Raw genomic sequence first — 72089 nt, forward strand, 5'->3', positions numbered from 1 at the left:
GGATGAGAAGCCACAGACACCAGAGGTAGACAGCTATTCCAAGACATTGACAAGGTCTCCATACCTACAAATTGATGTTGAATGTGAAAAGACATTTGTATAATTATCTTTACCTCGTTGCTAATAACTCTAGTCATACTAATAGTTACCTGTGTTCTTTGGGCTTTTCACAAACCTTGTTCTTATATAGCCCAACTGTTAAAAATTGCTCAAGGTGTATAAGATAACTTTTATATTATCATTAATACTCTTTTTAGGGTTTCTCCTTTGAAATTCGGAAAGAATGTTATTGCAGAAGGAAGGATAGAGCTGTGTGGGTTTTTGAGAGGTTAGAAGGAAGTAGTTTGTCCTAATATGCTAATTATTTCTGAAGGAGTGAAAACAGACAAACTAAAAGGACAAGGGAAGTTGTAGAAGTTTTGTGGAAAAGGAATCTTGAGAAAGGAATTTTGTGTATAAAAAATTCTAGAACCTAATTGTGGGAACCTACTTACCTTCTAACCCAACAAAAACTACTAACTATATTAATTCAGATGAAAGCTGAAGTGGCTATTTAAAAATGTCCCTCCATTGTATAAATATACCACAGTTTCTTTTTTTTTTTTTTTAAATTAAATTTATTGGGGTGACAATTGTTAGTAAAATTACATAGATTTCAGGTGTACAACTCTGTATTACATCATCTATCAATTCCATTGTGTGCTCACCACCCAGAGTCAGTTCTCCTTCCATCACCATATATTTGATCCCCCTTACCCTCATCTCCCACCCCCCACCCCTCTTACCCTCTGGTAACCACTAAACTATTGTCTGTGTCTATGAGTTTATGTTTCTCATTTGTTTGTCTTGTTCTTTTGCTGTTTTTGGTTTATATACCACATATCAGTGAAATCATATGGTTCTCTGCTTTTTCTGTCTGACTTATTTCGCTTAGCATTATACACTCAAGATCTATCCATGTTGTCACAAATGTTCCTATATCATCTTTTCTTACCGCTGAATAACTATTCCATTGTGTATATATACCACAACTTCTTTATCCATTCATATATCGAAGGACATTTTGGTTGTTTCCATGTCTTGGCCACCATAAACAAAGCTGCAAGGAACATTGGAGCACACATGTCTTTATGTATAAATGTTTCCAGATTTTTTGGGTACATACCCAGGAGAGGGATTGCTGGGTCATATGGTAATTCTATTCTTAATTTTTTGAGGAACCTCCACACTGCCTTCCATAACGGCTGCACCAGTCTGCATTCCCACCAACAGTGTATGAGGGTTCCTTTTTCTCCACAGCCTCTCCAACCCTTGTTGCTATTTATCTTGTTGATGATAGCCATTCTGACTGGGGTGAGGTGATATCTCATTGTGGTTTTTATTTGCATTTCTCTGATGATTAGTGATGTTGAGCATTTTTTCATATGTCTATTTGCAATTCGTATGTCCTCTTTGGAGAAATGTCTCTTCAAGTCCTCTGCCCATTTTTTAACTGGGTTGTTTGTTTTTTGTTGTTGTTGAGTTGCATGAGTTCCTTGTATATTTTGGATATTAGCCCCTTATTGGAGGCACTGTTTGCAAAAATCTTCTCCCATTCAGTTGGTTGCCCCTTTATTTTGTCGATGGTTTCTTTTGCTGTGCAAAAGCTTTTAAGTTTCATATAGTCCCATTCGTTTATTTTAGCTTTTACTTCCATTGCCTTTGGAGTCAAATTCATAAAATGCTCTTTGAACCCAAGGTCCATAAGTTTAGTACCTATGTTTTCTTCTATGCAGTTTATTGTGTCAGGTCTTATGCTTAAGTCTTTGATCCATTTGGAATTAATTTTGGTACATGGTGACAGAAGGCAGTCCAGTTTCATTCTTTTGCACGTGGCTATCCAATTCTCCCAGCACCATTCATTGAAGAGGCTGTCTTTCCTCCATTGTATGTTTTTAGCTTCTTTGTCAAAAATCATCTGTCCATATTTCTGTGGGTTTATTTCTGGGTTCTCAATTCTATTCCATTGGTCTATGTGTTTGTTTTTCTGCCAATACCATGCTGTTTTGATTATTGTAGCCCTGTAGTACAAGCCAAAGTCAGGGAGTGTGATACCTCCAGTATTGTTCTTTTTTCTTAAGATTACTTTGGCCATTCGGGGTCTATTGTGGTTCCAAACAAATCTGATGATTTTTTGTTCTATTTTTCTAAAAAAAAAAAAAAGGCCATTGGGATTTTGATGGGGATTGCATTAAATCTATATATTGCTTTGGGTAATGTGGCCATTTTAACTGTGTTGATTCTTCCAATCCATGAGCACGCAATGTCTTTCCATTTGTTTGTGTCTTCTTCAATTTCTTTCAAAAATGTCTTATACTTCTCAGCATATAGGTCCTTCACATCCTTGGTTAAGTTTATTCCTAGGTATTTTATTCTTTTTGCTGCAATTGCAAAAGGAATTGTTTTTATATTTCTTTTTCTGAGGTTTCATTGTTAGTATATAGGAATGCAATGGACTTTTGTACGTTGATTTTGTAGCCAGCAACTTTACTGTATTCGTTGATTGTTTCTAATAGCTTTTTGGTGGAGTCTTTAGGGTTTTCTATATATAGCATCATGTCATCTGCAAAGAGTGATAATTTAACTTCTTCATTCCCAATTTGGATGCCTTTTATTTCTTTCTCTTGCCCGATTGCTCTGGCAAGGACTTTCAACACTATGTTGAAAAGCAGAGGTGATAGGGGACAGCCCTGTCATGTTCTCAATGGAGAGCAAAGGGCTTCAGTTTTACACTATTAATTATGAATTTAGCTGAGGGCTTGTCGTATATGGCCTTTATTATGTTAAGGTATTTTCCTTCTACACCTATTTTATTAAGTGTTTTACTCATAAATGGATGTTGTATCTTGTCAAATGCTTTTTCTGCACCAATTGATATAATCATATGATTTTTGTCCTTTATTTTGTTTATGTGATGTATCACATTGATGGATTTGCGGATGTTGTACCATCCTTGTGCCCAGGGATGAACCCCACTTGGTCATGATGAGTAATCTTTTTAATGCATTGTTGTATTCGATTTGCTAGAATTTTATTTAGGATTTTTGTATCTGTATTCTTCAGAGATATTGGTCTGTAGTTTTCCTTTTTTGTGTTGTCCTTACCAGGTTTTGGTATCAGGGTAATGTTGGCCTCATAAAATGAGTTAGGGAGTACTGTCTCTTCTTCAATTTTTTGGAAGAGTTTGAGCAGGATTGGTATTAGATCCTCTTTGAAGGTTTGGTAGAATTCACTAGTGAAGCCATCTGGTCCCGGACTTTTGCTTTTGGGAAGGTTTTGGATGACTGATTCAATTTCGTTACTGGTGATCGGTCTGTTTAGATTTTCCAGTTCTTCATGGTTCAGCCTTGGAAGGCTATATGTTTCTAAGAACTTGTCCATTTCTTCTAGGTTATTGAATTTGGTGGCATATAGTCCTTCGTAGTATTCTTGGATGATCCTTTGTATTTCTGTGGTGTCCGTGATAACTTCCCCTCTTTCATTTCTGATTTCGTTAGTTTCTTCTCTCTTTTTATCTTAGTGAGTCTAGCCAAGGGTTTGTCAATTTTGTTAATCTTTTCAAAGAAGCACCTCCTTGTCACATTAAGTTTTTGTATTGTCTTTTTGTTCTCTGTTTCACTTAGTTCTGCTCTGATTTTTGTTATTTCCTTTCTTCTGCTGACCTTGGGTTTCACTTGTTCTTCTTTTCCTAGTTCTTTAAGGTGTAACAGGTTTTTTTATTGGGAGGTTTTTTGTTTGAGATTTTTCTTGTTGCTTGAGATAGGCCTGTAATTATATAAATTTCCCCCTTAAAACTACTTTCGCTGCATCCCAAAAATTTTGGTAGGATGTATTTTCATTGTCATTTGTTTCTATGTATCTTTTGATCTCTCCTCTAACTTCTTCTTTGACCCAGTCGTTCTTTAAAAGTATGTTGTTTAATCTCCATGTATTTGTGTTTTTTCCTGCTTTCTTGTTGCAGTTGATATCCAATTTCAAAGCCTTGTGATCAGAGAATATGCTTGGTATGATTTTGATCTTCTTAAATTTGCTGAGGCTGATTTTATGTCCCAATGTATGGTCTATCCTTGAGAATGTTCCATGTACACTAGAAAATAATGTATAGTCTGATGTTTAGAATGAAGTGCTTTATATATGTCAATTATGTCCATTTCATCTAATGTGTCATATAGGGCTGCTCTTTCATTATTCATTTTCTGTTTGGATGATGTATTTAAGTCCCCTAGTATAACTGTGTTTTGGTCAATTTCTCCCTTTAGTTCTGTTAGTAGTTGCTTGGTATATTTCTGTGCTCCCTGATTGGGGGCATGAATATTGATGACTCTTATGTCTTCTTGTTGTATAGTCCCCTTTACCATTATGAAATGTCCATCTTTGTCTCTTGTTATCTTTTTCACCCTGAAGTCTGTTTCATCTGATATCATTACGGCTACACCTGATTTTCTCTGGGTACCATTTGCTTGGAGTGTCAATTTCCACCCTTTCACTTTGAGTCTACGCTTGTCCTTGTAGCTGAGATGTGTCATTGGAGACAGCATATGGTTGGGTTTAGGTTTTTGATCCAATCTGCTACTCTGTGCCTTTTTATTGGTGAGTTCAGTCCATTTACATTTAGGGTGATTATTGATATGTGAGGATTTCCTGTCATTCTATCTTTAGTTTTCTGGTAAGGCTGTGTCTCCATTGTTTCTTTGCCTTTTTGTTGTTGTCTATTATTTCTGTGTGGTGGTACTCTATGATGTTTCCCTCTGTCTCTTCTTTTATTACAGTATATATTTCAGTTCTGGATTTTTTTTGAGTGGTTTCCCTTAAGTTTATGTAAAAGAAAGTTTGATATTTGGAGTATTCCATTTTCTTCAGCACGCTTACTTTCTCCATTCCCATATTCCGGTTCAGGCCTTTACTCTCCCCCTTTTTATGTTTCGGTTGCCACTAATTGCCCCTGTTGATGATGGTCGAATAGCCTCCTTTAATATTTCCTGTAGTGCAGGTCGTGTATTAGAAAATTCCCTCAGCTTCTGTATGTCTGGAAACATCCTTATTCCTCCTTCATATCTAAAGGATATCTTTGCTGGATATATTATTCTTGGCTCATAATTTCTCTCTTTCAATAGTTTGAATATTTGGTTCCACTCCCTCCTGGCTTCTAGAGTTTCTGCTGAAAAATTTGATGATAATCTAATGGGCTTTCCTTTGTAGGTTACCGTTTTCTTTTCCCTGGCTGCCTTGAGGATTCTTTCTTTGTCGTTGATTTTAGACAGCTTCAATACAATGTGCCTTGGAGAAGGCCTGTTGGGATTGAGGTAATTAGGTGTTCTATTCGCTTTTTGGATTCGAGGATCCAGTTCTGTCCACAAATTTGGGAAGTTCTCATCGACAATTTGTTTGAATATATTCTCTGTTCCCTTCTCTCTTTCTTCTCCTTCTGGTATGCCCATTATTCTTATATTGCTCTTTCTGATGGAGTCAGAAAGTTCTTGTAGAGTTCTTTCATTTCTTTGAAGTCTCAAGTCTCTTTCTTCTTCTATCTGTGTAATTTCCAGGTTTCTATCTTTGATGTCACTGATTCTTTCCTCCATCTTGTCAACTCTACTGCCTAAGCTGGTTATTTCATTCTTAATTTCTTGTATTGTGTTCTTAATCTCCAGAACTTCTATTCTGTTAATAGTTCTCCTTGGTCACAGGGCGCAGTGTCTGTGTGGGTATGTGGAGAGCTTTTGACGTTCCAAAGCTCTTCTAGCTCCTGATTCAGAGCCTGTATGTTTCAGCAGTTCTATTTACTCCTGCAGGTATCCGCCCAGATAGGTGGGGTCAGGGCCTGGGTAAGTTGTGAGAGGTGGCCCAGAGCAATGGCGGCGACCACCACCACAGCCGGTCCTGCTTCAACAGCTCCCTCCCCTTTGCCGGAACTAGTTGGACTGTGAATCTGTGTCTGCAGTCCATGTTTCTCAGAACAGCAAATATTCTGTATTTTGATCTGACACTGCTACTGTTCCGCTTCTAGCACTGGGCAGGTGGGGGTGGGGCGAGCTCTGGGAGGGTAGGTTGGGGGCAGCTAATCTCAGTGCCTAAGGCTTCCATTCTCTGCTCGGCAGTGAGGACTTAAACCATCATTTTCTGCCTTCTTCCCTCAGTCTTTTCTCCGAGGTCTCTGCTGTGAACTTTGGGTTCAGCCTGTTATGTGCTTTCCCCTCAGCCCTGGGGGCCATACATGGAGCACTGACAGTCCTAGTTCTTCCCTCTCCCAAAGTTGCGGTTGTTCTGGGATGCAGCGAGCGCGGATCACTGAGCTAGGTCTGTGTCCTGCACCCGCGCGGCTCCATCTCTGCACTTCTCCCTTCCCACCTCCCCTGTTCATGAGATTCACCCACCTTTAGGTGAATTCAGTAGTGCGTCTCTTCGTTTTGCCTGTCTGCTGTGCAGGGAGTGCTTTGTGGAGTTATAGTTGTTCGATTAGTTGTAAATTCCAGGGGAGATTTACATAGGCTCACCTCACGCTGCCATTTTGATGGCATTCCTCTCTCTTTTTTTTGATGAGTCTTCCTAGAGGTTTGTCAATTTTGCTTAACTTCTCAAAAAAACAGCTCTTGGTTTCATTGATGTTTTGGGGGGTTTTTTTTGAGTGTGTGGGTTTTTTTTTTTGTTTTTTGTTTTTTGTCTTTATTTGATTTATTTCCACACTAATCTTCATTATCTCCTTTTTGTACTCCCTTTGGGCTTATTTTGCTGATCTTTTTCTAGATCCCTTAAGTGTAAGGGGAAATTGTTGATTTGTGATTTTTCTTGTTTCTTTAGGTAGGCCTGCATTTCTATGAATTTCCCTCTTAGGACTGCTTTCGCTGCATCCCATAGATTTTGCATTGTCATGTTTTCATTTTTGTTTGTCTCGAGATATCTTTTGATTTTTTTCCTTGATCTCATGGTTGATCCATTCATTATTTAGTAAAGTGTTATTCAGCCTCCATGCTTTTGTGTGTCTTGCAGTTTGTTTGTTTTTTCTGTAGTTGATTTCTAATTTCCTAGCACTGTGTTCCGAGAAGACAATTGGCATGATTTCCATTTTCTTAAATTTATCAAGACTTGTTTTGTGGCCTAACATGTGGTCTAGCTTGGAACATGTTCCATGTGCACTTGAGAAGAACGTGTATTCTGCAGCTTTGGGGTAAAATGCTGTGAAAATATCGATTAAATCCAACTGGTTAAACGTGTCATGTAAGACCTCTGTTTCCATATTTATTTTCCATCTGGAAGACTTGTCCCTTGCTGTCAGAGGTGTTTTGAAATCCCCTACTATGACAGTGCTACCATTGATGTCTGTCTTTATGTCAGTCAATGTCTGTTTTAGGTGCTCCTATGTTGGGTGCAAAGCTGTTTACTAGGGTTATGTCCTCTTTTTAGATCAATCCCTTTATTATTATGTATTGCCCATCTTTGTCTTTAATATAGTCTTCATTTTAAAGTCTCTTTTGGCAGATATAAGTATTGCAACTCCAACTATTTCTCATTTCCATTTGCATGAAATATCTTACTCCAACCCTTCACTTTCGGCCTGTATGTCTTTTGATCTGAGGTGAGTCTCTCTCTCTTTTTTTTATATACATAAAGAGATTTATTTTAAGTAATTGGCTCACACGATTGTAGAGCCTTGGCAAGTCTAAACTCAAGGCAAGGGAAGTCTGCTGGAGAACCAGGCAGTCTGCTGGAGAACCAGGAATAACCACTGTCGCAGATGAAGTCCAAAGGTGGTGTTCTGGTGAATTTCTTCTTGCTTGGGGGAGGGTCAGCCTTTTTTTCTATTTAGGCTTTTAACTGATTAGATGAGGCTCATCCACGTTATTGAGAGCAATCAGCTCTACTCAAACACCACTGATTTAAATGTATATCGTACCCAAAAACACCCTCACAGCAATATCCAGAATAAACCTCAACCAAATATCTAGGCACAATAGCCTAGACCAATTGACACATAAAATTAGCCATTACATAGATCGTTAGTTATATTACAATCACTGTTTTAGATGTAATTTGCTTACAAATAAGAAATATGATCATGCTAACTTAAATAAAAATTTTCTTCTAAGGCTAATTTTTAGGATATTCAGCAAGTGGAATGGAAGTACAGCAAGACATCATAGGGACCCGGGCTTCTCTGTCACAGGGCCTTTGACTTCTCTTAGGCCATCAACACTATGCCTTTGTTTTTCTTTGTAGACCCGCTTCCTCTATTTCTCTGCATTTGCTAACACTTACCACAGCTTCCAGTTCTATATAATCTTGCGGTTGCATTCTTTACCTCTCGCTAGTTTGTCTCCCTCATACTCCTAAGGAATCTCATTGACTCAGGTTTGGTCAGATATTCATCCTTGCCTATATAGCTATGGTCAGGGAAATTACATCATCGGATGTAAATATGGCCACCTATACCCCTTCTTCTAGTAGGTGATATGGATGGGAACACATTCTTTTAACAAGGATGAAAAAAAAACACAAAAAACAAAAAAACAAGGATGTAGGCACAATGCTTTGCTAATCGAATTAGTATGAATCCCCTAGACCTACAAAAGGTTAAATCTTCCAGAAGCAAACCAGGCCTAAAAGGTACTGCACATAATCCACAATTACGACTTCACCCTGCAAGAGAAGATAACCAATTAGTCTGCACCCTTTGCGAATATATAACAGAAGGAAATGGACTCCCCACTATAGAACCTGATTTTAGGGGTACTATAAAGACAATATTTTTGATGAAGAGGCCTAGAGAGACTGGGAAAATAGTAGGCTCTCCTCTATTGGAGGAAAAGACTAAAATCAAGAAGAAATGATTTTAGAGTCCCACTACAAGATGGCATGATGGGCTCCAGTGTCCCCTTAAATGGCTTCTTGAGTTTCCCCACCGTTCATGGTTTCACTACTACTGAGAGGTCCTCTGAAGTTTTTTATTTTTTTTATATTTTTTTTATTAGTTTCAGGTGCACAAGACAAAGCAATACTTACACGTTTATCATTTATATCCCTGAGGTGAGTCTCTTGTATGCAGTGTATGCAAGGGTCTTGTTTTCTTATCCACTCAGCCACCCTATGTTTTTTGATTGGATCGTTTATTCTATTTACATTTAAAGTGATTATTGATAAGTACATTGTTATTGCCATTTTTTAATTTGTAGTTAGTTTGTTTTTATCTTTCTTCTCTTTACAGAAGCCCTTTTAATATTTTCTGCAGTGCTGGCTTGGTGGTAATGAATTCCTTTAGTTTATTCTTTTCTGGGAAGCTCTTTATCTCTCCTTCAATTTTATATGATAGTCTTGCTGGATAAAGCAATCTAGGGTGTAGGACTTTGTTTTTCATCACTTTGAGTACCTCCTGTCACTTCCTCCTGGCCTTCAATGTTTCTGTAGAAAAGTCATTTGATAGTCTTATGGGAGTTCCCTTGTATGTAACCCTCTGTCTTTCTCTTGCTGCTTTTAGGATTCTCTGTCTTTAACCTTTGCCATTTTAACTATAATGTGCCTTGGTATGGGCCTGTTTGGGTTTATCCTGGTTGGAACTCTCTGCACTTCCTGGGCTTGTATGTCAGTTTCCTTCATCAGGTTAGGGAAGTTTTCGGACATTATTACTTCAAATATGTTCTCAATCCCTTGTTTCTTCTCTTCACCTTCTGGTATTCCTATGATGCGTATGTTGTTGCGCTTGATGTTATCCCAGAGGTCTCTTAAACCATTTTCATTGTTTTTTAATTATTTTTTCTTTTTGTTGTTCCGCTTGGGTGATCTCTGCTAACTTGTCTTCTAAGTCACTGATTCAATCCTCTTCCTCATTTCACCTACTGGTAATTCCTTCAAGTGTGTTCTTTATTTCAGTTATTGTATTATTTAGTTCTAACTGGTTGTTCATTATGATTTCTACATCCTTCTTTATGTCATCACTAAGCTCTTTAAACATTCTTATCATCGGTGTTCTGAACTCTGTCTCTGATAGATTTGTTACTTCTATTTCATTTGGTTCCAATTCTGGAAGTTTCTTCTGTTCTTTTATTTGGGACATGTTTCTTTGTTTCCCCGTTCTGGCTGACTCTCTGTGTTTGCTTCGATGGATTAGGTAGATCCCCTAGGGTTCTTGGTTTTGCTTGGTTATCTTATGTAGTGTGTGTCCTTTATATTTGACTTGCACCACTTCCCTATTCTCCTGTGCGTGTGCTCCAAAGGTGACCCTTGTGTTGTGTATATTGTCCTGTTAAAGTTGAGCTTTAATTGCTTTTGGCTTGTCAGTAGGTGGGATTGACTCCTATGCTGATTAGTTGTGAGACTTGGCTCTGCCCACGGTGGATGATCTGCTGCGTGAGGGTTGACCACTCCCTATGGGCTCTTGTCCCTGTAGAAAATTCCCTCTGGATGTGTCACTTGTAGGTCAAACCGGTAATACTCTGGTTTGTTCTGAAGTTGGCCTCTGGGTGTGTTGGTTCTTGTGCCTCTTGGGCTGGGCCCTGGTATAGGGCAATTTCAGAACAAAGCAAATCACCAAGCACAACAACAGCAACAACAACGAGAAAGAAAAAAGCAAATACACTCACATGTAAAAACAACTAATAATCCACACTCAACACAGGCAAAATATATCAAAAATACAAAAACAAAACAAAACAAAAGAAAAACAGCGCTAGTCTTGGCTTAAGCCCACCAAGTAATCTCCAGGTTGTCCTCTGCTGTACCAAAGAGTCCTGTGTCTTATGCAGGCAGAGCCAGCCACCTGATGCGCAGAGTGACAGTGGCACTGCAGTTCTAGATGAGTGGGGCTATGGGGTCTGGATGGTAGTTTTTACAAAGTCAGTGCAGTTTCTGCTCTTGCCTGCACATATGGGCACTGAGAGTACCACATCCAGCCCTGTGACCAGGTCAGCTGAGTCTTAGGGCACCTCTTCCATTCGGGGAGGGGGTATGGAGGGCGCGAGATTTCTGAGCTGCTGAAAGCCCAGAGGTGCATCTGCCACCTGCTGCTGACCCCTGGGTGTGTCACCACAGTTGTAATTGTCCTGCCCTAGGCAGGCCAGAAAAGGTGGGGGCTGGGGATGGAGGAGTCTTCTCTCTCCCAGCCCAGCAGTGTCACACTCTTCCCAGCCTCTTCCCTGGGACACAGCTGCAAACCCTGTCTTCCCAGATCCTGAGTGCTATGGCTCCTCTGTAATCTGGCACTACTCCTCAGTTCAGGGACCAGCTTGAGTCTCTGAAAGGGTGGGGATAGGATTGGGAGAGTGGGGGAGGGGCCCAGGTATTGTGTTTACTTTCTTTGTCAGACCTAGGGCCCAGCTGGGGGTCTCAGCTGAGGTAGTTCCTCAAATGCTGGATATGCTGCTCTCGGCAGAAGAGATCAGCTGCGGGAGCAGGGGAGAGCCCACCTCCTGGCTTTTGTGGTCTCTGTTCTGTCCTGGGACCCCCTGCCTCTCTGCAGCCACAGATACGGCCGTGTCTCCACTCTGCTCCTTTCCCTTCCCCCTGCTCACCCAGTGTGCCCACCTTCAAGTAATCCTCCTACGAGTCTCTTAGCTGTTCTGTGTGATGAGCAGAGTCCTTTGATGTGTTACAGATGTTCAATTTGTGGTAGGTTCAGGAAGAGAACTCAAGAAGACCAAATTGCTGCCACCATTCGTATGATGTCCTCCTTTTCAGGATTCTTTGACAGGGAAAATAGTCCCATTCTTTGGCTTCCATGAACTTTGGCACAGCTGACCCTGTATCCCTGTGATGGACATTACTTTTCATTAACTTTAAAGAGAAACTAAGAGATACGTTTTTAATTGCCAAGGATGTGGTTTCTATAATTGGTTGGCCAACAGTGAAGGGAAAGATGTGGCAGCCTTAACGCCATCACATCCATGTGATTTTTGAGGATGGCAAGAGAACTGTGTTCCCCACACATCAAGTGCCCCTGCCCCTCTGACTCCCAGGAGAAGACATGGCATGTTTGTTCCCCTTGCGAACACCCTCATTCCATTTCCAGCCCCCTCTGCTCAGATCCCCACCACCTAAAGCAGCAGGACTCAAACATCAGTGTGCACAAGAGCCGAGGGTGCTTGTTGAAATGGAGACTCCTCGGTTCACCTCCAGGGAACCAGATAAGTACCTCCAGTGCAGTGCCTGATAAATTGCTTTTTGAGAAAAGCTCCAAGTGTTTTGGATCACATTCTGAGAAAGATGGCTTTAAAGCAGAGCTTCTGAAATTTTAATTTGTGAGCGAATTATCTGAGGATCTTGTTAAAATGCAGATCTTGATTCTGTAAACCTTATGCTGGTCCTGAGATTCAGCTTTTCTAAGAAACTCCCATATGAAGCTTAAACCCACATAGGCAAATCCCTGACTTCCATCAGAAGCTAATTTAAATATACATCCACCTATGAGTCGCACAGTACTTAGGGAAGAGAGGAGACTGAAAACCAATAACAATCTATATATGCACCGTACAACATGGTAGCTACTGGACACATATGGCTATTTAAAATCAAATTAAATAAAAAATTTAATTGTGCACACAAGCCACTGTTAAAAAATAACATAAAGAGAGTCACTTTAAATAGGGGCTGTACCTGCCTTGTCTGTCTTGGGCCTCAAACCTTTGGAACGTTAAAACAGTGCAAAACAACATTTGGCCTGGGCCTAAAGCAATATTATGTCTCAGACCATGTTAGTGGAGATAACAAGAAAGTAGATATTATGACTACCAGACTGATGACTACTGGCCTGAAATTTTAAAACATTGTTTAGAGTTAACATCACAATGTTAGCTTATCTGAACCAATAGAAATGCCTTCCTTCTATTGATATAATTGTTCCCTTTCCCTTTCTCACAAATACCCCTTGCCTTTGTCTCCTAATTGGAACACTATTTAGGCTTCTGCCTGAATCAATGCTTCCTTTCCAATGTCTATTCATTTTTTCTTTTTGTATCTCAAATGAATTCTGTTGTTTCTCACTTTGAAAGGCCTTTTGTTTTTAGGTTATCACCACATTTCAACTGCTCAATAGCTACATATTGGACATGCAGCTCTAGAACAATTCCTTCATTACAAAACATTCTATTGGACCGAGCTGCTCTTCTTTTATTGTGAGCTTCAAGTCAGAACACTAGACCCATGGGAAATGAAAGGGCCAATATTATTTCTCATACAAACTCAGTCAGATTTCTGTCTAAAATATGACCACATATTAAACTGATGAATGACAAAACCAAGTTAGGTTATTAGTGGGTCTGGTGCCTTCAGGTGTGCCAATTCCAAAGGGGAAACACGTGTCCTTCCACCTCCTTTCCCAGAATGAGGACACTCTGGTATCAAATTTCCACGGGGTGAATTCTCTTCAGGGGCCCAGCAGCAAAGCTCTATGACAAGCGTGGGGAGGCAGTGAATCCAGCTGAGGGAAAGGGATTCTGGGAAGTGAGGAGGAGGAAAGGCAGGGGCCAGCTCGGAGACTCTCCTTGGTTTAACCAGAACACCAGTTCTCAAAGAGTGGTCTGTTGACCCCTTAAGTCCCTGAGACCCTTCCTCAGGATCCATGATGTCAAAACTATTTTCATGACAACTTAGACATCGTTTGCCTTTTCAATATATTGACACTTGCATTGAGGTAAAACTTAGCAAGAATGGAGGCCATGGTACCACTGCTGTAGTTATTCTTCACCACAACTTACTTGTAGAGAAGAAAAAAATAAAAAATCAGTTTCATTTTTAAATGTTGATGGATTAAAAACTATTATCTTTACTAAATCATCATCCTTAAATCAGATTTTAAAATATCTTATACAATGATACAGGATATACACATAAGGCACTTCTGCTAGATTCCAAAGTACTGTTTCCTAAGGAAATTAATTTGTATCAGCTGAGCCAGCCCCTTTTTTATGGAGTAGCATTTTTACTTGAAAGAATGAATAACAAACTATGATTAGTTAGACTTGGTTAATTTGCATGCACTTTCTCAAAAATAAACGTGAGCTTCTACCTTCAAGGTAATCAAATAACAGATGACAGTTGACTAACATTAGTCGTTGCCTTTATAAAATGTAAGCTCTCAAGAGAAAACCAGATTTTGAAAAACTTGTGTACTATCATTGAAGGTTAACATCTTCCCAGTACTGACAAAGTTTTCCAGTGGGATCTGTGATAATATTAATGAATGTGGTGGGGTTTTTTTTAATCATTTGTGATTAAGTGCATCAACACTGGAAGATCTACATAACTTTGTGAAACAATGCATTACTTCAAATAAATCATAAAAGAGCCATTCATCGTGCAGGACAGGCCTGTGGATTTTAATATAGCAGAATAGTAAATACTGAGTGGTATTTTTTCAGTTTGCAAATAACATTTGAGAAACTAACTCTTGTGTAGTTTTAATTTAGTATCCAAGATGAATATACACAATTATCTGAGAAAGTTACTTAAAAAGTTCTTCTAAATATATGCGAGGCTTTATTTTTTTCATATACTTCAATGAAAATAGGTTAAATGCAGAAAAAACATGAAAATTCAGCAGTCTTCTAATGAGAGATGAGCATGAGACTTGCAAAAATGTAAAATGTAAACCGATCCAGTCTTCTCACTACCCTGTTCATTTTGGGAAATATTTATATTTCATAAAAAAACATTTATTAACATGCACTGGGTGATTAATATTATTCTAAGTATATTAATAAATATTTTTAAGAACTATTATTTCTAGTATCTTAACTATTAATAGATATCACCCACATAAACAAAATTATCTTTGGGGTCCTCACTAATTTCCAAGACTGCATAGATATCAGAAACTTAATGTTTAAGAATCACTGACTCACCCCTGCAGCAACTAACGGAGAATGTGAGCGCTCAGAGCAGTAGGTGGACTCAGGGCAAAGTCCCAAGTCTCTGGGCGTCATTCTCAGCATCTCCGGCTCGAGGACGGTGTTTGGGGCGGGGAAGCTCAGTGCTGGGGATTTCCCCATCTCTCTGTGGTTTTACTTCTTCTCACAAACAGTGTCGGGTTGTGGGGACAGAGCCCCAGAAAGCAGTTTCCAGGCTCTCGGCCTCACATAGACAGGTGCTGGCTCCGGTAGTAAATGGCCATCAACTGTGATTGCATGGCCATCAGCTGTGGCTAGTTGGCCGTCAGCTGTAACCAGTGAGCCATTGGCCACTAATATAACTGCTGTGGCTGTGCTAGCAGAGGGAGAGAGAGAAAGAATGGGGGCTAGCAAGAAGATGGCGGCTGGGCTGGCAAGCGTGGATGGCGGTTTGCGGACAGTGTGGATCCAGCCTCCAGTGAGAGTATAGTGCCGCCAGAGAGAATATAGTGGTATGACTCCCCTACCTATGGCTCCGTGGGTGTTCCTTTTTGGCCTCACCATATCCTGCGTTCTTGTATGGGGAGCGGGAGCAGAGACCCCGCAGGCCTCCCTGCACGACAAATGGCGCAGCGAGCAGGGTACGGTGCCAGCCAAAGCTCTCCAAAGGACGGTGGAGCAGTTTGTGTGTATGAACACCCAGTCTGAGGAAGACCAGGAGGAGCAGCTGCCGGAGAGCTGGACCCCCGTGGAGGGGTGGGAGGACGTGGACGGTTCTCCCACCAGCACAGGAAAAGCCATGCAGCTGCTGGAGAGATGGAGCCCCGTGGAGGGGTGGAAAGATGTGGACGGTTCCCCAACCAGCACAGGCTGGAGAAAGCGAAGGTCGTTGCGGCCCTGTGGGCCGGGAGGTTCCTGCTCGGGCAGCCCGGATGCAGGACTTGTAGTCCCAGGAAGTAACGCTTGCTGAGTCCTCCGTGGGAGATGAGGGTGAGGTCACAGTCGTCCCTCACTCCCAGGACAGCCCTGGTGAATGACTATGGACTATGGGGAATTGCCTTCCATCCCTAATTTAATGGACCACTTGACTGTTTGTTTGGGAACTGTTGTTAGTGGAACTGGGGGATATTTGCTTTTGTCTCTTGACTGGCCGCCATTGAGAATATGTAAGCACCTTGATTGTGAGTCGCTGTTGTTCCAGCAGGGTACCCTGAGAGGCACAGAGAGAGTGGCAGTGCCCTGAGAGCCCTGGCTGTGTCCAGGAAGTGTGGCTGTGCCCACAGAGAGTGGCAGTGCCCTGAGAACCCTGGCTGAGTCCAGGAAGTCTGGCTGTGCCCTGAAGATGCCCTGGCTGTGCCCAGGAAGTCGGGCTGTTCCCAGAGAGAGTGGCAGTGCCCTGAGAAACCCTGGCTGTGTCCGGGAAGACAGGTGGTACCCTAAGAAGTCCAGGAAGTCTGGCTGTGCCCAGAAGTACTGGTGGTGCCCTGAGAAACCCTGGCTGTGCCCAGAGAGCCTGGCTGTGTCCAGGATGTTGAGTTCACCTCCAGGCTCCTCGCACAGGTCCCCTCGCGGAAGACGCTTGTCACGTAGATTGTGAGGCGAGAGCCTGTAGGGGTGGAGTGTGGGGACAGAGCCCCAGAAAGCAGTTTCCAGGCTCTCGGCCTCACATAGACAGGTGCTGGCTGAGGTAGTAAATGGCCATCAACTGTGATTGCATGGCCATCAGCTGTGGCTAGTTGGCCGTCAGCTGTAACCAGTGAGCCATTGGCCACTAATATAACTGCTGTGGCTACGCTAGAGAAGGAGAAGAGAGAAAGAATGGGGGCTAGCAAGAAGATGGTGGCTGGGCTGGCAAGTGTGGATGGCGGTTTGCGGACATGTGGATCCAGCCTCCAGTGAGAGTATAGTGCCACCAGAGAGAATATAGTGGTATGATTCCCCCATCTATGGCTCCATGGGTGTTCCTTTTTGGCCTCACCATGTCCTGCGTTCTTGTATGGGGAGTGGGAGCAGAGACCCCGCAGGCCTCCCTGCACGACACGGGTCCTCCTGTCAGGAAACTCATGACGTGTGATAGAAGCAAACTGGCACATTAAGAAAAATGACCGAGGATGACCTGGGAGCTGGGAGGTCTATGGATAGAGCTGGGCTTCCTCTTACTCTCTAGGCCTGATTTGCTGTTAAAACTGTGGTTCTAACTTCCGGTGGGAGGGATACATATAGGGGCCATCTTGGGAGAGGGGTGGAAAGCTGCAGTAGGGCCACTGGCCAGAGGTGCACATTCTCACGCTGCTGCGGTGGTTTTGCTTTTTTCTTTTCCTGAATAAACCTTCTTTTGATAGACCACCCGAAAAATTATATTGTCCAGTCGACATTTAGGGGGCTCATCTTGGATCCAGGGAAGAACAAACTCTGGCAGCTTCTGAACAGTGAGCAAACCAGCTTTGGCACCTAACTGAGCCATTTCGGCTTGATGCCTTTTTGCTCCCCGACTTAGAGGTCTCAGGTGTGGTCTCTCCTGGACCTGAGCAGATTCCTTTGCGTCTGACGCTCTCCAGGTTTTATTCAGGAATTGTTTTTTTAAAATGTGTATGTGTGTCTGTGTGTGCATGTATGTGTGCGTGTGTGTGTGCGTGTGTGTGCGTGCGTGTGAGCACGTGTATGCGTGTGTGTGTGTGTGTCTGTGTGTGTGTGCGTGCATGCATTAAAGGCCTATTTGTTTGTCTGCGTGGTCTGTGAGTACTCATTGTGGCAGAGCAACTTGAATTCTTTGGAAAGCAAGCTGTCCTTTAAGACAAAATTTTGTCTTCATCTGAAGTCCCTTTGGGGGTAGAGGTTATTTATAGTGAAATTGCTTGGTTTGGCCAGTATTAGACTGTGCTGTCACACTGAGAAAATGAGAGGAATGTCACTCAGCTCAGGCCATGGCTTAACCCACCGAGAGTTGGTTATTTCCCTGGAACTGGCTTTTATTCTTTGGCCTGATTCTCAGTGATCAGACTGTTCTAGAGTAAGGTGAGCTAAAGACCTGCAGATAGCTCGAGCTGTGAACGGTTTCAGGCCCAGTATTAAAAATGAGGTATTGCCTGTCAAAGCCTTCTAAAACTGTCCATCCAACCGGGACACCAGCCGAGTATATGTTTAAAACCTGCAGGGAATTTTCATGCACAAATTTAATTAAATGGACAAATCTGACTAATTTAGAAAATCAGTGGCCACTTTGGGGAAATTTTGTGATTCCCAAACTTGATTTTCTTAAAACAAAATTGGATACTGACAGCACTGTAATTAAGAGAAATGGAATGCTTATTTTGAGTGGTATATTGAGGCTTCTAAATGAGACTGAATCTAAAGTTGTCCATTGTTGTCACGCAGCAGCCAACACATCTGTCCCCTCGTACCTGCCCCTAAAGAAAGAAGAGTCTTTGAGACTAATCCTTTCAGGGACTTTGCTTCACCTTTATGCTTACACCTTATGTCTCCCTGTTTGGCCCCAAAGGATGGCTGGTTAGCCAATGATGGGTAAGATTCTCCACGGGGGGAACAACCTAAGCCAGGCACAGCCACGTTGGGACCAATAGGAGAACCCACGGGGTTGATAGAGGTGGGCATAGACCCCCACCTTCCCCCAGCTAAGGAGAGCTTCTGCCTCTGTGGCTATATTCCTTCCCACAACCTGCTTGGGAAGAGAGTCAATGATGTGATAACAGTTCTCCATCTATTCATATCAGTAAGTTTCAGCACAAAGGTTTTATCCCTTGGGGAGGTACATCCTGAAACTGACAGTTCAGCTGTTTGCAGGCAAGGGTGATTAGTTTGAATCAGTTTCCTAGTATAATGTATGAAAGTCACAGACCATGGAGAAAACAATGCTACTTCCTTGTGTGTGCATCAATAAAAGCCACAAGGCAGCCCAATTCGGGGCTCTCAGTCCTTTGAGGCTGGGAGACACTTGGCTCCCTGTTTCATAACTTTCTTGATGTCTGTTTCTTTCTTATCCCTTTTCTGCCCCTTCTTGTTCTCTCGCTGCCTGTGTTCCGCTGGACACAATAGTCTGGATGGTAGTTTTTACAAAGTCAGTGCAGTTTCTGCTCTTGCCTGCACATATGTGCGCTGAGAGTAACACTATCAGCCCAGGTCTCCTGAGTCTTAGAGCACTTCTTTTGTGTGTGTGTGTGTGTGTGTGTGTGTGTGTGTGTGTGGAGGGTGGGAGATTTCTGAGCTGCTGAAAGCCCAGAGCAGCATCTGCTGCTTGCTGCTGTCCCCTGGGTATGTCACCACAGTTGTAATTGCTCTGCCCCAGGCAGGCCAGCAAAGGTGGGAGCTGGGGATGGAGGACTCTTCTCTCTCCCAGTCCAGCAGTGTCACACTCTTCCCAGCCTCTTCCCTGGGTCAGAGCTGCAAGCCAGGTCTTCCCAGATCCTGAGTGCTATGACTCCTCTGTAATCTGACAGTACTCCTCAGTTTAGGGACCAGCTTGAGTCTCTGGAAGGGTGGGGGTAGGATTGGGAGAATCGGGTGAGGGGCCCAGGTATGGTATTTACGTCCTTTGTCCAACCTAGGGCCCAACTGGAGGTCTCAGCTGAGGTTATTGCCTCAAATGCTGAATATGGTGCTCTCTCGGCAGGAGAGATCAACTGTGGGACGCAGGGAAAGAGCCCACCTCCTGGCTCTTGTGGTCTCTGTTCTGTCCGGGGATCCCCTGCATCTCAGCAGATGCGGGCAGGCCGCGGTCTCCACTCTGCTCTCTTCCCTCTTCCCCTGCTCGCCCAATTTGCCCACCTTCAAGTAATCCTGCTACAAGTCTCTTAGCTGTTCTGTGTGATGAGCAGAGAGTCCTTTGATAGGTTACAGATGTTCAATTTGTGGTAAGTTCCGGAGGAGAACTCAAGAAGACCACCTCACTGCTGCCGTTCCTATGGTGTTACTCCTATGCAGTGCATTCCTTAGCATCCCACTCCATGAAGCTAGCCGATACGTTTTGCTTTCACCTGGGAAGGAAAGTAATTTACCTCTGGGTGTTACTGACAGCCCTTATTTCTCACAGATTCTGAAGACTGATTTGAATGACGTAGTTTTCCCTAAAGGTTCCACCTTGTTACAATATGTGGATGATTTACTTCTTTGCTCTCCTCAGGTTTCCTACAGGATGATAGTATCCATGTTGATACTTTTGGCCTTAAAGGAATATAAGGTCTCTGAAGAAAAATTACAATTTGCTCAAACTCAGGTTGGATATTTGTAACATCTGATATCGGAACAAGGTCTGTACCTGGACCCAGACAGGCTCCATGGCGTCCTAAGTTTCCCAAGGCCCGAGACTAAGCACCGATTGTGAGGTTTCCTTGGGCTAGTTGGCTATTGCCGGAATGGGATCCCAAATCTCTCTTATGGCAAAACCTCTATATGTGCTATTAAAGAATGACAGTCCTGACCCAACTTCATGGGAAGAACAGATGACATGGCCTTTAAGGCCTTGAATATGGTAATTTTAAGAAACTCACCTTCCCTTGGGCATCATAACTACCACATTCCCTTTTTCTTTTCTGTGCATAAAAAGGAAGGAGATGCCCCTGGGGTGCTCACTCAGAAATGTGGAGATCAACATAGACCCTTAGGGTACTATATAGTCAGCAACTGCACCCTGTGGCTTGGGGATCCCCCGCCCCTTGCCTTAGAGCCATTGCGGCTGCTGCTCTTCTGGTTAAGGCCACGAGGAAATTGTTGTGAAATCCCCTCACCATCTTTGTGCCTCATGCGGTAGAAGCTCTCCTGAATTCTCATCACACCCAGCATCTTTCAGTCAGTTGTCTTACTTCCTATGAAACCCTATTGTTAACCACTTCCATTTAACCCTTTCACATCTTAATAACCTTAATCCAGCTACTTTGCTTCCTTCTGAGACTGAGAAAGCTCCTCATGACTGTCAGACATTGACGGATCACCTCCTGACTCCTCGTGACGATTTGCAAAAGATTCCTCTACGTAAAGCTGATCTATCATGGTTTACAGATGGTCCATACTTAAAAAACGACTGTGGTGAGTACTGTGCTGGTTATGCTGTTCAGTCCCTTCTGAAGTCATTGAGGCAGCACCTTTGACTCTGGCCACTTAAGCACAGCAGGCTGAATTATATGCCTCACTCGAGCTTGCATTTTAGCAAAGGGTAAAGCTGTCAACATTTATACTGACAGTAGGTATGCTTTTGGAGTGGCTCACGACTTTGGAATGCTATGGAAATAATGTGATTTCCTTACCTCCAATGGAGGTAAAATTAAAAATGGTCCATAGATACAGAAATTATTGGATGCTATACTTCTACCTGATGCCTTAGTCATTATTAAGATTCCAGGACATCCTAAATTTGATTCTCTGGAAGCTAAAGGAAATCACCTTGCTGACATTTCTGCTAAGAATGCTTTCCTAAAAGGCATCAGCAGCAGTCAAACCTGCGTCATGTCCAGAGAGAAACTTCTCCACAGTTGATAACTTAAAAAAGCTGACAAGAGAAGCCCAACAATCAGTGTCTGAAAAAGAGAAACAACACTGGAGATCTAACAGTTGCTTTTTTAATAAGGAGAAGACTCTGGTTTGGCCCAAATAACAACCCAGTCCTACATAATGATAAAAATCCCCACTCCTAATCACTGAACCATTCATTGGTCTACTGACAAAAGGGTAGCATTCACGTACCAATATTGGTGCGGAGATATTAACAAGGCTACAAAAAGTGCCTACCTAAGGTGTCCCACCTGTCTAAAGTACAACTCACACTGTTCACACTGCCCCTGGACATTTTAAGTTGCCATACGGACCATTTGAGGTCTGGCAAATGGACTTCATACAGCTTCCCCCATCTCGTGGATACAAGTATGTTTTAGTCATGATGTGTTTTCTCACTGGACTGAAGCTTTCCCTTGCAGACAAGCTAATGCACCTGCAGTGGCTAAAGTACTGTTAGAAAAGATTATTCCCACTTGGGGAACTCCCCTTGAACTCCACAGTGATCGAGGAACCCATTTCACTGGGCAGGTGCTAAAGCAAGTCCGTGCTGTTTGGCCAGTTCTGCAACATTTTCACTGTGCTTACCATCCCCAATCTTTAGTATTGGTTGAATGCACTAATGGTATTATTAAGACTCAACTGGCAAAATGTGTAGAAACTCTTAAAATACCTTGGCCAAGAGCAGCCATTAGTCCTTTTAAATCTCAGATCTACCCCTTTGGGACTCATAAGCTCTCACCTTTCGAGATAATTGCAGGACGCTGTATGCATTTGGCTCCTGCCTCCTGATCCACAGCTGGTGAATGGAGATATGCTTCAATACTGTAAGGGATTAATTGCTTCTATCTACAACAATCATGCTTTAGTAGAACCATTGTTTCACAGAGCACTCCAGGGAATTGAAATCTTAAAAATTCATACTCTACAACCTGGAGATTTTGTTTACTGGAAAAGACACCTCAAAAAGGATTCCCTCCAGTCACACTGGAAGGGCCCTTACCAGATACTGTTGACCAACCTCTGTGCTGCTGAACTGCAGGGAGTAGACTCTTGGATACACGTGTCACACCTAAAGAAGGCACCAAACCCTGATTGGAACTGCACACAGTCTGGTGACCTGAACCTAAAGCTGTCAAAATTTAAAGCAGGTGACCTCTAAGGAAATGGGTTACCAGTCTCTCTGGTTGTTGAATCTATCATCAAGAACTTTGATGATAATAGTCTTTATCTCATCTACAAGCTTGAGCTCCTGGTTTATACCTACCAGAAAGCTAGGTTGCTATGTTCTAATTCTACCCTTAATTCTTATTGTTTTTAAGCTCTGCTCCTGATGCCCATCAACCCTGGACACCAGCTGCTCCCCATCCCTGCACTCTCCTCTTGATGTAAGAGATGGAACCCAGAGGAGGTCCTTCCTGACACTAGAGGACAAAAGGCTGAAGATTGGAAAACCTGAGACTGGAAGACCTGACTGTTGATCAACATGCTTTTAGAGAAAAGATCTTGATCAAGTGCCAGGGGGGATAATAAAAGCGAACTGGCACTTTTAGAAAAATGACCCTGGAACTGGAAGATCTATGATAGAGCTGGGGTTCCTGTTACTCTTTCGTCTTGACTTCCTGTTTAAACTTTACAGGGATGGGGAAATAATATATCTAGGGGCCATCTAGGGAGAGGGGAGGAACACTGCAGGAGGCCAGCTGGCTGGAGGTGCGCGTCTCACACTCTAGGTGGTTTTGCTTTTCCCTTTTCCAGAATAAACACTCTTTTGGCTGAGTGCCTGGAAAATTATTTAGTCCAGTCGACAGGCAACACCAGTTCTCACTCCCATTGGTTGTCTGGGTTCTGGAGAAGCCAATCAACATCACCGGCATTCCGGGTTATCAAGTCTCCACCGACGTGTAAGGGGATTCAGATTGTCCCCAGAACCGGAGGATGCGAGTCAAGGGGCTGGGAACCCTCCTCCTGCTGTTCTCGGGGGCCCTGGCCCTGATGAGGACCCGGGCGGGTGAGTGCAGGGTCGGGAGGGAACAGTCTTTGAGGAGGGGGACGGGGGAAAGCGAGGGGACCGCCCGGTGGGGACGCAGGACCCCGGGGAAGATGTGTCTCCACCGCCCGGCCCAGACCCCAGACCCCTCATCCCCCTCGGCCCCGCCCCTTCCTGTCGCTCCCGGCTCTGCCCCCCCACTCCTCTCACCCACTTGGGTCTCCTGCTGTGCCTTTCCCATCTCCCGGGCCCCCTGCCCCCTCCCGGCCGATAAACCTCTGACCAGAGACCCGCGCCAGGAGTTGGATCACCTGGGTCTCAGCCCCTCCCCCTCCCCATCCCCAGGCTCCCACTCCATGATGTATTTCATGACCTCCTGGTCCCGGCCCGGCCACGGGGAGCCCCGCTTTGTCGCCGTCGGCTACGTGGACGACACGCAGTTCCTGCATTTCGACAGTGATGCCACGAGTCCGAGGGCGGAGCCGCGGGCAGCGTGGATGGAGGGGCCGTGGCTGGAGCAGGTGGACCCGGGGTACTGGGACCAGATGACAGGACGCGGCAAGTTCTACCAACAGACTTTGCGAGCGGACCTGCAGAGCGCGCTGGAGAACTACAACCAGAGCGAGGCCGGTGAGCGACGCGGGCCTGGGTCCCGGTCACGACCCCCACCCCCACGGACCGGCCGGGGTCTCCCCGAGTCTCCGGGTCTGAGTTTCACCCCGAGGCTGCGGGACCGTCCCGACCCCTCCACCCGGGAAGAGCCTTTGATCTGGAGGTGACTTTGATCCGGTTTCATTTCCAGTTCAGGCTCCATCACTGCGAGGTGGGTGGGGGCGGGGCTACCCGCGGGGTGGGATTAAGGGGGCGGGGTTAAAGGGCGGGGCTGACCGCGGGGCGGGGTCAGGGTCTCACACCTACCAGAGGACGTGTGGCTGCGACGTGGGGCAGGATGGGCGCCTCCTCCGCGCGTACAATCAGCACGCTTACGACGGCGCCGACTACATCTCCTTGAACGAGGACCTGCGCTCCTGGACCGCGGCGGACACGGCGGCTCAGATCACCCGGCGCAAGTGGGAGGCGGCCGGTGAGGCGGAGCGCCTGAGGGGCTACTATGAGGGCACGTGCGTGCAGTGGCTCCTCAGACACCTGGAGAACGGGAAGGAGACATTGCTGCGCGCAGGTACCTGGCCTCCCCATCTCAGCTGGGGCTGCAGCTGGTTGCCCACGGGAAGGGGAGGAAAGTGGGATGAGTGTAAGACTAAGTCCCCTCCTAGTCAGGAGAGGGAGGCGTCTCCTAGGTTTTCATACTCTGTGCTACAGAGTGACTCACACAGAGGGCCCTACTGGGTTCCTGCCCGGTCTCAGGAATTTATTTTGCTTTCCCGTTCCCGATCCTGACATACAAACTTTTCTGTTCTCCACGATGAATCGTTTCCACAAAGTGACGGCTGATACTAGCAACCTCCTGGGTTCAAGGAGCCGATTTTCCCAATTTCCCGATCAACTTTTCTCAGAATTCAGGAATGGGAAAGTGAAAAAAATTCCTAAGAACTGGCGGGAGTTCCCACCCAGAAGCCCTAGGCCCACCTTTCTTAAGAGGACAATTAAGGAATCCAGTCTCTACAAATATGAAGGGGAGACATCCCTGAAATGACCCATCTACGGTTCCCTTTGACCTTGACAGCCATCTTGTGAATCATGATGCTCTCTCAAGGCCTTTTTCTCAGTCTGAGAACATCTTAGGAAGCCTGACTCCAGCTTTTCTGAATCATTCACCCTCCACCCAGGTCAGGACCAGAAGACTCTATTCTCTTCCTTAGAGACCTGGAGCCTCCAACTCTGGGTTCTCACCATGATTCTAGAACTTTCCAAGGAATCAGATTATCCCAGAACCTGGATCCTACACTGAAGTCTGTGTTTTGTGCTTCTTCCTGCCCAATTCTCCTGTCCCCCCTCAGGATGGTCATGAGCGCAGCTTCAATGTCCCATGGAGATAACCCAAAGTGTGGATTTTCTGATTCTGCCTCCTCAGACCCTCCAAAGACACATGTAACCCATCACCCCATTTCTGACCATGATGTCACCTTGAGGTGCTGGGCCCTGGGCTTCTACCCTGCGGAGATCACCCTGATCTGGCAGCGTGATGGGGAGGACCTGACCCAGGACACGGAGCTCGTGGAGACCAGGCCTGCGGGGGACGGGACCTTCCAGAAGTGGGCTGCTGTGGGGGTGCCTTCTGGAGAGGAGCAGAGATACACGTGTCATGTGCAGCACAAGGGCCTGCCCGAGCCCCTCACCCTGAGATGGGGTAAGAGAGGGATGGGGGTGAAACTTCTTCTCAGATAAAGCAGAAACCCAGTGGACAACTTCAGCAAGCTTGGGACTCAAGTCTGAGGTCTGGGCCCTTTCCTTTCCCTTTGCAGAACCACCTCCTCAGCTCTCCATTCCTATTATGGGCATCATTGTTGGTCTGGTTCTCTTTGTGGTCACTGGAGCTGTGGTGGCTGGAGCCGTGCTGTGGAGGAAGAAGCACTCAGGTAGGGACAGGTTGGGGGCTGAGTTGTCTTCACAGGGGTTTAAGCCCCAGGTAGAAGTATGTGGATAGGAGGTGCCATCCACACAGTGTACTTGTCTATTCTGGAGTTGATTGGTAACACTTAGTCTTTTGTAAAGCACTTGTTAAAATGAAAATCAAATGTTTCACCTCCATCGTTCTGGTGATGGTGACCTGATTCCTCGCAGTTAAAGATCAGAGGGGAAGGTTCCTGCTGAGGACAGACCTCCAGGAGGGTGGTTGGTCCAGTCCCCACACATCTCCCTCTTCATGTTTCCTGATCCTGCCCTGGGTCTTTAGACACAGTTCTGGACACTTCACTAGGGTCCAGATTAATGGTTTCCTGTAGAACCTCATGTCTCTGCCTCCTTGTTTTTTCACAAGATGTTTTCTTTCCATAGGTGAAAAAGGAGGGAGCTACGTTGAGGCTGCAAGTGAGTATAGAGGGGAGGATGCTCTCTGAGAACCTTGGAATAGTGTAGATGGAATATGTGCGGGGAGCACACCCACCCCCATAATTCCTTCTTTATGAGGCTCTTGGGATAATACAGACAGGAGCCCATGGGTGTAGCTCACCAACCCCCATAGTTCCTCCTTTAGCCACATCTGCTGTGAGCTCTGACCACATCCTGTTTTGTCCTCCCCCAGGCAGTGACAGTGCCCAGGGCTCTGATGTGTCCCTCACGGCTTCTAAAGGTGAGACGCTGGAGGGCCAGAAGTGGGAGGGGTTGGGTCAGAGGGGACAGGACTGGGTACTGGGGATTCTTTGGGACATTTTGAGCATGTGGTAGACTATTGAGAATGTCACCACTTACAGCCACTAACCTGAATTTTTTCATAATTATTTTCTTCCGCAGCATGAGACTGCTGCCTTGTGCGGGACTGAGTGATGCAAGATTTGTTCATGCCCCTACTTTGTGACACAGGAACCTCTGAGCTCTCTTTCTGCAAAGGGCCTCTGAATGTGTGTTCCTCTCAGTATCATATGAGGAGGAGGGAGACTGACCGCCACCTGCCCTCCACGCCCCTGTCCCCATACTCACCTGAGTGTCTTCTCTGATCCACTGTCCTGTTCCAGCAGAGGCTGTTTCCATCCCTTTACTTCATATTACACTGAGCAGCAACTTCTTACTTCCTATTGAAATAAAAATCTGGATATGAAATTTTTTGTTTCAGTTCTTGCTGTGAAGGGTTGATGGGTTAATTGAAGGAGAAAATCCTAAAGTTTGACAGGAAATAAATAGAAGACCTGAGAACCTACCAGAATCCATGTGTTTGCTATGCTGAACCTATTGCAGGTGGGACAAGAGAAGGCTGTGAAGACCGAGCGTTGATGTGGTATGTACCCAGTTTGTGCTCAGTGCATAGTGGTCTTTGAGATGGACACTCTTCAGCAGGGTCATCTCTGCTCCTTTGTCTTGTCCCTTCAGGAGAATCTTGTCCCACTAGGAACTGTGATCAGAAAGTAAAATGGCATCATAAATCCACATGTATCCCTGTTAATGTTAAATGTAAATGGAATAAACACATTCAAAGTGCAGATTGTTATAGTGAAAACAAGTAAGATGCAGCTATGCTGTCTACAGTAGACATACTTGATATTTAAATACAAATAGATTAGTTAAAGGGATGGAAAAATATATCACATGCAAACAGCAACCATAAGAAACCTGAAGTTATTACACTAATATTAGAAAAAAGAGACTTAAAAATGTAACTTCAAATGGACAGGATCATTTTGTAATGATAAATGGGTCAACTATCAGAAAGATAAGACAATTACAAATGGTACAAGGTATGACAATTAAGTTCACGAACTTGTTGCAACAATGTTGCTAACCTTTTTTGATATCAGAGGGATTATTCATATGAATTTGTACCAACTGGATAAATAGTTAACCAAGTTTACTATTTGCAAGTGCTCAAAAGGCTGTGTGAAAAAGTTAGACCTGAACTTTTTGCCAACAATTCATGGCTCTTGCATCACAACAATGCACCAACTCACACAGCACTGTCCCTGAGGGAGTTTTAGCCCCTAAACAAATAACTGTATTGGAACACTCTCCCCACTCACCTGATCTGGCCCCCAATGACTTCTTTCCTTACCCAAAGATAAAGGAAATATTGAAAGGAAGACATTTTTATGACATTCAGGACAACACGACAACAGCTCTGTAATACGAAAACAGCTCTGATGACCATTCCAGATAAACTTCCAAAATTGCTTTGAAGGGTGGACTAGGTGCTAGCAACAATGCATACCTCCCCAAGAGGAGTACTTCAAAGGTGATCGTAGTGATATTCAGCCATGAGGTACATAACACTTTGGTGGGACAACACAAGCATAACAACAGTCACATCACAGGAGTACTAGAAGGAGAAGAGAAGGAGCACGGGATCAAAAAGGTGTTTGAAGATATAATGACTGAAAATTTCCCTAATCTGGTGAAGGAAATAGACATACAAGCCGAAAAATGCAGAGTCCTAAATAAGATGTACCTAAACAGGGCCACGTCAAGATACACCATAATTTAAATGTCAAACATTAAAGACAGAGAATGCTAAAAGCAACAAGAAAAACACGACTAGTTACTCACAAGGGAGCTCTCATAAGCCTATTAGCTGATTTCTCAACGGAAACTTTGCAGGCCAGAAGGGAGTGGCAGAAAATATTCAAAAAATGAGAAACAAGGGCCTACAAACAAGACTACTCTACCCAGCAAGGCTATCATTTAAAATTGAAAGAGACAGAAAAACCTTTGCAGGAAAAAAAAAAAAAAAAGCTAAAGAAATGTATTACCAGTTTAATGAACTCAGAAACACAATCAAAGAAAAACATGAGCATTTTACGGAAGAGACTGAAATTTTTAAAAACAACCAACTAGAATTTCTGGAGATTAAGAACTCAATGGAAGAAATGAAGAATGAAACAGTCAGCTTACGTAGTAGAGTTGACCAGATGGAGGAAAGAATCAGTGACATCGAAGATAGAAACCTGGAAATTACACAGATGGAAGAAGAAAGAGACTTGAGACATAAAAGAAATGAAAGAACTCTACAAGAACTTTCTGACTCCATCAGAAAGAGCAATATATGAATAATGGGCATACCAGAAGGAGAAGAAAGACAAAAGGGAACAGAGAATATATTCAAACAAATTATTGATGAGAACTTCCCAAACTTGTGGACAAAAACTTGTGGATCCTCAATCTAAGAAGCAAATAGAACACCTAATGACCTCAATCCCAACAGGCCTTCTCCAAGGCACATTGTATTGAAGCTGTCTAAAATCAACGACAAAGAAAGAATCCTCAAGGCAGCCAGGGAAAAGAAGACGGTAACTTACAAAGGAAAGCCCATTAGATTATCATCAGATTTTTCAGCAGAAACGCTACAAGCCAGGAGGGAGTGGGACCAAATATTCAAACTATTGAAAGAGAGAAATTATGAGCCAAGAATAATATATCCAGCAAAGATATCCTTTAGATATGAAGGAGGAATAAAGACCTTTCCAGACATACAGAAGCTGAGGGAATTTTCTAATACATGACCTGCACTACAAGAAATACTAACGGAGGCTATTGGACCACCATCAACAGGGACAATTTGTGGCATCCAAAACATAAAAAGGGGGAGAGTAAAGGCCTGAACCAGAATATGGGATGGAGAAAGTAAGCGTGCTGAAGAAAATGGAATACTCTAAATATCAAACAGTCTTTTACATAAACTTAAGGGTAACAACTCAAAAAAAATCCAGAACTGAAATATATACTGTAATAAAAGAAGAAACAAATGAAACATCATAGAATACCACCACACAGAAATAATAGACAACAACAAAAAGGCAAAGAAACAATGGAGACACAGCCTTACCAGAAAACTAAAGATAGAATGACAGGAAATCCTCACAAATCAATAATCACCCTAAATGTGAATGGACTGAACTCACCAATAAAAAGGCACAGAGTAGCAGATTGGATCAAAAGACTAAACCCAACTATATGCTATCTCCAAAAGACACATAGACTCAAAGGACAAGCACAGACTCGAAGTGAAAGGGTGGAAATTGACACTCCAAGCCAATGGTACCCAGAGAAAATCAGATGTAGCCATAATGATATCAGATGAAACAGACTTCAAGGTGAAAAAGATAACAAGAGACAAAGATGGACATTTCATAATGGTGAAGGGGACTGTACAACAAGAAGACATAACAGTCATCAATATTTATGCCCCCAATCAGGGAGCACCGAAATATACCAAGCAACTACTAACAGAACTAAAGGGAGAAATTGACCAAAACACAATTATACAAGGGGACTTAAATACATCATTGACAGCTATGGATAGATCATCCAAACAAAATAAATAATGAAACAGCAGCCATGAATGACACATTAGATGAAATGGACATAATTGACATTTATAGAGCACTTCATCCTAAAACATCAGACTATACATTCTTTTCTAGTGTACACGGAACATTCTCAAGGATAGACCATATATTGGGACATAAGATCACTCTCAGCAAATTTAAGATCAAAATCATACCAAGCATATTCTCTGATCACAAGGCTTTGAAATTGGATATCAACTGCAAAAAGAAAGCAGGAGAAAACACAAATACATGGAGATTAAACAACATACTTTTAAAGAACAACTGGGTCAAAGAAGAAATTAGAGGAGAGATCAAAAGATACATAGAAACAAATGACAATGAAAATACATCCTACCAAAATTTTTGGGATGCAGCGAAAGCAGTTTTAAGAGGGAAATTTATCTCATTACAGGCCTATCTCAAGAAACAAGAAAACTCCCAAATAAATAACCTCATGTTACACCTTAAAGAACTAGAAAAAGAAGAACAAGTAAAACCCAAGGTCAGCAGAAGAAAGGAAATAACAAAAATTAGAGCAGAACTAAATGAAATAGAGAACAAAAAGACAATAGAAAAAATTAATGTGACAAAGAGCTGGTTCTTTGAAAAGATTAACAAAATTGACAAACCCTTGGCTAGACTCACTAAGATAAAAAGAGAGAAGACACTAATTAACAAAATCAGAAACGAAAAAGGGGAAGTTATCACGGACACCACAGAAATACAAAGGATCATCCAAGAATACTATGAAGGACTATATGCCACCAAATTCAATAACCTAGAAGAAATGGACAAGTTCTTAGAAACATATAGCCTTCCAAGGCTGAACCATGAAGAACTGGAAAATCTAAAAAGAACGATCACCAGTAACGAAATTGAATCAGTCATCCAAAACCTTCCCAAAAGCAAAAGTCCAGGACCAGATGGCTTCACTAGTGAATTCTACCAACCTTCAAAGAGGATCTACTACCAATTCTGCTCAAACTCTTCCAAATAATTGAAGAAGAGACAGTACTCTTTAACTGATTTTATGCGGCCAACATTACCCTGATACCAAAACCTGGTAAGGACAGCACAAAAAAAGAAAACTACAGACCAATATCTCTGATGAGTACCGATGCAAAAATCCTAATAAAATTCTATCAAATGGAATACAACAATGCATTAAAAAGATTATTCATCACAACCAAGTGGGGTTCACCCCAGGGCACAAGGATGGTTCAACATCTGCAAATCCATCAATGTGATACATCACATAAACAAAATAAAGGACAAAAATCATATGATTATATCAATTGATGCAGAAAAAGCATTTGACAATATACAACATCCATTTATGATTAAAGCACTTAATAAAATAGATATAGAAGGAAAATACCTTAACATAATAAAGGCCATATATGACAAGCCCTCTGCTAATCTCATAATTAATGGAGAAAAACTGAAGCCCTTTGCTCTACGTTCAGGAACACGACAGGGCTGTCCCCTATCACCTCTGCTTTTCAACATAGTGTTGGAAGTCCTTGCCAGAGCAATCAGGCAAGAGAAAGAAATAAAAGGCATCCAAATTGGGAATGAAGAAGTTAAATTATCACTCTTTGCAGATGACATGATGCTATATATAGAAAACCCTAAAGACTCCACCAAAAAGCTATTAGAAACAATCAACGAATACAGTAAAGTTGCTGGCTACAAAATCAACATACAAAAGTCCATTGCCTTCCTATATACTAACAATGAAATCTCAGAAAAAGAAATACAAAAAACAATTCCTTTTGCAATTGCAGCAAAATAATAAAATACCTAGGAATAAACTTAACGAAGGATGTGAAAGACCTATATGCTGAAAACTATAAGACATTTTTGAAAGAAATTGAAGAAGACACAAAGAAATGGAAAGACATTCCGTGCTCATGGATTGGAAGAATCAACATAGTTAAAATGGCCATATTACCCAAAGCAATATACAGATTCAATGCAATCCCCATCAAAATCCCAATGGCATATTTTAAAGAAATAGAACAAAAAGCATCAGATTTGTTTGGAACCACAAAAGACCCCGAATAGCCAAAGCAATCTTAAGAAAAAAGAGCAATACTGGAGGTATCACACTCCCTGACTTTAGCTTGTACTACTTGGCTAAAATAACAAAACAGCATGGTATTGGCAGAAAAACAGACACATACACCAATGGAATAGAATTGAGTACCCAGAAATAAAACCACATAAATATGGACAGATAACTTTTGACAAAGAAGCTAAAAACATACAATGAAAGAAAGACAGCCTGTTTAATAAATGGTGCTGGGAGAATTGGATAGCCACGTGCAAAAGAATGAAACTAGACTGCTATCTGTCACCATGTACCAAAATTAATTCCAAATGGATCAAAGACTTAAGCATAAGACCTGACACAATAAACTGCATAGAAGAAAACATAGGTACTAAATTTATGGACCTTGGGTTCAAAGAGCATTTTATGAATTTGACTCCAAACGCAATGGAAGTAAAAGCTAAAATAAACAAATGGGACTATATGAAACTTAAAAGTTTCTGCACAGCAAAGAAAACCATCAACAAATTAAAGAGGGAACCAACTGAATGTGAGAAGATTTTTGCAAACAGTGCCTCTGATAAGGGACTAATATCCAAAATATACAAGGAACTCATGAAACTCAAAAAAAAAAAAAAAAAAAAAAAAAAAAAAACAATTGAAAAATGGGCAGAGGACCTGAAGAGACATTTCTCCAAAGAGGACATACAAATGACAAATAAACATATAAAAAAATACTCAACATCACTAATCATCAGAGAAATGCAAATAAAAACCACAATGAAGCTTTCATTTTCCAGTGAGAGAAATTCAGTTATTGGCTTGAAGTTGTCTACTGGGGTAGTTTCAAAAAATGGCGGCGTGAGGTGAGCCTCTGCGAAACTCCCCTGGAATTTACAATGAATCGAACAACAAAAACTCCACAAAGGACTCCTGCACAGCAGACAGGCAAGACGAAGAGGCCCACCACCGAAGTCACCTACAGGTGGGAGAATCACGAGATAAGGGGATGAGGGAAGGGAGAAGTGCCTAGACAGAACCGCATGGGTGCAGGACGCAGACCTAGCTCAGTGCGCCGAGCTCGCTGCTTCCCGGAACCACCGCAGCTGCGGCAGACGGAAGAACTCAAACTGCTAGGGCTCCGCTTATGGCCCCCAGGGCTGGGGGGACAGCATATAACACGGCTGAACCCAACGCTCATGGTAGAGACCTCGGAGAAAAGACTGAGGTAAGAAGGCTGAAAACAGTGGTTTAAGCCCACACTGCCGAGCAGAGAACAGAGCCTTGGGCACTGAGACTAGCTGCCCCCTCATTACCCTCCCAAGAGCTCGCCCCACCCCCACCTGCCCGGTGCTAGAAGCAGAACAGTAGCAGCGTCACATCAAAAGAACAGAATATTTGCTGTTCCGAGAACTGTGGACCAGAGACACAAATTCGCAGCCCAACTAGTTCCGGCAAAGGGGAGGAGCTGTGGAAGCCCGACCCGCTGTGGTGGTGGTTGCCACCATTGCTCTGGGCCACCACTCAAAACTCGCCCCGCCCCTGGCCCCACCTATCTGGGCGGATCCCTGCAGGAGTAAACAGAACTGCTGAAACATACGGGCTCTGAATCTGGTGCAGGAAGAGCTTTGGAACTTCAAAAGCTCTCCGCATACCCACACGGACACTGCGCCCTGTGACCTAGACAAACTATTAACAGAGGAGAAGCCCATCTCCCAGGGAATCACCCCATTGTGTGAGAAGCTGGAATAGTGTAGAGAAAACATAGCACTACTGTGTGGGAGAAGAAAAATAAGCTGCAGTTGGAGAAAAAATAAAACATTCTACCAACAAGCACTGGAAAACAAAAGAAAGACCGCTTCTTATCAACCTGTTGCAGAAGCCACTCCTGCAGATGTCTAGGAAGAGAAATAGTAAACCAGTAATTGCCATGAATAACCAAGGCAACAAGATAGCTCAAAAAGAAAGTGAAAAATCTCCAGAAAAGGCAGAAATACAGAAATATATGACTTAAATGACAGAGAATTTAAGATTGCAGTTCTGAAAAAACTCAATGAGATGCAAGAAAACACAGATAGGCAGTTAAATGAACTCGGAAACACAATCAAGGAACAGCATGAGCATTTTACGAAAGAGATTGAAATTTTAAAAAAGAACCAAATAGAATTTCTGGAGATTAAGAACTCAATAGGAGAAATTAAGAATGAAATAACCAGCTTAGGTAGTAGAGTTGACCAGATGGAGGAAAGAATCAGTGACATCGAAGATAGAAACCTGGAAATGACACAAATAGAAGAAGAAAGAGACTTGAGACTTAAAAGAAATGAAAGAACTCTACAAGAACTTTCTGACTCCATCAGAAAGAGCAATATAAGAATAATGGGCATACCAGAAGGAGAAGAAAGAGAGAAGGGAACAGAGAATATATTCAAACAAATTGTCCATGAGAACTTCCCAAATTTGTGGACAGAACTGGACCCTTGAATCCAAGAAGCAAATAGAACACCTAATTACCTCAATCCCAACAGGCCTTCTCCAAGGCACATTGTATTGAAGCTGTCTAAAATCAACGACAAAGAAAGAATCCTCAAGGCAGCCAGGGAAAAGAAGACGGTAACGTACAAAGGAAAGCCCATTAGATTATCATCTAAATGCAAAGAAACAATGCAAAGAGACACTGAGCCACCAGAAAACAAAAGATAGAATGATAGGAAATTTCATATGTCAATAGTCACCCTAAATGTAAATGGACTGAATTCACCAATAAAAAGGCACAGAATAGCAGATTGGATCAAAAAACAAAACCCAACCATATGCTGCCTCCAAAAGACACATCTCACCTACAAGGACAATACAGGCTCAAAATGAGAGGGTGGAAGTTGATACTCCAAGCAAATGGTATTTAGACAAAAGCAGGTTTATCCGTACTTATGTCAGATGAAACAGACCTCAGGATAGAAAAGGTAACAAGAGACAATGATTGACATTTCATAATGGTGAAGGGGACTATACAACAAGAAGACATAACAGTCATCAATATTTATGCCCCCAATCAGGCAGCACTGAAATATACCAAGCAACTACTAACAGAACTAAAGGGAGAAATTGACCAAAACACAATTATACTAGGGACCTAAATACGTCATTGACAGCTATGGATAGATCATCCAAACAGAAAATAAATAACGAAATAGCAGCCCTAAATGACACATTAGATGAAATGGACATAATTGACATTTATAGAGCACTTCATCCTAAAACATCAGACTACACATTTTTTTCTAGTGTACATGGAACATTCTCAAGGATAGACCATATATTGGGACAGAAAACTAACCTCAGCAAATCTAAGAAGATTGAAATCATATCAAGCATATTCTCTGATCACAAGGCTTTGAAATTGGGTATCAACTGCAAAAAGAAAGCAGAAAAAAACACAAATGTGTGGAGATTAAGCAACATGCTTTTAAAGAATGACTGGGTCAAAAAAAATAAGAAACAAATGAGAATGAAAATACATCCTATCAAAATTATTGGGATGCAGCGAAAGCAATAATAACAGGGAAATTTATATCATTACAGGCCTAGCTCAACAAACAAGAAAAATCCCAAATAAACTACCTAACATTATACCTTAAAGAACTAGAAAAATAAGAAAATGAAGCCCAAAATCAGCAGAAGGAAGGAAATAATAAAAATCAGAGCAGAACTAAATAAAACAGAGAACAAAAAGACAATAGAAAAAATTAATGCATCAAAGAGCTGGTTCTTTGAGAAGATTTATAAAACTGAGAAACCCTTCACTAGACTCACTACGATAAAAGGAGAAAAGACATAAATAAACTAAATCAGAAACGAAAGAAAAGTTTTCATGGGTAACAAACAAATACAAAGGATCATACAGGAATAATACGAATGTCTCTATGCTGCCAAATTCAATAACCTAGAAGAAATTGATAAGTTTTAGAAACATATGGTCTTCCTAGTTGGAATCATGAAGAACTGGAAAATCTAAATAGACAGATCAACAGCAAGGAAATTGAATCAGTCATCCAAAGTGTTCGCAAAAGTAAAGTCCGGGATCAGATGGCTTCACTAGTGAATTCTACCAAATATTCTAAGAGGATCTAACACCTGTCCTCCTCAAACGCTTCCAAAAACTTGAAGAAGAGGCAATACTCTCTAACTCAGTTTATGAGGTCAACATTACCCTGATATGAAAACCTGGTAAGGATAACACACAAAAAAAGAAAATTACACATCAAATCTCTGGTGAATATAGATGCAAAAATCTTAAACAAAATTCTAGCAAATCGAATACAACAATGCATTCAAAAGATTATTCATCACGATCAAGTGAGGTTCAACCCAGGGGCATAAGGATGGTTCAACACATGCAAATTGATCAATGTGATACACTATAAAAACAAAATAAAAGATAAAAATCTTATGATTGTGTCAATAGATGCAGAAAAGGCATTTGGAGATAAAACATCCATTTATGATTAAAGCACTTAAAAAATGGTTACAAAAGGAAAATACCTTAACATAATACAGGCATATATGACAAACCACCACCAATATCATAATTAATGGTGAAAAAACATTCCAGAACAAGACATGGTTGTTCCATATCACTGCTGCTGTACAGCATAGTATTGGAAGTCCAGGCCACAGCCATCAGGCAACAGAAAGAAATAAAAGCCATCCAAATTGGAAATGAAGAAGTTAAAATTGTCACTTTTTGCAGCTGACATGATGCTATATATAGAAAACCCCAAAGGCTGCACCGAAAAACCATTAGAAACAATACATGAATACAGTAAAGTTGCTGGCTACAAAATCAACATACAAAAATCCACTGCATTCCTATATGCTAATAATGAAATCTCAGAAAAAGAAATTTTAAAAAATTCCTTTTGAAATTGCAACGAAAAGAATAAGACACCTAGAAATAAACTTAACCAAGGATGTGAAAGGCCTATACACTGTAAACTATAAGACATTTGGAAAAGAAATTGAAGAAGACACAAAGAAATGGAAAAACATTCTGTGTTCATGGATTGGAAGAATCAACATAGTTAAAATGGCCATATTACCCAAAGCAATATACAGATTTAATGCAGTCCCCATCAAAATCCCAACTGCATTTTTTTAAAGTACTAGAGCAAAAAATCATCAGATTTGTATAGAACCACAAAAGACCCTGAATAGCAAAACAATCCTAAGATAAAAGAATAATGCTGAAGGTATCACACTCCCTGACTTCAGCTGGTACTACAGAGAAAAAATAATGAAAACAGTATGGTATTCACAGAAAAATAGACACACAGACCATTGGATCAGAACTGAAACTCCAGAAATATACCCACATAAATATAGGCAGATAATTTTCGACAAAGGAGCAAAAAACATACAATGGAGAGAAGACAGCCTCTTCAACAAATGGTGCTGGGGAAATTGGCAAGCCATGTGCAAAAGAATGAAACTGGACTACTATATGTCACCATGTACCAAAATTGACTCAAAATGGAGCAAAAACCTATACATAAGACCTGAAACTATTAAACTGCATAGGAGAAAACATAGGTACTAAACTTATGTACCTTGGGTTCAAAGAGCGTTTTATGAATTTGACTCCAAAGGCAAGGGAAGTAAAAGCTAAAATAAATGAAAGGGACTACATCAAACTTAAAGGCTTCTGCACAGCAAAAGAAACCATCAACAAAATAAAGAGGCAAGCAGCTGAATGGGAGAAGATATTTGCAAACACTTCTGATGAGGGGCTATCCAAAATATAATAGGAACTCATACAACTCAACAACAACAACAACAAAACTCAAATTTAAAAATGGGCAAAACTTTAACTTTAAAAAAAATAGGCTGAGGACCTGAATAGACGTTTCTCCAAAGAGTACATAGAGATGGCCAATAGACAAATGAAAAAAATGCTCAATGTCACTAACCATCAGAGAAATGCAAATAAAAACCACAATGAGATACACCTCACTCTGGTCAGAATGGCTATCATCAATAAATCAACTAACAAGTGCTTGCAAGGATGTGGAGAAAAGGGAACCCTCGTGCACTGTTGATGGGATTGCAGATTGGTGCAGCCACTATGAAAATCAGTATGGTGGTGTCTCAGAAAACTGGAAATGGAACCTCCTTGTGACCCAGCAATTCCACTCCTAGGAATCTATCCAGAGAAATCCAAAATGCTAATTCGAAAAAACATATGCACCCCTATATTTATTGCAGCGCTATTCATAATAGCCAAGACATGGAAACAACCAAAATACCCATTGGCAGACGACTGGATCAAGAACCTGTGGTATATTTATACGATGAGGTATTACTCGGCCATAAAGAAGAATGAAATCTTACCATTTGCAACAACATGGATGGACCTAGAGAACATTACGTTAAGTGAAATAAGTCAGACAGAGAAAGACAAATGCCATAAGATCTTACTACATGTGGAATCTACAGAACAGAATAAATAAACGAACTAATCAGAGACATAGAGGAAAAACTGAGTGTTGCTAGATGGGAAGCGGTGGGGATTAGAGGGCACAGATTGGTAGCCAGGGTATTGCCACAAGATACGAAAGACAGTTTGGGGAATATAATCAATAATGTTGTAAAGCGTATGTAGGGGGTCAGATTGCCACTTATCTTATTAGGGAGACCACTTCATGGATGCCTGACCACTGTACTATACACCTGAAGCTGAAGCTGAACAATACTGAATGGCAACTACAATTTTATATATACATATATATACTCACAGGAGGTGGAGTACAACATAAAGAATAGAGTAATGGAATTGTAGAGCTACATACAATGTCAGAAGGGTAGTAGATTTGGTGAGGAGGTTTATCGCTTTGTGAGTGGTGTAAATGTCTAACTATTACATTGTTTTGTACTCCTGAAACCTATAAAAAATATTTTTTAAAAGGTATCAGGTAGCCGATTGGATAAGAAAACAAGACACATACATATGCTGTCTACAAGAGACCCACTCCTGTCAAAAGACAACATAGAACGAAATGAAAAAGATGGAAAACATATTTCATGCAAACAGAAAACAAAAAAAGCTGGAGCAGCACTATTTGTATCAGACAAAATAGACTTTAAAACAAAGACTATACTAAGACACAAAGAAGGATGTTACCTAATGATAAAGGGATCAATCCACTAAGAGAACATAACTGTTTTAAGCATCTATGTACCCAACATAAGAGCACTGAAATATATAAAGCAAATTGTGACCAGCATAATAAATGATACTGCCAGTAGTACAGTCGCAGTAGGGGATTTTAACACCTCATTGACCACATGGACAGATCTTCCAGGTAGAAAATCAATGAGGAAACAAATAACAGACTAGACCAGATGCATTTAATTCATATTTTTAGAGAATTCCATCTCAAGGAAGCAGAATATATATTCTTTTCAAGTGCACATGGAACATTTTCCAAGCTAGACCACACGTTAAGTCATAAAACAAGTCTCAATAAATTTAAGACTAAAATCATATCAAGCATCTTCTCTCACCACAATGGTATGATGGGAAATCAATTACAAGAAAAGAAAAACACAAACACAAACACAGGAGGCTGATAACAAGCTACTAAATAATGAATGGGTCAAAACGAGATCAGGAAGAAATCAAGATACATTAAAATAAATGAAAATGAAAACACAGTGACCTAAAAATCTATGACACAGGGAAACATTCCTAAGAATAAAATCCATAGCAACACAGGCCTACCTCAAGAAACAGGAAAAATCTCAAATAAACAATCTAACCATACACTTAAAGAAACTAGGAAAAGAATAGTGAACAAAGCCCAAAGTGAGTAGAAGAAAGGAAATAGTAATGATCAGAGCAAAAATAAATGACATAGCGTCTAAAAAAAAATACAAAAGCTTAATGAAACCAAGAGCCAGTTCTTTGTAAAGATAAACAAAATGGATAAACCATTAACAAGACTCATCAAGAAAAAGGAGAGAGGACCCAAATAAATAAAATCAGAAATTAAAGAGAAGTGACAACTGACACCATAGAAATACAAAGGATTTTTAGAAAATATTATAAACAAGTATATGTTGACAAATTGGACAATCTGGAAGAAACTGATAAATATCTAGAAACATACACTCTTCCAAGACTGAATCAAGAAGAAACAGAAAATCTGAACCAATTGATTACTAACCAAATCAGTAATCAAAAAGTCCCAGAACAAAATAGTCATGGACCACATGCTTTCACAGGTGAATTTTACCAAACATTCAAAAAAGAATTAACACCTATCCTTCTCAAACTATCCCAAAAAATACCAGAGGAGGGAAAGCTCCCAAGCTCCTTTAACAAAGCCACCATTACCCTGATTCCAAAACCAGACAAAGACATTCCAAGAAGAGGAAATTATACATCGATATCCCTGACCAAAATACATACAAACATCCTCCACGAAACATTAGTAAACTGAATATAACAATACGTTAAAAAGATCATACACCATGATCAAGTGGGATTCATTCCTGGGATGCAAGTTTGGTTCAATATCTGCAAATCAGTTAACATGATAGCACCACGTTAACAAATAGAAAAATAAAAATCATATGATCATATCAATAGATGCATTTCACAAAATCAAGCATCCATTTATAAATGAGATAAAAACTCATGGCAAACTGGGAAGAGAGGGAACATACCTCAACATTATAAAGGTCATATGTGACAAACCCACAGTTAACATCATCCTCAAAGGGAAAAAGCTAAAAATATTCTCCTTAATCATGAACAAGATTATTTTTATCACTTTTATTCAACATAGTATTGAAAGTCCTAGGCACAGTAATAAGACAAGAAAACAAAGGCATCCAAATTGGAAAGAAAGAAGTAAAACTGTCATTATTTGCTGAGGACATGATACTGTATATACAGAACCCCAATGATTCCATGAAAAAACTATTAGAAATGAATTTAGCAATGTGTCTGGATACAAAATTAATATTCAGAAATTTGTTGCATTTTTGAATCTTTGCCTGGATAGATGGTTCCACAACTGCCAGCAGGGAGGAGAAGAGGGGAATCAGGCTTTTTGCAGGTTAACTTGCATCCATGCTTTTCTTCAGTTTCTTCAATTAAAAAAATGAGTCCCCATTTTGGCAAGCTTGAGTTAGATTTTTGCCATTTTCAACTAAAAAATACCTGATGGATATATTAAGATTACGCTTCTTAAAGAAATAACATAGTGTATTTATTTGTCTATATAGTATACCCCACTTCAAGTAAAAGCCCTATCTACTCAGTGTTTCTTTTCTTTCTTTTTTCAATTTGTGTCCAAGTATGTTTCCTTCACACCCAGACATCTCAAGGGGACTTTGGAGGGTATGTGAAATCTTACAGAATCTTATAAAGCAAGCCACCCAAAGGTTTGTCCCAAATTTAGACTGGACGGCAAGAAGGTTTACCTACCTCATAAGGCATAGCATCTTCTTCCTTCTGCAGCACCAAGTGACAATTGTGCTGTCTGAGATATTGCAAACCACACACAGGAACTGCTGGTCCTCCTGGATAAAGAAAAATGGCCTTTTCCTGTGTCATTCACAGATCCAAGCTTCCTGTGCTGGATTCTCATTCCTGGTTTTCAGTGTAGGGAAGCTGGAGACCAAGTTAGCTAAAAGCCAGGTGGGCCTGATGCTCACCTCTGGAAATGGCTTTTTGCAGAATAGACCACCATGGCTTCCTTGGTGGCTCTGAAAGTGACACAGCACTCAGTGATGCAGGCCTGGCAGAAGGTGTGGCCACAGAAGATGCTCACATGGTCCTTCACGGGCTCCAGGCGGACACTGCAGGTCACCTCTTCCTGGAGGGCCCAATAGTGGTCACCATGACTGCTGTCCAGGTTGTGCTCAGCAGCTCCTTCTTCACTAACTTGGGCTCTGACAGGAGGAGGACATAGTGAGGAATGTGGAAAGGAAAGCGATGGGGAGAGTTGTTTAGGATTGAGAGGGATAGTACATGCCACTAGGCCTGGGCCCCTCCAATACCCTACTAACCAGTCCCGCAGGTACACCCTGCTCCTCTCCAATCCCTTCACACTGTGGCAGAATGGCCCATCTCAAAGTGGACTCATCTTTGCTTCTCTGTTTGCAGCACTTCCATCATCAGCCTCCCCTCTCCCACGCTGTTTCCCTCCAGCCATGAGAGCCAACATTAGTTGAATATCAACAATGCATTACGCACTGTTCTGAGCACTTCACACGTGTCAACTCCACAGTCCTCGCCACATCTCTGAGAAACCACTTACTTTACAGGTGAGGAAGCTGAGGCGTGCAGCGAGTAAGTCACTTGTCTCGGTCACACAGCTCAGTGGGTCACAGAGGAAAGACTCAAATTTAGGAGGCACTCATCAGTGCCACGCTGCAGCTGTTCCCAGCTCCCTCTGTCTCTGAACTCACCACACTGTCCAATATCCAGGACTTCTCTCCAGCTGTTTCTCTCCCTATGAGAAATGCCTCCCCTGTCAAGTTCCATTTGTCGTCAAGGCTCAGTTCAAATATCACCTTCTTAGGGGGTGACGGGGGTTGATGTCCTGAGCTGCTCTGAGACTAGGATGGTGCCCTTGTTCTATGTTCCAAATGCCTGTCTTTCCAGCTCGACTATTTAGTATATAAACACACACACCACATTTGACTGCTCATTGTCGTCACATGCAAGGACATGCACAGTCATTTTGCCCACAGTGGGAAATGAGTCCTCACACAATAAATACTGGAACTTGCTCTGACCCACTGCCTCTAGTTCCTACCTCAGAAACACACTCTCCACCGTATTTCTACTCCGCTGTGCCTGAGTCACTCCAGGGGAACCTGAATCTACTCCCCTTGGCTTCACAGACAACCAGCCCTTCACCTGTTATGACAGTGAAGAGATGAAGGCAAAGGCTTGTGTTCAGTGGTTGATGGAGAAGCCAAGTTACATTCACGATGACCCAAGTTGATCTTCACAAGTTCAATGAAGATTTTCCAACTTAATACTAAACTAATGGACCTTGGGTTCAGAGACGATTTTATGAATTTGATCTCAAAGGCAAGGGAAGTAAAAGCTAAAATAAATGAATGGGACTATATAAAACTAAAAAGCTTCTGCACACACACACAAAAATCAACAAAATAAAGAGGCAACCAGCGAATAGCAGAAGATACTTTCTAACAACGCCTCTGATAAGGGGCTAATATCCAAAATATATAAGGAACTCATAAAATTCAACAATAACAAAAACAAACAAACAACGCAATTGAAAAATGGGCAGAGGACCCATATAGACATTTCCCCGAAGAGGACATACAAATGGCAAATAGACATATGAAAAAATACTCAACATCACTAATCATCAGAGAAATGCAAATAAAAACCACAGTGAGATATCACCTCACCCCAGTCAGAATGGCTGTCATCTACAAGACAAATAGTAACAAGTGTTGGAGAGGCTGTGGAGATAAAGGAACCCTCATACACTGTTGGTGGGAATGCAGAGTGGTGCAGCCGCTATGGAAGGCAGTGTGGAGGTTCCTCAAAAAATTAAGAATAGAATTACCATATGACCCAGCAATCCCTCTCCTGGGTATCTACCCAAAAAATCGGAAAAAAATTATCCGTAAAGATTTATGTACCCCTATGTTCATTGCAGCTTTATTTACAGTAGCCAAGACATGGAAACAACCAAAGTATCCTTCAATAGATGGTTGAATAAAGAACATGTGGTGGGGGATCAAATAAATGGTGATGGAAGAAGAACTGTCTCTGGGTGGTGAACACACAATGGGATTTATAGAGGATGTAATACAGAATTGTACACCTGAAATCTATGTAATTTCACTAACAATTGTCACCCCAATAAATTTTTTTTAAAAAAGAACATGTGGTAAATATACACAGTGGAATACTATTCTGCCATAAGAAAAGATGAAATACTGCCATTTGTCACAACATGGATGGACCTTGAGACTATTATGCTAAGGAAAATAAGTCAGACAGGAAAAGTCAAGGACCATATGTTTCACTGATATGTGGAATATAAAACTGAAAACAACAAAGGAAAAAGACAAACAAATGAGAAACAAAACTCATAAGACACAGACAATAGTTTAGTAGTTACCAGAGGGTGGAGGGAGGTGGGTGATAGATGACGTTAAAGGGGATCAAATATATGGTGATGGAAGGAGAACTGACTCTGGGTGGTGAACACACAACATGATATATAGATGACGTATTATAGAATTGTATACTTGAAACTTATATAACTTTACTAACCACAGTCACCCCAATAAAATTTCATTTAGTAAAAAAAATTTTCCAACTTAAATTTCAGGAATCTGTAATGACAGTACAACCAAATCATGGAGCCTGGCTCAACAAAGAGCCTGGGAGAAAACGGGGGAAGCAGTGCTCACCATCTCACCCCAACCCCCAGGGCAGAGGCCCTGCAGGTAAGTATTCCCATTGGGTCAGGTGGGGCAGGTGAGTGTGCACACATTATCACCTGAGAGTGAAAGCTGGTCTGATCTGCTCACAAGGGAAGTGGAGTCTGCTTGAAATAAATCATTAATCAGCAGTTTCAGTGGGTCATGGATGCACACTTAGTATATGTCTCTTGGCTGCTGGAGGGGGAGAACCACAAAAATAATGTAGTGTTTGTCCTCAAAGAACTTATAATTAATATAGAGGGGCTTTCATACTTCTGGGAACACTTTATTGACCCTCTGATGCATACCCTAGATGTCAAAGAACAGAAATTCTTTCACTGTCAAACGAGAAGCAGAAAAAATAGATCACCAATGTTTGCAGGCTAGACCCTCCAATGGTCAGAGAAAATTCATGAATGAGGAAGAACTTTGGATAGCACCTGATGCATGTGTAGAATTTGGGTCAATGAAGGGAAAAAAGAAAGTCATTCCAAACGGGCAGAAGTTAGATTTCAGCAAGGTTTGTGATGAGATTCAGCACAGTGTCAGGGGATAGGCTGTAGTAGAATAATTCCTAGTGAATATCTCTTGCTGAGTTTGGCACTATTGAAACCGTGTGTGAAGGGCCTTGAATGTCAGATCAAGGCATAAGCCAGCGAGAGCACAATTAAAGCTGAAGAGGGAGGCTGCTCAGCTCTGATCAGCTGATCCTTGTAGGAGCGTGAATCCCACAAAGGTTAGCTAGATCACTGTTACAGGTACCAGTATAGTGCCGGCCTCCTAAGGGCTCACAGCATAAGAGAAGAGAGATGACACACAACGAAGTCTGGCAGGATGTGTAAGCGTTGGATTAGAAGCTTGAGCTGTGGGACACCAGAGGAGGGTGTGGATAATCCAGGCTGGGGCAAGTCCAGAGGTGTTTCTGTCTGACTCTGAAATTCAATCGAGAATTTCCCAGCAGACGTTTGGGCTTGTTGATCTTATTTGCATTCTCTAGTACTTCAGTGTGTCAGTCTGCTCTGCTGTCACAACAAAAGTCAATAGACTGCGTGGCTTAAGCAATAGAAACGTATTTTCTGACAGTTCCAGGGGCTGGAAAGTCTAAGATCTAGGTTTGGAAGGATTCCATTTCTGGTGACACCTCTCTTCCTGGCTAGCAGATGGCCGCCATCTCGCTGTGTCCTCCCATGGCATTTCTTCAGTGTGTGCACATAGAGAAAAAGAATCTCTTTGTCTTCCTCTTCATATGTGACCATCGGTCATGTTGGACTTCACTGTTATGACCTCATTTAACCTTAATTACCTACTCAAAGCCCTGTCTTCAAATACAGTCCCAGTGGGTGTTAGGGCTTCACATATGAATTTCAGTGCATAACACTCAAGGAAAACTGTACTGGATCAAATATATGGTGATGGAAGGAGAACTGACTCTGGGTGGTGAACACACAATGGGATTTATAGATGATGTAATACAGAATTGTACACCTGAAATCTATGTAATTTTACTAACAATTGTCACCCCAATAAATTAAAAAAAAAAACTGTACTGAGTACTTTGTGCCCTCTTATGTTAATGCTGTCTGCTGTGGTTCTGTTTACAGGAACTTGCACTTAGAATCTGAGACTGTTAGCACTAAAGGAGACCGGTGGGGTCATAACCCAACCCTCCATTTACACCAGATCACCATAGAATTCTGCAGGTTGAACAATTTGCCCAAATGTCACAGTTCACGTCAAAGCCCAAGTCTGTAAGTCCCCATTCAGACCACGTTCCACTGCAGAACTAACAGCAAGTAAAGATCATCCGAATCAGAGGACCAAACTTGTTTGTCCACAGTGTGAATGTCATGTTAGGAGAAGCCAACAGATAAGGTGGGGTGTGGAGTGGCAACAGGGATCATTAACGGAGAGGCCTGGAGGCGTGCTGTGCTCTTACTGACACTGCCTGGTCCTGGGCGGTGAGCAGGCCTCCACACCCTCCAGTTCACCTACGGCTGTGAGCTCTGGGAGGACGGTGGGACCATGAGGCGCTGGCATAATGGATGTGATGGTGATGACCTGAGCTCGGATAAGGACCCTCTGCAATACCCAGGAACCTCATTCAGTGTCTGCTACCCCGAGCAGAAATGCGAGGGCCGTGGAAACCTTATAGTCAAGATGTATTTGTGATGCTGTGCGTCCTGTGACCGCACAGATACTGGGAGTTTGGATGTGAGGGTTTGAAGTGCACTGGGAATGCCCTCCCACAGCCCACTCAGCCCTTCCCCCACCCCCAGCTTGGGCCAGTTCTCTCTCCGGAGAATGGGTAGGGGTCTTCCCCCAAGTCGGTCCACACAGGGGTTTAGGAAATCCCGTGTGGGTGGGTGGGGCCCACGTGCTGATGATAGCTTCCCCAAACCCGGAAATGTGGATCTGGGGAGCCTCTCATCTTGGGTCTCCTGGGCAGTGCCATCTCACACATTCTTCTTAGGCTCACTCTAGAGTGAACGTACTCTTAGGAGACCACTGGGCTAGTCACTAGGCACTCCGGGTTTTTCACACTTGTTGGTGCTTTCTGACTAGAGATACAGTAGCTATGAGTGTTTATAAATATTTATCTAGGGACATTGAGTAATAGGTTTAATAAGGGGGTGGAGAGTCTTTGGAGAGGTTCCTAGCCTAGAGGAGCATGTCGGACTGGATTCCCATGCCCTTGTCTAGGCTAGCGTGGGCTGGTTCTCTCCACCATCTGATAGAGGACACTCCCTGCCTCACCCTGTTGGCAACAAAACCAGCAGGAGTAATGGCGTCTTGGTCTTTGGAGTAGATGCCACTCAACAAGCACTTGAGTGAGCCCTCCCTGCTTTGTGGACCACAGACCCTCCCAGAACACATGTGCCCACCACCTAGCCCTCATGGGGAGGTCACCTAAAGTGCTGGGCCCTGGGCTCCTACCCTGCGGAGATCACCCTGACCTGGCAGCGTGATGGGGAGGACCTGACCCAGGACACGGAGCTCGTGGAGACCAGGCCTGCGGGGGACGGGACCTTCCAGAAGTGGGCAGCTGTGGGGGTGCCTTCTGGAGAGGAGCAGAGCTACACGTGCCACGTGCAGCACGAGGGGCTGCCCGAGCCCCTGACCCTGAGATGGGATACGGAGGGTTCTGCATGCTAGAACTCTAAATCATACTCTTCCTCTCCTCTTCTCCCCATCTGCCTCGTTCCTCCTTCTCATGTTTCTCATCCCCTTGTTTTACACCATTTTTTTTTCAGATGGAATGTGATATCTGGGGGCAATTCTCCTTTCCCACTGCATTTCCAAATGCTCCTGCTCCCTGTCAGCTACTGGATCTTGATCACGCAGAAGTCTGTGTCCTTTCTACTCTTTCCCTCCATGCTAAGATTCTCTCTCCTTCCTGCTGGGCTTCCCTGCCCCTCCCCTCCTTCTCCATGTTTCCAGTCTAGTGTCTCTCAATTCATTCTTTCACTTCACCCAGAAAGATAATTCTAGGATGCAGATCTGATTAGGTTACTCCCTGGCTTATATGCTGCCATATGCTGCGTGTTGTCCCCACATAAAAGCGCAGAATCCCCTCAAGACTCGGGATCTCTAGAACGCTCACACTCCAGCCTTGGGTTTTGCCAGTGGGATCTTTAATCTCCACCCTGAACTGCTAACAGTCCCACATGTCCCCCACTTGCTCTCTTTCTCTTCTGAGCCTTTGTCATGGTTTTTCCCAAGAGGTTTTTTTGCCCATTCGCCTGGATTCCTTCTACTCCTCTTCTAGGTGTCTCAGTTTAGACATTGCTTCTCCTGGAGACTGTTTTCCAACAACTAATTACAATTTGTTGTATTTACCACGTATTCAAACTCTTTCTGAATTCCTTTACATTTCATTCACTGAGGCCAAGTAGAGAGCTTGACACATGTTAACTGCCTAATAAATACTTACTAAATGAAGTTTTTTGTAATTCAAAATTTATTCACAAGAGTTTTAAATTTTGAATAATTAAAAAGCGTATACAGTGAAAAGTAAATTACCTCTTCTATTCCATCCACCACTGTTACCAGTTTCTACACTATTATATGGAGAGTTTTCCCTTTCTATCAGGTGGTATTTTACCACATACTTGATCTGCACCTTTGTTTTCAATTCACAATATACATTTTTTATTATTTCATGTTTTACATACAAATCAGGTTTGCTTTAAGGTATAGAAATGACAATTCTGTCACTCCTGATATTTTGAAACTTACTAAGCATAACAAACATCACCCTTACTTCACAGTAATCAGTTTTATCTGGCACATGGTCACCCAGATTAAAACTGCATTCTCTAGCCTCCCTTGACACCTGCTGTCTCCATGTGACAAAGTTGTGGCCAATATGATGAAGTATGTGAAGGTGTAGGTTTTGCTTATAGGGCTTTCCGTTTCCTCCATCCATGCTTTCCCTGGCTGCTCATGGACTATGGACATGGTCTGAGATAACTTAAGTTGTCCTAACAAGGGCAACACCCCAGGGACAGCAGAGAGGAAGGTCATGGGAACCTGGGTCCTGGACAACGTCACGGCACAGAGCCACCCTGGCAGTCCCGGGCTGCCTGCCTCTCTCACACAAGCTTCTCTCCTGTTCAGACCAGTTACTTGGGTTTCTGATGTATACAACTGACCTAGTGTGTACAGGGAGAGCAGGACTTCCCAGGAGCACGTGGCCATTGCGGTCTGTTCTGGACATGAGCAGAGATGTATTTACAGTGCTCACCACTGTGGGCTCCCAGGCACATTATTCTAAGTTGGAGCAAGGGAGCTGGGTCACAGGGGCAGGACAGGGAAACTGGAGACTGTTACCTTCTCATCTTTCTAGTCATGGGGCTTCTGTCAGGGAGTGTTTGGGCTCACCAGGTGTTAGATGTAGGAATCTCTGTTTCTTTCATTCCTTCATTACAGACTAGATTCCTTGCTCATCCAAGCCAGGCTCAGAATCACTGATGATGACCTCATCGTCATCACCCTGTCTGCTGGCAGGGACAGTGGAGGTTAAAGTCTCGAGAAGCAACCCCTCAGATAGAAGAGGCTGCAGGGTCCTTTGGCATCAGGTTCAATGGGGAGTCTGTGCTTCCCCAGCCCGGTCTGAAGAGTTGACGTTGCAACAATTGACCTCAGTTCCCTCATGTCCTGTGTCCTGGTGATTATAAAACGCTTCACTTCACCATATTCTCTTTGTTACAAGTGAGTCATTAGGTCCAGCTTGTCCTCCAAGGTGGGAATTGCACAGGGGCATTAATAGCAGGAGCTGGGGATCACTGGGCATGTTAGGGTGTGCCTACCAGAGCGTGACTGGGGGCCACCTGAATGCCTGATATCTCGCAGTACTGCAACCAGAGAAGGAGAGACTACAATAAAGAAAGAGCTCAAGTCGAAGGGATTTGGTGGCTGGTCCACAGGAATACAGATCAAAATTATGATCCCAGAATGGTGGCTCCGTCTTCTTGCTGATTTGGGGCTGGAAAGAGGTATGTTTGTTAGGTAGAAATATAAATGTAAGGAAGTGAAAAGAAAGCCAGCATTCTAAAAGTTAGTGTTGTGTTCCATTTCATTTCTCTCATAGACTTGAGAATTTTCAAAGGTCTTTTATTTGTTACATGGTTTAATAATCAACATGGTCTTAAATACTGAGAAAGTACTGCAGGACCCAGGACCCAGACCTGACCAATCAGAATGTACCACAGGCACCACATCTGCCTAGCAACAGGGAATGGTCCGGGGTAACTGGCTCTGGTACTTTATGTGCGGACACTGTGAGAAAGATGTCTGTCTTTCTGCTGAAGTTGTTAAGGTGGGATAATGTAAGGGGGTTATTACTGATATTGTCTAACCTTCCCCAGGAACAGAATGGGGGGGGGGGAAGAGAGAGAGAGAGAGAGAGAGAGAGAGAGAGAGAGAGAGAGATCTGATGACAGTGTGAGTCCCTGGACCAGATCAAGTTCCAAGTCGGCCTCATTAAATCTCTTCCACGAAAGCTGGGTTGATCTGCAACTGAAAGGGTCTTTTCACAGTAACTCAGACTTTGCTGTGATGCTGGACTTTCACTGGCTCCTTGCGGCTGTGAGCTCCCACTGCTGCCATCACTGCGAGAGCAAAAGTGCAGGGAGGATGGGAGAGACAAGCAGTAAAAAGCTGGGGGCGCTGTGTTATTGATGCTTTCCTGGTTCTCACGGCAGCTTCCTCCAGCTGCAGCCATTCTCATGCTACTATACTTCTCAGAGTCTGAACCTGCCAAGACTAAGAAAAGCTCTTTCCACTAAAGACCAATCACATTTCCCGCTGGCAGCTGAAATACCTGCTCTTTTCCAGTTAAGTTCACGCTCACAAATGCAAAAGACTCTGGTGCTGCCCACTTTCCAGTGCTCAGGCTGCAGTGCTGTCCATTGGTCCTTTGTGCCATCAGGATAGGGATTAATCTATGGTGTAGCCAGACTCGGAACAGTCCTAGAGAAGCCCTTCCTATGTATCCAAATGTAATCGAGGGGCACAGGCGTACAGTCCACAGCGCCACCTGGTGCTCCTGGAAAACACACCAGAGACCTCATCAGCACAGCGGGATCAGAACATACTGGTCCCTACGTTCTCGTCGTCCCACGGAGGGTGTGCTGAGGCTGCCACAGTGGCTGTATCCCCGTGGCAAGCATTCCAGAGTGAGCACACCCCAAAATACTCTGTGTTTACTGGGACAGCAAGACAGAGACCTCGGTGCCACTAGGATACAAGCGCATCACTAGTTACGGACCTCAGCTTGTGAGAGACTGGGAGCTCCTGGAGTTCAGGGGCTGGCGTCAGTCTGTTCTTCCCAAGAGCAGATTCAGTCCTGCTGACTCAACCCTCCACTCTGCTAACAAGAGCGGGAGGAAGGGTCCTTGAGGGTGTCTAGCTCTGAGTCTCCTCAGTACGTTTTCCAGGCCCTGGCTGCAAGTGCTCATGGGCTCTCTAGATGTTTCAAAGACCCTCTCAAGCATTTCCAAGAGTACCAAGCCGTTATTTCCAAATTGACCTCATTATTCACTTTCTTCAATATATTGCTGCAATTTGTTGATGTTCTCCTGACTACTAAACCATTTTTGCTACACTGAACAAGCATAACAACTTATTTACTCTTTTCTCAATAAAAACATGAAAACTCTCTTTTCTGTATAAAAACATGAAAACTTCCAACTCTACTCTGTTTGTCTTTTCATTCCTACTAGATAGTGGGTCCTTGCCATGCAGAGTGTCATACGGGGTCTCTGGTCCTGCTCCCCACATAAGAACACAGGATATGGAGAGGCCAAAAAGGAACACCCATGGAGCCATAGATAGGGGAGTCATACCACTATAGTCTCACTGGTGGCTGGGTTGGAGACACAGGAAGCAGGAGCCACACGATCCGCAACCCACTGTCTGCATCTCTGCCAACCAACCTCACTTGCTAACCGCAATCCGCCTCTCTGCAATTCACAATCCGCCCTTGCTAGCTCAGCCACGGCAGTTACATCAGTGGCTAATGGCTACCCCGTAACAGCTGATGGCCAACTAGTCGCAGCTGATGACCATCTACTACCCGAGCCAGCACCTTTCCACATGAGGCCGAGAGCCTGGAAACTGCTCTCTGGTGTTCTATCCCCACAGTCCTTTAACAATTTCTTGGCCACATCTATGATTTTATGCGTACTTTATATTACTAGAACAGTCACATTGCAGTACTTTTAAAATCAATCCTCGTAAAACTCTAATCTCAAATTTGATATAACAATGCAAAGTTTTGTTTCTCTCCTCTCTCAAGTGAGTTAGTACTCTGACCCTGGCTGTTGGAGTAAGGACATACATTAATTAGGGTAAATAGTTGTTATAACAAGTAAGCCTCCAAATTTCAGTGGCTCAATGTAATAGATTGTTTTTGCTAATAAGATGCCCAGTGTGGTTCTAACTCAGCAGTGTGTTGGGGAGGCTGAGTGGCAGCACTATCTGCTCCATGCAGTCCTTCTGGGATTCAGGCTGACAGAGTCTGTACCATGTGCATTATGTGACTCCTAAGGTTGTTGTGTCATCTTCATCCAGAGGAAGTAAGATCAAGACCATAGAAAAACATCTTATTGATTTAGAAATAGATACTTTATATTTAATTTTTTATTTTTCAATTACAGTTGACATTCTGTGGTCACACAACAGCCTAGCCAACTCTCCCCCCCGTGTCTTTCCTTAAGGAAAGAAGAGTCTGTGAGACTGTGCCTTTCTGGGTCTTTGTTCCATCCTTATGTTTACACCTTATGTCTCTGTGGTCCCCAAAAGATGGTTTGCAGCTAAAGATGGGTAAGATATCTCACGGGAGATACAACCTAAGCCAGGCGGAACCGAGTGGGGACCCCCAATGAGCTGCCTTAGAAAAATATGGGAAAGGGCCTTGCCTCCCCTTCCCCCTGCCTGGGAAAAGCTGTTGCCGGCTCTGCCTTTTCCCTGGCACCTGTCTATGAGAGAAGTTACAAAAACAATAAAGGTCAGTTCTCTCCACTTAGCTCAACGGAACTGTTACAAAATGAGAGACTTGACCCTGAGAAGGTACATACCTTAATTAGGACAATGTGGGACCTTCTGCTTCAGCTGTTGACTGACAAAGGGTGATTGAGATAAATATTTTTCTGTTATGATGTGTGAGTTTCAGAGACTGTGTACGAAACAATGTTGCTTTCTCTTGTTTTTGCATACCTATTCAATAAAAACCCCCAGTCGGCCTTATTCTGGGCTCCAGTCCTCTGAGACTGAGAGACCCCTGGCCTTCGGAGAGATTTAACTGCATTAAGTCTCTGTCTGTTTCTTTCTTAAAAACTTAACCCAAACCGCCCCTTCTCACACCCTCACTGCCCGTGTTGAGCTGGACGCGACAATATTCAGTATTATTTGTATTAGATTCAGGAGTATAGCACATTGGTCAGACACTTATATGATTTATGAGGTGATTTCCCCCCAACTAGTCTATTACCCACCGGGCACCAAACATAGTTATTACAATATTACTGACTATATTCTCTATGCTGTACGTTATATCCTTGTGACTATTTTGTAACAACCAATTTGTACTTCTTAATCCCTTCACCCAGCTCCCCAACCACCCTCCCTTCTGGCAACCATCAGTTTGTTCTCTGTATCTATGAGTATGTTTCTCTTTTAGTTGTTTGTTTTATTCTTTAAAGTCTGCATATAAGTGAGGTCATGTGGTATTTGTCTTTCCTGTTTGACTTATTTCACTTAGCATAATACCCACTAGGTCCATCTATGCTATTGCAAATGGTAAGATTTCATTCTTCTTTATGTTGAAGTAATATTCCATTACATATATGTACCTTCTTTTTTACCCATTTATCTATTGATAGACATTTAGGTTACTTCCATATCTTGGATATTGTAAATAATGCAGCAATGAACCTCTTTTCGAATTTGTGTTTTTCTTTTCTTCAGATAAATACTCAAAAGGGTAATTGCTGGGTCATAAGGTAGTTCTATTCTTATTTTTTAGGAACTTCCATACTGTTTTCCACAGTGGCTATACCCATTTGCAACCCCACCTACAATACATGAGGATTTCCCTTTCTCCACATCCTCACCAACAATTATTTGTTTATTGATGATAGCCATTCTGACAGGTGTGAGGTGATTCCATATATTTTTTTATTAAGGCTTTATTTTTGTAGAGTAGTTTTATGTTCACAGCAGTATTGAGGGGAAGATACAGAGATTTTCCATATACTCACCTCCCTGCTCCCACACATGCATAGCCTCCCCTTTACTAACATCCCCATAGAATGCTACATTTGTTACAACTCATGAACTTACACTGACACATCATAATCACACTAAGTCCATAACGTGTATTATGTTTCATTGGTGGAGCGGTGCAGTCTATGATTTTTGGCAAATGGATATTGACATGTATCCATCATGATAACATTATAATATTTCACAGCTTTAAAAATCCTTTGTGTTCCACCTACGCATCCCTCCCCTCACCCTCCAGGAAAAACTGGTCTTTTTATGGTCTTGAAGCTTTTGCCTTTTCCAGGATGTCATATTTTGGAATCATGTAGTATGTAGCCTTTTCAAATCGGCTTTTTCTCATTAGTAATATGCATTAAAAGTCCCTCCACATCTTTTCAAGGCTTGATAGAACATTTCTTTTCAGTACTGAATAATACTCCGTTGTCCGGATTAACCAAGGTTTATTTATTTATTCAACTACTGCAGGACATCTTGGTTGCTTCCAAGTTTTGCAAATTATGAATAAAGCTGCTATAAACATGTGTGTGTGTGGTTTTTGTGTAGTCACAAGTTTTCAACTCCTTTGGGTAAATACCATAAGTGTGATTGCTGCATCATATGGTAAGAGTATGTTTAGTTTTATAAGAAATCACCAAAGTGGATGTACCATTTTCCATTCCCCTCACCAATAAATGAGAACTCCTGTTGTTCCACATTCTCACCAACATTTGGTTTTGTCAGTGTTCCAAATTTTGGTCATTCTAACAGGTGTGTAGTGGTTTCTCTTTGTGTTTTTATTTGCATTCCCATAATGGGGAGCCTCTTTTCATTATTTGTCATCTGTACATCTTCTTTGAGGAGATGTCTGTTAAAGTTGTGGATACAAAAGGGGCCACATACTAAACCTGACAAGCACCAGGGAGGCCCGCATGGCAGGCCCTACAAACTCAGAGACCGAAATTAACCACATACGATGGCCTGAACATAAAAATTCCTCACTGAAAGTGATTCGTGGTGGGTAGTCACATCCTAGGCCTGTAGCTTCCTTAACCAAGGTCAATCTTTACTTTAAGTGAGTTGCCCATTATTTTGTAGAACCTAAGATAACATACCTTTGAAATGTTAGAATAATCTCCTTTTCCAGACCCCTCAGGGCACAACCCACCACACCAGAACAAGACCCCTCATTGTTATCTTTTTCCCCACCTACCATCTCTATGTGCTGTAAATGTTAGTTAACTATCCTGTACCCACTAGTGTAAAAGAAGTACATATTTCTATGTTTTACTTTTTATCCAATCCTGGAGATTTCCCTGCTTTGCTTTTTCCCATCCCCTTAATCTACCACCAATGAATTTAATGTTACCCTCCTTACATCTCCTCCTCCTTTGATTCTAATGTATAAACTAAGCTGCAAAATGGCCATTCTGTGAAGCATTTTTTCAATCTATTGATATTTGCTTCCCTGCAACTGTCATCAGCTTGGCTTAGATAAACTCATAAATTCTCTACAGGCTTCAACGTTTCTTACATTGACATTACTTTGCGCAGCCGGCAGGATCCCAAAGAAGCCCGCTCAGGACCCCTGCAGACCCAGACCCAGCGCTGGGTCCCTGCAGGGGCCAATTGTGCCCCACTGGCTCCCTGCTCTGCAACAGGTGAACTTGGGAGAGTTTTTCTTGGAATTCAGGACTTCCCTGTTTTCAGTTTCAGATATACCAAACAATGTAATAGTTAGACATTTACACCCCTCACCAAGTGATAACCGCCCCCTGCCCCCAATCGACTTTGCATCTGGTATTGTATATAGCTGTTGTAATTCCATTAGGACCTCCGTGTTTTAAAGTAGGAGGCCCTGATTTTATTTACCTTTCCTAAAAAAAAAAAAAATCCATGAGGTGACACTAAAAAATAATGGTTGAAATAACCCACGGACAAGAGAAAACAAAAATGGGCGACTGGTTTTTAATTTTGGCTTTTCAACTGGAATTACTTACTGAGAGTCTGAACAAAGCCTTTTGCTGGATAAATGAGAGTCTGAACTTATTCAGCTCCAAAAATAAGGGGCATTTACTCACTCCAGCAAGAATTATGGGTATTCTTAAGTGACTAAGAATTTTTGTGGAGGTTTCTGAGGGTACTCCTCAAAACGTGCCGTTGCCCCACAGGGAATTCCAACACAACTGTTATTAAATATTTGACTTGTCCAGGGACGTGCACATAAAGGCTGGTTACCTAGCGCTCCGAGTCCTCACGGTTGTACTAGACAGCCACGGAGAGAAACCGAGGTGCGTAAAAAGGTTGGAGTGACCCCGGAACCAACAGCCCCTTGGAGCTCAACTCATAAACAGCACATTTCAACCCACTGCACAAAACCCTAGAAATGTGTTCAGACTCTGCAGATCGCCTGCAAAAAAAACTAAAATTAACATGGGAAATTGTATCTCCAAGGCCAACAAGCCCCAGACACTCCAAGCCCCATAGATACTGCTGCAGATGTACAGTTAGTTCCTAGGGAGCCTTTACTTGCAAATAGTTACAAAAATGGGAAGATTTAACTAGAAGTGATATCAACTTATGATGGCCCAAATGGAGCTCTTTTGACAACTAAAGTAATTTTTCATTTTTTTAGTTTTTGCACACACAATAGAAAAAAGCCAGTTCTAAAATCAATGAATGACTGGCTTCAATTGACAACTAGAAGTCTCTGAAATGGAGCACAGAGAGACTTTCTTCTCTCCAGGAAGTTAGTAAGGAAATTTTAGAGACTGTCTCTGAACTAAAGAAGGTTTCTGAAACTGCTCAATGCAAACACCTCACACCTCACTTTTCCTTCTTCTCCAACTGTCCCACTATCTCTTTATGTCATTGTCCAGACTTACTCTCCTTTTCCCCTCCTTCTCCTTCTCTCCTACGCCTCCTCCCCCACAGCTCCCTACTGACCTAGGTGAGACTCAGAATAGAAAATCAGTTACCAGAGGGTAAGGGGGGTGGGGGGTGGGAGGTGAGGGTAAGGGGGATCAAATATATGGTGATGGAAGGAGAACTGACTCTGGGTGGTGAGCACACAATGGGATTTATAGATGATGTAATACAGAATTGTACACCTGAAATCTATGTAATTTTACTAACAATTGTCACCCCAATAAATTTATTTAAAAAAAAAAAAAAAGAAGAAAAGAAAAAGGAAAATCAGACCAGGATAGAATAGGAAAAAAAATTTCTGGCAGCTCCCTTTGGAAAAAAGCTGGTCTCAGGCAGAATGTCTCAGCGATTGCATATGTTCCTTGGACTAGAAGAAAATCAAAGAATTACTAAAGATTCCCCAACCCTTGGGTTCACAAACGAATTTGATTTAACAGTTAGAACATATGATCCAGGCTATTCTGACCTATTTTAATTAATACACCTACTGGTTTCTGAGAGCAAAGAAATGGAATGGTTAAATAAGGTTTTAAAGAAATGGAATGGTTAAATAAGGGGAACTCTTATAGAGGACTTTTTAGAACAGATAGAGACAGGTGGGGGGAAACGCAGGGAATTATCCACGAGTTTTGCCAAGCCATCCCTGAGAATTTTCCCCAGAAAATGGACTGGACCAAGATCCAGCAATGGAAAAGAGAGCCTGATGAACCAGTGCTGGATTTCTTAAACGTTTCAAAAAAACTTCCAAACAATACTCAGGTCTCTTTCCAGACAGTTTAAGGATCATCAAAACCCCTTACTCAATTTGCCATTTTGGGAAGGACTAGTGAAGAGCTTATAACTCTGATTAAATAACATATAAAACTGGCCCACCATCTATGCTGATGAACTAGCAATTCTGGCTGATAAACTCTTTAAAACTGTCCACGAGAAAGAGAGAGATAAACCTACCAAAATCATAAACTTGTAGCTCCAGCAATTAAGCAACCAAGCCGGACCTCCCTGAAGGTCTCTTAGACAAGGAGGAATCTGTTTTTATTGTAAAACATCAGGTCACCTTAAGAAAGATAGTAGAAAACTGAAACAGGATTTAGAAAAAGAAAAGAAACAGAAGCAAACATAAGACTCCAAGGACTATGAGAGGGCATTTCCACTTCTCCTTACCAATGCTTCAGTAGAAATTGAAATTACCATGAAAGGGGGAAATACCAAGGCCCTTGAAGATACCGGGGCTACACTGCCTCTTATTAACCCTACCCAACTAAGTTGCCCTCTCCCTGAGAATAAGCTTTGTACAAATACTAAGGCCATCTAATCAAGAAATATCTGTTTTTAAATCAGAATCTGTTCTCTTCCAGCTAAGGACTGTTATGAGGCAACACATATTTTTACTAGTCAAATCTGCTCTAATCTGACACATACCATTTGATCTCACTCAAATGTGGAATCTGCTCTAGTTCACCTGACAGGGTGAGACCTTCTTGAAACCACTGATGCCCACATATCCTTTTCCAAGAAGGGTGAAATGTATTTAGAACTAAATGAGTCACATAATGAATAATTGGGGAAATAATAATTTTAAAGGAGCCCCCACAAGAGGAAACTCACCGTGAGACTGACTGAACGTTTGTTACAGGACATTCCAATGCAACATTGAGCCTTTTCCAGTACAGATATTGGCAAGATTAAGTCAGCAACTTCTGTTAAAATAACTATTGGCAATACTTTGCCACTACTTAATATTCACCAATATCCTTTTACACTTGATACACTAGCTGGAATTAAGCCTACTATACATGATTAATTTAAAAATGCCTTATACATTATTTACTATATCCAAGATAAGAAAGAAACCTAAGTGCCCATCAATAGACGATTAAATAAAGAATAAGTGGTACATATATGCAACATATATGCAATGGACTATTACTCAGCCATAAAAAAGAGTAAAATTTTACCATTTGTTAACAACATGGATGGATCTGAAAGGTATTACATTTAATGAAATAACTCAAACAGAGAAACACAAATACCATATGAACCCACTTAAATGTGGAATCTGAAGAACAAAATAAATGAACATACAAAAGAAACAGACTCATAGATGCAGAGAAAACACTGCTTGAATTGGAAGAGGTTTGGGAGGCTGAGTGGAAAAGTTGAAGTAATTAAGAAGTACAAAATGGTAGTTATGAAATAGTCAAGGGAATGTAAAGTACAGCATATGGGATATACCATATTTTGCCATGTATAATGCACTCCTGTGTATGATGTGCACCTGTTTTTGGCCCAAGCTTTCAGGGAAAAAAATCTTTTTTTTAATTTTTTAATTCAAATTTGTTTACATTCAGGTACTTGTTTTTTGTATTATAAAGGAATTTTAGCATTTATTTTTTAACATATTAGGGTACAAGAAATTTTATGTACTGGTAACAAATTTACGATATTTATGCATCATAGAAGGCCAAGAACTCTTCATCATTGTAAGTTTGTCGTTAAGTTCAACAAAACCAATTATCATATTCCAGGGTATTGTTTTGCATACAGATACCATTATTGATTTCTAGAGTTACACTTTTAACTCATGAGCATAATAAAAGAATTAAGAACATTTATACAGATATGGAATTAGTACTACCCATGTGTAATGTGCACCCTTATTTTTCACTCACAAATTTGGGCAAAATAAGTGTGCAGTATACGTGTCAAAATATTGTCAATAATATTGTAATAACTATGCATAGAGCCAGGTGGGTACTAGACTAATGAGGAATGATCACTTTGTACTTTGTGAAATATATATATATATATATCTTTAGATATTTAGATATTAGATATATATATATATCTTTAGATATTTAGATATTTATATATATATATACACATATATATACATATATATACATATATGTATATACATATATATATATATGTAAAACCACTAAGCGGTACACCTGAAACTAATATAAAACAATATTGAATGTCAACTGTTACTGAAAATAAAAGAATAAATTTAAAAAACAATCATTTAAATATAAAATTAACATCGTAAGCCTTTCAAGAACATAGAGAAATTTAGAAAAATAGTTTGTGAAACCTTATTTATAGTATTGACTGAAATAAAATGTATTTTTATTTTAAAAGAGGGAAGGCTTATAATTCCATGTATAAGCCTCTGAATTGTTTTATTCTTTCAACAAAGAAACCCAATGGACATAGGGAATAGAGTCAATGGAATTGTAACAACTATATACAATGTCAGAGGGGTAGTAGATTGGGGGAGGGAGTTTATCACTTTGTTAGAGGTGTAAATGTCTAACTATTACATTGTTTTGTACACTTGAAACTAATAATAGAAAAATAAAACCAATGGGAAAGGATGGAAATCTGTATAGGATCTCATAGCTATAAATAAAATAGTTATTCCCAGACATCCTGTGGTTTTAAATCCACATGTCTTGTTATCAGCGATTCCTGTGAACTACCAATATTTTCCAGTGATAGATTTATGTAGTGCCTCTTTCAGCATTCCTGTAAAAAATAAATGAGAGAGAGAGAGAGAGAGAGAGAGAGAGAGAGAAACAGAGAGCGAGACAGAGAGAGAGACAGTAAACACTTCTTTGCTTTCACGTGGGAAGATTGCGAGTTTACTTGGACAGTAACGCCCAGGAGATATACAACAGATCCCACCTATTTCTCTCTGATACCAAAGGCTGATCTGAATGATGTTGAGTTTTCCAGAAATCCCATTTTTATCCCATATGTGGATGATTTATTTGTGTGCTCTAGGAAATATTAGACTCCCAAGAGGACACAATTTACCTATTACAACAGCTAGCCATAAAGAGACGTAGGGTCTCAAAGGACAAACTTCAATTCTGTAATACCTCAAGTAAAATACCTTGGTCATCTAATATCTAAAGATGGGCTACTAATTAACCCAGACTTAGAGAAATAATATCCTTCCTCTTCCAGAAACAAACAGTAAAACAGCTTAGAGCATTCCTGGGTCTGACTAGATACTGTCACAATTGGCTTCCAAATTTTTCATTAAGGCCCAGCCTCCATATACCTTATTAAAAGCAGATAAATCTAATCCAATTCAATGGAACTTTAAAGGGAAACAAACTGAAGAAACTCTAGGGTAAGTATTATTTAAAGCTCCTACTCTGCAGCACCTTAATTATAAACTTTCTTCCGTTTTATACATGAGTATAAAGGAAATGCTTTCGGAGTTTTAACTCAACAACATAGAGCTCATCATAGATCTCTAGGATATTATACTCAGCAATTAGACTCAGTAGCCAAAGGGCTCTGTCCCTGCATGACAACCATCTCTGCTACAGTCACGTTATTTAAACAAACAGAAGAAATAGTTATGGGCTCTCTTTTATTTATGTTCCTCATTCTCTTGAAACTCCACTGAACTGTCATCACACGTAACACTTAAGTATTCTTGTTTTCTGCACCTAACATCACTTTAGCTCAGTATAACAGTCTTACCCCAGCACTCTACTACCTTCTTTGCAGGAAGAAGACACCCATCATTGGGTTTTCCTTACTGACCACCTTCTTAGTCCTAGGGGTGATTTACAGGAAACTCCTACTGCTGACTAAATTTGGTCTAAAGATAGATCTTATCTGAAAGATGAACAGGGACATTACCAAGCTGGATATGCAATAACTTCCACGGCAGACATGGTAGACATAATTTAAGGTTCTTATTTACCTGAATGAAATCTGATATGCCCACAAGCTGAATTAATTGCTCTAACTCACACTTGTCAATTGACTGAAGATCACATAGCCATTATTTACACTGATAGATGCTATATCTTTGGTGCAGTTCCTGACTTTGGAATGTAGTGGAAACAACAAGACTTCTCCACTACCTCAGAGCAGTCCAAAAAGAGTGGTAACAGGCTACAGAATTAGATGTCACACAACAACAACAACAAAATTGATAATTATCAAAATTCCAGGACATTCTAAAGCTGCCACCATGGAAGCAAAAGAAAATAATTTAGCTGATAGTGCAGCTAGATCAGCAACAAAAAATAGCCAAATTATCCAAATTTGAGAATGTTTCTTCTCCCGATTAAATCACTAAAAGACTCTCTTTTACAGTTTCAATGGACACCTGCAGAAGAAGAAAAGAAAATATGGCACCAAAAAAGGGGGAATTTTTATTATTATTATTTTTTATCTTTTTATATTTTTATTTTTAAAGTTTATTGGGGTGACAGTTGGGGTGACAATTGTGACAAATTACATAGATTTCAAGTGTACAATTCTGAATTACATCATCTATAAATGCCATTGTGTGCTCACAACCCAGAGTCAGTTCTCCTTCCATCACCATATATTTGATCCCCCTTACCTTCATCTCCCACCCCCCACCCCCCTTACCCTCTGGTAACCACTAAACTATTGTCTGTGTCTATGAGTTTTTGTTTCTCATTTGTTTGCCTTGTTCTTTTGTTGTTTTCGGTTTCTATACCACATATCAGTGAAATCACATGGTTCTCTGCTTTTTCTGTCTGACTTATTTCACTTAGCATTATACTCTCAAGATCCATCCATGTTGTCACAAATGGTCCTATTTCATCTTTTCTTACCACCGAATAGTATTCCATTATGTATATATACCACAACTTCTTTATTCATTCATCTACCAAAGGACATTTTGGTTGTTTCCATATCTTGGCCACCGTAAATAAAGCTGCAATGAACATTGGAGCACACGTGTCTTTATGTATAAATGTTTTCAGATTTTTTGGGTAGATACCCAGGAGAGGGATTGCTGGGTCATATGACAATTCTATTCGTAATTTTTTGAGGAACTTCCACACTGCCTTCCATAGCAGCTGCACCAGTCTGCATTCCCACCAACAGTGTATGAGGGTTCCTTTTTCTCCACAGCCTCTCCAACATTTGTTATTATTTGTCTTGTTGATGATAGCCATTCTGACTGGGGTGAGGTGATATCTCAAGTGGTTTTGATTTGCATTTCTCTGATGATTAGTGATGTTGAGCATTTTTTCGTATGTCTATTTTCCATTTGTATGTCCTCTTTGGAGAAATGTCTCTTCAGATCCTCTGCCCATTTTTCAATTGGGTTGTTTATTTTTGTTGTTGAGTTTCATGAGTTCCTTGTATATTTTCGATATTAGCCCCTTATCGGAGGCACTGTTTGCAAAAATCTTCTCCCATTCAGTTGGTTGCCTCTTTATTTTGTTGATGGTTTCTTTTGCTGTATAGAAGCTTTTAAGTTTCATATATTCCCATTCATTTATTTTAGCTTTTACTTCCCTTGCCTTTGGAGTCAAGTTCATAAAATGCTCTTTGAACCCAAGGTACATAAGTTTAGTACCTATGTTTTCTACTATGCAGTTTATTGTTTCAGGTCTTATGCTTAAGTCTTTGATCCATTTTGAATTAATTTTGGTACATGGTGACAGATAGCAGTCCAGTTTCATTCTTTTGCACATGGCTGTCCAATTCTGCCAGCACCATTTATTAAAGAGGCTGTCTTTTCTCCATTGTATATTTTTTGCTTCTTTGTCAAAAATTATCTGTCCATATTTATGTGGTTTTACTTCTGAGTTATCAATTCTATTCCATTGGTCTATGTGTCTGTTTTTCTGCCAATACCATGCTGTTTTGATTATTGTTGCCCTGTAGTACAAGCCAAAGTCAGGAAGTGTGATACCTCCATTATTGTTCTTTTTTCTTAAGATTGCTTTGGCTTCTCATTTGTTTGTCTTGTTCTTTTGTTGTTTTTGGTTTATATACCACATATCAATGAAATCACATGGTTCTCTGCTTTTTCTGTCTGACTTGTTTCGCTCAGCATTACTCTCTCAAGATCCATCCATGTTGTCACAAATGTTCCTATATCATCTTTTCTTACTGCCGAATAGTATTCCATTGTGTATATATACCACAACTTCTTTATCCATTCATCTATCGAAGGACATTTTGGTTGTTTCCATGTCTTGGCCACAGTAAACAAAGCTGCAATGAACATTGGACAATAGTTTAGTGGTTGCCAGAGGGTAAGGGGGGCGGGGGGTGGGGTGTGGGAGATGAGGGTAAGGGGGACCGAATATATGGTGATGGAAGGAGAACTGACTCTGGGTGATGAACACACAATGGGATTTATAGATGATGTAATACAGAATTGTACACCTGAAATCTATGTAATTTTACTAACAATTGTCACCCCAATAAATTTAATTAAAAAAAAAAAAGATTGCTTTGGCTATTCGGGGTCTTTTGTGGTTCTAAACAAATCTGATGATTTTTTGTTCTATTTCTTTAAAATATGCCATTGGGATTTTGATGGGGATTGCATTGAATCTGTATATTGTTTTGGACAATATGGCCATTTTAACTATGTTAATTCTTCCAATCCATGAGCACAGAATGTCTTTCCATTTCTTTGTGTTGTCTTCAATTTCTTTTTAAAATGTTTTATAGTTTTCAGCATATAGGTCTTTCACATCCTTGGTTAAGGTTATTCCTAGGTATTTTATTCTTTTTGCTGCAATTGCAAAAGGAATTGTTTTTTGTAATTCTTTTTCTGAGATTTCATTGTTAGTATACAGGAAGGCAATGGACTTTTGTGCGTTGATTTTGTAGCCGGCAACTTTACTGTATTCGTTGATTGTTTCTAATAGCTTTTTGGTGGAGTCTTTAGGGTTTTCTATATATAGCATCATGTCATCTGCAAAGAGTGACAATTTAACTTCTTCATTCCCAATTTGGATGTCTTTTATTTTTTTCTTGCCTGATTGCTCTGGCAAGGACTTCCAACAATATGCTGAAAAGCAGATGTGATAGGGGACAGTCCTATCTGTATTGATTCAGTATAGAGCAGTAATTTGTATATTTTTACTAGCAAAGTGCTGGGTAGGAAATGATTAAAAACATTTTAATGATAAATTTGTAACATTGTAGATTTGCATTGGTATTCTCATTGAAAGAAAACCAAGAGTCTATTGAGACATGCTTTATAATGTAAACATGTAAATGAAAGAAGTTCTAGCTACTTGATAATTAGCTATGGTTATCATGGAAGCAATTCATAACACTTTTATAGATAGCATAAGCAATTTTCTTTTCTATTCTTTCCAATAGTAAGCTTTAGCTTGATTTGAGTGTAATGAATTTCTTCTTTAGTAAGTAGTATTTGATCCAACAAAACCAGTTGAACACAATATACCTAGATACATAATGATTACATTAACTAATAAAGGACATAAATCAGTTTGACTGAAGGTTTTGTTTGAATTGGATTTAGAAATGAGTAAATTATTTGAACATAACATTTTATATCAAACTCTCAGCCACTTCTGCAAATAAAATTATTTCTGGAGTGGCCTAGGAAAAATGGCGGAGTGAGGTGAGCCTCTGTAAAACTCCCCTGGAATTTACAAAGAATCGAACAACAAAAACTCCACAAAGGACTCCCTGCACAGCAGACAGGCAACACGAAGAGGCCCACTACCAACTGAAATCACCTACAGGTGGGAGATTCGCGCGAGTGGTGGGAGGAGGAAAGGGAGAAGTGCGGAGACGGAACCGCGCGGGCACGGGACTCAGACCCAGCTCAGTGCGCCGAGCTCGCCGCTTCCCGGAACTACCGCAGCTGCGGGAGAGGGAAGAACTCGGACTGCTAGGGCTCCGCCAGGGCTCTACAGGGCTGAGGGGACAGCATATAACACGGCTGAACCCAACGCTCACGGCAGAGACCTCGGAGAAAAGACTGAGGGAAAACGGCTGAAAACGGTGGTTTAAGCCCTCACTGCCGAGCAGAGAACGGAGCCTTAGGCACTGAGACCAGCCGCCCCCTCCCTCCCCTCCCAGAGCTCGCCCCGCCCCCACCTGCCCGGTGCTAGAAGCGAAACAGTAGCAGTGGCAGATCAAAACAACAGAAAATTTGCTGTTTTGAGAAATGTGTACCGCAGACACAAATTCACAGCCCAACTAGTTCCGGCAAAGGGGAGAGAGCTGTGGAAGCAGGACCTGCTGTGGTGGTGGTCGCCGCCATTGCTCTGGGCCACCTCTAACAACTCACCCGCCCCTGACCCCACCTATCTGGGCGGATCCCTGCAGGAGTAAACAGAACTGCTGAAACATACGGGCTCTGAATCAGGAGCTGGAAAAGCTTTGGAACATCAAAAGCTCTCCGCATACCCACCGGGACACTGCGCCCTGTGACCTAGACAAACTATGAACAGAGGAGAAGCCCATCTCCCAGGGAATCGCCCCATTGTGTGAGAAGTTGGAATAGTGCAGAGAAAACATAGCACTACCGTGTGGGAGAAGAAAAATAAGTTGCAGTTGGAGAAATAATAAAACATTCTACCAACAAGTACTGGCAAACAAAAGAAAGACCGCTTTCTATCAACCTGTTGCAGAAGTCACTCCTGTAGATGTCTAGGAAGAGAAATAGTAAACCAGTAATCGCCATGAATAACCAAGGCAACAAGATAGCTCAGAAAGAAAGTGAAAAATCTCCAGAGAAGGCACTTAAAGATACAGAAATATGTGACTTAAATGACAGAGAATTCAAGATTGCAGTTCTGAAAAACTCAACGACATACAAGAAAACACAGATAGGCAGTTAAAGGAACTCAGAAACTCAATCAAAGAACAGCATGAGCATTTTACGAAAGAGATTGAAATCTTAAAAAAGAACCAAATAGAATTTCTGGAGATTAAGAACTCAATAGAAGAAATTAAGAATGAAATAACCAGCTTAGGTAGTAGAGTTGACCAGATGGAGCAAAGAATCAGTGACATCGAAGATAGAAACCTGGAAATGACACAAATAGAAGAAGAAAGAGACTTGAGACTTAAAAGAAATGAAAGAACTCTACAAGAACTTTCTGACTCCATCAGAAAGAGCAATATAAGAATAATGGGCATACCAGAAGGAGAAGAAAGAGAGAAGGAACAGAGAATATATTCAAACAAATTGTCGATGAGAACTTCCCAAATTTGTGGACAGAACTGGACCCTCGAATCCAAGAAGCAAATAGAACACCTAGTTACCTCAATCCCAACAGGCCTTCTCCAAGGCACATTGTATTGAAGCTGTCTAAAATCAACGACAAAGAAAGAATCCTCAAGGCAGCCAGGGAAAAGAAGACGGTAACTTACAAAGGAAAGCCCATTAGATTATCATCAGATTTTTCAGCAGAAACTCTACAAGCCAGGAGGGAGTGGAACCAAATATTCAAACTATTGAAAGAGAGAAACCATGAGCCAAGAATAATATATCCAGCAAAGATATCCTTTAGATATGAAGGAGGAATAAAGACCTTTCCAGACATACAGAAGCTGAGGAATTTTCTAATACACGACCTGCACTACAAGAAATACTAAAGGAGGCTATTCGACCACCATCAACAGGGACAATTTGTGGCAACCACAACTCAAAAAGGGGAGAGTAAAGGCCTGAACCGAATATGGGAATGGAGAAAGTAAGCGTGCTGAAGAAAATGGAATACTCTAAATATCAAACTTTCTTTTACATAAACTTAAGGGTAACCACTCAAAAAAATCCAGAACTGAAATATATACTGAAATAAAAGAAGAAACAGAGGGAAACATCATAGAATACCACCACACAGAAATAATAGACAACAACAAAAGGCAAAGAAACAATGGAGACACAGCCTTACCAGAAAACTAAAGATAGAATGACAGGAAATCCTCACATATCAATAATCACCCTAAATGTAAATGGACTGAACTCACCAATAAAAAGGCACAGAGTAGCAGATTGGATCAAAAACTAAACCCAACCATATGCTGTCTCCAAGAGACACATCTCAGCTACAAGGACAAGCATAGACTCAAAGTGAAAGGGTGGAAATTGACACTCCAAGCAAATGGTACCCAGAGAAAATCAGGTGTAGCCATAATGATATCAGATGAAACAGACTTCAAGGTGAAAAAGATAACAAGAGACAAAGATGGACATTTCATAATGGTGAAGGGACTGTACAACAAGAAGACATAACAGTCATCAATATTTATGCCCCCAATCAGGGAGCACCAAAATACACCAAGCAACTACTAACAGAACTAAAGGGAGAAATTGACCAAAACACAATTATACTAGGGGACTTAAATACATCATTGACAGCTATGGATAGATCATCCAAACAGAAAATAAATAACGAAATAGTAGCCCTAAATGACACATTAGATGAAATGGACATAATTGACATTTATAGAGCACTTCATCCTAAAACATCAGACTATACATTCTTTTCTAGTGTACACGGAACATTCTCAATGATAGACCATATATTGGGACATAAAATCAGTCTCAGCAAATTTAAGAAGATAGAAATCATACCAAGCATATTCTATGATCACAAGGCTTTGAAATTGAATATCAACTGCAAAAAGAAAGCGGGAGAAAACACAAATACATGCAGATTAAACAACATACTTTTAAAGAACAACTGGGTCAAAGAAGAAATAAGAGGAGAGATCAAAAGATACATAGAAACAAATGACAATGAAAATACATCCTACCAAAATATTTGGGATGCAGCAAAAGCAGTTTTAAGAGGGAAATTTATCTCATTACAGGCCTATCTCAAGAAACAAGAACACTCCCAAATAAATAACTTCATGTTGCACCTAAAGAACTAGAAAAAGAAGAACAAGTAAAACCCAAGGTCAGCAGAAGAAAGGAAATAACAAAAATTAGAGCAGAACTAAATGAAATAGAGAACAAAAAGACAACAGAAAAAATTAATATGACAAAGAGCTGGTTCTTTGAAAAGATTAACAAAATTGACAAACCCTTGGCTAGACTTACTAAGATAAAAAGAGAGAAGACACTGATTAACAAAATCAGAAACGTAAAAGGGGAAGTTATCACGGACACCACAGAAATACAAAGGATCATCCAAGAATACTATGAAGGACTATATGCCACCAAATTCAACAACCTAGAAGAAATGGACAAGTTCTTAGAAACATATAGCCTTCCAAGGCTGAACCATGAAGAACTGGAAAATCTAAACAGACCGATCACCAGTAACGAAATTGAATCAGTCATCCAAAACCTTCCCAAAAGCAAAAGTCCGGGACCAGATGGCTTCACTAGTGAATTCTACCAAACCTTCAAAGAGGATCTAATACCAATCCTGCACAAACTCTTCCAAAAAATTGAAGAAGAGACAGTACTCCCTAACTCATTTTATGAGGCCAACATTACCCTGATACCAAAACCTGGTAAGGACAGCACAAAAAAGAAAACTACAGACCAATATCTCTAATGAATACCGATGCAAAAATCCTAAATAAAATTCTAGCAAATCGAATACAACAATGCATTAAAAAGATTATTCATCACGACCAAGTGGGGTTCATCCCGGGCACAAGGATGGTTCAACATACAAATCCATCAATGTGATACATCACATAAACAAAATAAAGGACAAAAATCATATGATTATATCAATTGATGCAGAAAAGCATTTGACAAGATACAACATCCATTTATGATTAAAACACTTAATAAAATGGGTATAGAAGGAAAATACCTTAACATAATAAAGGCCATATATGACAAGCCCTCTGCTAATCTCATAATTAATGGAGAAAACTGAAGCCCTTTGCTCTACATTCAGGAACACGACAGGGATGTCCCCTATCACCTCTGCTTTTCAACATAGTGTTGGAAGTCCTTGCCAGAGCAATCAGGCAAGAGAAAGAAATAAAAGGCATCCAAATTGGGAATGAAGAAGTTAAATTATCACTCTTTGCAGATGACATGATGCTATATATAGAAAACCCTAAAGACTCCACCAAAAAGCTATTAGAAACAATCAACGAATACAGTAAAGTTGCCGGCTACAAAATCAACGCACAAAAGTCCATTGCCTTCCTATATACTAACAATGAAATCTCAGAAAAAGATATACAAAAACAATTCCTTTTGCAATTGCAGCAAAAAGAATAAAATACCTAGGAATAAACTTAACCAAGGATGTGAAAGACCTATATGCTGAAAACTATAAGACATTTTTGAAAGAAATTGAAGAAGACACAAAGAAATGGAAAGACATTCCGTGCTCATGGATTGGAAGAATCAACATAGTTAAAATGGCCATATTACCCAAAGCAATATACAGATTCAATGCAATCCCCATCAAAATCCCAATGGCATATTTTAAAGAAATAGAACAAAAATCATCAGATTTGTTTGGAACCACAAAAGACCCCGAATAGCCAAAGCAATCTTAAGAAAAAGAACAATAATGGAGGTATCACACTTCCTGACTTTGGCTTGTACTACAGGGCTACAATAATCAAAACAGCATGGTATTGGCAGAAAAACAGACACATAGACCAATGGAATAGAATTGAGAATCCAGAAATAAAACCACATAAATATGGACAGGTAATTTTTGACAAAGAAGCTGAAAACATACAATGGAGCAAAGACAGCCTCTTCAATAAATGGTGCTGGGAGAATTGGATAGCCACGTGCAAAAGAATGAAACTGGACTGCTATTTGTCACCATGTACCAAAGTTAATTCAAAATGGATCAAAGACTTAAGCATAAGACCTGACACAATAAACTGCATAGAAGAAAACATAGGTACTAAACTTATGGACCTTGGGTTCAAAGAGCATTTTATGAACTTGACTCCAAAGGCAATGGAAGTAAAAGCTAAAATAAACGAATGGGACTATATGAAACTTAAAAGCTTCTGCACAGCAAAAGAAACCATTGACAAAATAAAGAGGCCACCAACTGAATGGGAGAAGATTTTTGCAAACAGTACCTCCGATAAGGGGCTAGTATCCAGAATATACAAGGAACTCATGCAACTCAACAACAACAAAAAAACCCAATTGAAAAATGGGCAGAGGACTTGAAGAGACGTTTCTCCAAAGAGGACATACAAATGGCAAATAGACATATGAAAAAATGCTCAACATCACTAATCATCAGAGAAATGCAAATCAAAACCACAATGAGATATCACCTCACCCCAGTCAGAATGGCTATCATCAACAAGACAAATAGTAACAAATGTTGGAGAGGCTGTGGAGAAAAAGGAACCCTCATACACTGTTGGTGGGAATGCAGACTGGTACAACCGTTATGGAAGGCAGTGTGGAGGTTTCTCAAAGAATTACGAATAGAATTGCCATATGACCCAGCAATCCCTCTTCTGGGTATCTACCCAAAAATCTGAAAACATTTAGAGATAAAGACACGTGTGCTCCAATGTTCATTGCAGCTTTGTTTACGGTGGCCAAGACATGGAAACAACCAAAATGTCCTTCGATAGATGAATGGATGAAGAAGTTGTGGTATATATACACAATGGAATACTATTTGGCGGTAAGAAAAGATGATATAGGAACATTTGTGACAACATGGATGGATCTTGAGAGAGTAATGCTGGGCGAAACAAGTCAGACAGAAAAAGCAGAGAACCATGTGATTTCACTGATATGTGGTATATAAACCAAAAACAACAAAAGAACAAGACAAACAAATGAGAAACAGAAACTCATAGACACAGACAATAGTTTAGTGGTT

General features: G+C 41.3%; 1 protein-coding gene and 1 long non-coding RNA gene across 2 annotated transcripts; one reads left to right on the forward strand and one right to left on the reverse strand.

Moving 5' to 3' along the window:
* Window positions 1-22976: 22976 nt before the first annotated feature.
* Window positions 22977-27054, forward strand: LOC109438071 (class I histocompatibility antigen, Gogo-B*0102 alpha chain). Its single transcript, XM_074332608.1, has 8 exons — window positions 22977-23358; window positions 23683-23967; window positions 24242-24517; window positions 25370-25645; window positions 25761-25874; window positions 26293-26325; window positions 26540-26587; window positions 26749-27054. Exons 1-8 carry the CDS (start codon window positions 23286-23288, stop codon window positions 26751-26753), a joined length of 1110 nt encoding a protein of 369 aa, XP_074188709.1. The 5' UTR covers window positions 22977-23285; the 3' UTR covers window positions 26754-27054.
* On the reverse strand, window positions 26932-41877 carry LOC141571602 (uncharacterized). The gene is made up of 3 exons (XR_012496499.1): window positions 41813-41877; window positions 27153-27343; window positions 26932-27026 (listed from the first exon to the last, which is right to left on the reverse strand). It is a non-coding gene; the product is annotated as an uncharacterized LOC141571602 (long non-coding RNA).
* Between the last annotated feature and the right edge of the window lie 30212 nt (window positions 41878-72089).

Source organism: Rhinolophus sinicus, linkage group LG05 (genome assembly GCF_036562045.2).
Source record: "Rhinolophus sinicus isolate RSC01 linkage group LG05, ASM3656204v1, whole genome shotgun sequence".
NCBI lineage: Eukaryota > Metazoa > Chordata > Mammalia > Chiroptera > Rhinolophidae > Rhinolophus > Rhinolophus sinicus.

Bases quoted from the DNA above. Each gene is read 5' to 3' on its own strand.
- LOC109438071 (XM_074332608.1), top strand. From the start codon at position 23,286: ATGCGAGTCAAGGGGCTGGGAACCCTCCTCCTGCTGTTCTCGGGGGCC. The intron at 24,518-25,369 runs GTACCTGGCCTC...CTGCCTCCTCAG, and splicing joins GGAGACATTGCTGCGCGCAG to ACCCTCCAAAGACACATGTA. The intron at 26,326-26,539 runs GTGAGTATAGAG...GTCCTCCCCCAG, and splicing joins GAGCTACGTTGAGGCTGCAA to GCAGTGACAGTGCCCAGGGC.